This window comes from Chenopodium album, chromosome 14 (genome assembly GCF_948465745.1).
Source record: "Chenopodium album chromosome 14, dcCheAlbu1.1, whole genome shotgun sequence".
NCBI classification, from domain to species: domain Eukaryota; kingdom Viridiplantae; phylum Streptophyta; class Magnoliopsida; order Caryophyllales; family Amaranthaceae; genus Chenopodium; species Chenopodium album.
Window position 1 is genome coordinate 3,208,282 of NC_137847.1, and position 72,089 is coordinate 3,280,370.

The following is a 72,089-nucleotide window of genomic DNA, read 5'->3' on the forward strand; positions in this document are numbered from 1 at the left end:
ACACTGTGGTTGTGAAGTTAAAGAAATCCGATCATAAACAAGAGAAGAACTAAACCCAATCCTATTCTTAGCCCAATGAAATTGAACCAAATTATCCTCAATCTGATACCCTCCTATAACAATTGATGACCTTGGGTTTTTTCCACCATCCGCAAAAGCAATACCATACCCAACATTGGTGTATACCAAAGAGTTCAAGGGGAAAATCGACCATACTATGTTCTTGCCCTGCAGCACCAAGTCGATGTTCCCCACCGAGGGTCCGGACCTCATGGAGGGGAGATTATCGTAGCAGTACTTGAATGGTGCAACCGGAGCAACTCTCTTAGTCGGGTAGATTTGGAAGGAAAACTCACCATTCTTCCCTACCCTTCTTTTCCTTCCTTCTTCTTTATCCAAACATAGTGTAAGTGCAACTCCAATGGTTGTAGCTAGTGACTTGCTTGCAATATTAAATAATCCCTAGCTACTAACTTAACCATTGGAGTTAGAAAATGCAATTTGCTTGGAAAATAACTTGCTAAAATAAAAATAAATAAATAAATAAAATAAAAATTGGTATAAATCACCTTTTTAGACCAACTTTTTTGAAAAAATCACTTTTTTTTTTTTTTTTTTTTTTTTTTACTAAACCACCTTTTAACTATCTAAGTTTTTTATTGCACCACCTCTATTTCAAATTTTATTTACAACTATTAGAAAAAGAGACCAACGTAGTTAATTAGAGCAATTGTTTGGTTGTATCTAGAAAAACACACTTTTGATAAATAAATAATTTAATCCCCAATCAAAGATTTTTAATTTGTAAGAAATGCTAAGATATGTTAGCTAAGAAGCTAGGTTTCACTTACTTATTTAAGGTAGTTTGTCAAAAAAAAAGACAAAAGAAAAAAAAAAAAACTAAGGAGAGATAGAAAAATCAACTTACATAATGGATACTCCTAAAGTTGTCTTATTCAGCAATTTTCTATTTCTTTGCATTATGTATATAGGACGACTAATTTTGGCATTCTCTGGCTTCTTGTCATACAAAGTGGGTATAATATTACATCCGTTTCACATTAATTGCAACAAGTGATATTATTTGTAACGCATAAAATTTGTTTTTATTGCTATTAATGCGAAATGAACTTGCTTGTAATTTTCAAAAGTGTTTAGCAACTAGTTGTAGCTAAACAATATAATTAGCTTGGCACTGAGAAAAAAGTTTCCAAAATTTTTAGAGATTAATATATTAAAATTATTTAATTAATAAAGCTAAGGGACACAAAATAGCTACAGGTTAGCTTGAAATCATATGTGGCACGAAAAACTAATTTAACAATTAGCTTATTATTGGAGGTGTATGTTCTAATAATAATAAATTAATCACATTATCTTCTCTCTTTTGGATAGAACATCATATACTTCTGATCCATTGCTATTATTGTGTGTGTACCTGGTCCTGTTTGATGCATTATTGCATTTTTTAACAAGATGTACTTGGTATATGGTTTTAACTTTTTAGCTTATTATGCTGTGGGCTGTGGGGGAGTGATGTTTCAATTGCTCTATAAACAGGTGCCTCCGCATTAATTTTATAAGATGCAATCTTTGCTGCTAAAGCTTTGTAAGAGATGCAAAAAAAGATGATGCAATTATGCAATAGTTAAATGTTGATCTAAGTGTCATTGCTGCTTGTTTTCTAGTTTTGGTTTATCTTCAAATCATGCAATTATGCAAAAGGGTAATGCTATATACAGCCCGCAGATAAGCATAGATTTGGATAGACACCTGTGTTTGGTCGACTGCAATGCATAGATTTGGAATGACATAAACAACAGATTCATTTTCGTCATCTTTTACTCACAACGTTGATGCTTGTTTTAAGAAGAGCAGAGAGTGAAAGTGGGATAAAAAGAGGACCATTTAATTACTCCTTCCATCCCTATTTATTTTACACATTTTCCGATTATATTTAATAATCGGCCACTAATTAACCACAGCAGTAAGTAAATCATTTGACTTGTTACCCTCTAGTAGTGAAGTTAAACAGAGAACATCGAATCCGACTAGAAATGAGAGAAGAACTAATCCCAATCCTATTCTTAGCCCGATCAAATTGAACCAAATTATCCTCAATTTGATATCCTCCTATAACAATTGATGACCTTGGGCTTTTTCCACCATCCAAAAAACCAATACAATACCCACCATCATTAGTACTCACCAAAGAGTTCAACGGGTCAATCCTCCATACTACGTTCTTGCGCTGCAGCACCAAGTCGATTAAAGCCACCGAGGGTCCGGCCCTCGAGGAGGGGATACCATCGTAGCAGTACTTGAATGGTGCAACCGGAGCAACTCTCTTAGTCGGGTAAGAAGTAGTGTTTAATATTTGTCTGTCGAAAGTAGTAATAACAGCATTGTATATAGAAGATTCCATACTAGTGTAAGGTTGTAACAAACTTATGGTTGTTCCACCGTATCCCTTGCTATCTATAGAAAGCAAGGACTTTTTGATCGGTACGTCTACTCCTCCAACTCTGATACCTTGCACGCCTATGAAGTACTCGGACGTACGAGCCGGGTTGGTGATGAGAGGAGTGTAGGTAAGAAAGCTTCTTAGGTCTACGTTACCACCGGTGCCTGCTGGGGTGATGTTGTAAGGTCCATCCCCGAGGAAAGCGAAACCATTTTCCGAAAACGGAGGCAAACACAACGCAAATGTTTGAGCCAAGCGGAAAGCTGAGGACGCTAGTGTAGGGAACGAAGATTTAGACCTACCAAAGCCAGCAACTCCGGACACCCCTTTTGCGAGGCCACCTAACAAGGAGGTGGATGCGCAAACGAAGGGGAAGTTGGGGGTGGTAACGAGGTCACCAGTGGTGGCTCCGTTAGAGGAGTTGAGTTTTATTACATCAGTAGCGAGCTCGCTTCCTTTTTTCGTGGATATGTTAGTGATGGGGTTGCTAATGATGGCTCTACATGTGTTGTTGTTACACCCCGGCTTAGGGCCCGAAGGACATGACCTACATGTTTTGGTATTGGCGAGAGCACAAATTGGGGAGCCACATGGGACGGGTTTGTACGTCGAGGAAGTGTAGCGTCGGTCGCAGTTGAGCCATAGGTATTGTGTACCGAGGTCTAGTGTTAAAGGGACAAATACCGGGGGAGTTCTTTGGAGGATTTTGGTTGTGTATTGGGAGGTGGAGGCGTCCTTTGAGATGGTCAAGAGTAGAGATTTGGGGCGAGCCGAAGCCGCGGAGGTGGTGGTTGAGGTGAAGTATATGAAGAGGATATACGAAGGAATGAGACAGTGACTAAAGAAAGAAGGCATGTTGTTGTTAGCTAGAGAAGTTGGATGTAAGATTTTAGTATGAGTATTATAAAAAAGGAAAAGTCTCTCTTTTAAAGGAGTTTAAAAATAAGATGGATAATTGGTTTGATGGTGGTTGAAAGTCAATTCATTGATGCTGTGATTTTTTTTTTTTTTATATTCTTTTTGTACATTTACAATTGCAATTTTTGGAGGCATGATTAAAAGATATTAACTATAAGGGGGACCTCTAGGACACAGAAATTTGTAAAATGGCACGCAAGTTGCAAAAAAACTACGCAGTACTTAATAAAATACGAAGTAAGTGAATGTGATAAGAAGAAACGACACTTGAGGCCTGTTTTGTTCAACTTAATTTCATTTCATTTCATCTCAACTCGGTTCATTCAGTTCATCTTTTAATTTCCTTCTCTCATAAACAATTCATTTCAATCAGTTCACTTCAGCCCCAATCAGTTCAGTTGTTTTCAATAAATCGGAACATGCCCTTAGTTTCTATTGCTTGGACTTTGTAGTTTGTAGATCATTTAAGGACGTTGTTTATATTTCATGCAATTAATCAATTATGAGTTAAGATAACAAATGGGGTCTAACTTTTTGCAAAACATTGTGTTTGGGGACTAACTTTTTCTATTTAATGTTTGAGGTCTAAGTTTTTTTTTCCGATGAAAATAATTAATTGTCTTCAAAAAAGTAAGACCCTTGAGTTAAAAAAGTTATACCCTTTTAGTTAACCAATAGAAAAATTTCTTTTATATTTATTTTTTAAAAAAGCAACCAATCAAAAAAATGCAAAAACTTGGACCCTTGATTTAATTTTTTGAGGCTTTTAATTATTTTTATGAATATACATACCATAAGCTTAAATTTCTTGCTTGGGTAATTACATTTTACCATATATGATAATTTTAGTATCATGTATGTATATATTCATTTATCCTTTTTCTTTATAAAGACTTAATTATTTAATCTTATTACTAACTATAATTGTATTTATAATAAATATAAAACAAAAAACCTTAATTTTCATTTGTATGTAAATATTACTACTATTTACTATGGAAGGTTATTGATAAAATCTAGAGTTTAAGCATTTATTGTTGATTTGAGTAATTTTATATTGCTAATTATACCATGAAAATTAATCTCATATCATCCATATTTAAATTAATTTATTTTACTAGTGTTTCAGCAGTAAGAATATAAAAGATGTAAAGATTATTTTGTAATTGCAAAAAGAAAATCATATGTGATTGTTTTACCTTAACTTGCACGTAAATTGCATACTTTTATTATGTTGTTAAATGACATAGGTATTTTTTTGATTAAGCTTAAGAATTTCAATTTTCTCCTTAATAATACTACACAATCTTTAAATGTACCATTAATAGGACTAATACCATCTTAATATTTTGCTATATAAGATTGATAGCCGTATTTTAGTACAGTAATATAAATTGTATTTTTAAAGGATAACTATTTAATGTACACTTATTCTCATATATAATCAATAACCAGATGATATGGGCTTATTTATTTATTAATTTGTACTTATAGTATAATACTTCATATAAGAATACTTGTATGAAAATTTATTTTGGAGTTCAATAAGTTTATGTAAAAAAAAAAAGGTGCTTTAGTTTTAGCATTAATAAGGACAACTTAGGAGAATGGAGAATTTACTTAATTTTAGCCGATTGAAATAAACAATTTTTATATTAAAAAAACAAAGAACTTAGGGCTTGTTTGGCATCATTTTTGGTTTTTAGTTTTCTGTTTTTTTGAAAACTAAAAACCAAAAACAGGAAACAAGAAAAAGGTGTTTCCACTTTTTTGTTGTCAGTTTTCAAAATTATTATGATTTTAATAAGTTTAAATAATTTTTGATTCATTATGTGACATATATCATTTACTTTTATACAACAAAAAACCAAAAAACAGAAAACCACAGCAATGCCAAACGATCCCTTATTTAATATAAGCATATTAAGGAGGAAATTGCATTATTATAGCGTTTGTTACTCCTAAATAACTAATGACTACTTATTTTGGATATTAGTATAATGATAGTTATTATTTATTGCCAAAATTAAATGCATTAGGGGTCTAGCTTTTTTGCTTATGGTTAACGGTGAGTTAAAGTAAGGTTAACTCACCGGAGGTTCCACCCTAGACCCCCAAATATTAAGTAAAAAAAACTTGGACCCCAAGCACAATATTTTGCAAAAAGTTGGACACCATTTGTTATCTTAACTCAATCAATTATTATTCCTTCCAGATAATTAAAATTATATTATGGAAACTGCCATTATTCTTAATTTTAAATAATTTAACACTTTATACTTGCTATATTATGACTGAACGTATATCTTTGACAATAATTACTATAGCGTGAATGAATGATAACTAAGTAATTTATATATTATGAAAAATTTGTCAGAATTAATATTATTATCGGATTTTTTTGACTTTTACCACCAAAAAATATCACGAAATTGTTTTTTACTATCAAAAATTTTAAAAGTTTATTTTACCACCAAAAGTATTTCTAAAGATTGTTTTTTACCACTTAACGTCAAGAAAACCGTTAAATTTAACGGTTTAAAAAAAAATTCGATTTTCGTGCGCAAAACATGTTGTTCATAGGTTTAGGGTGGCATTTTGGTACTATGGGTCCAATTTGAGGTCAGAATTGACAAAATTTGATCGAAAATGCCTCATTTTGCGTGTTTCACGCAAACCGAGGTATTTTTAACCACGCCAAAAGAAGCATTTTTGATCATTTTTTGTCAATTCTGACCTCAAATTGGATTCAAAGGGATAAAATGCCTCCCAAAACCCCAAAAAATCATGTGTTTGGTACAAAAATCGAAGAATTTCAAAAATTTCATTAGAGTTTTGACGGCAAGTGGTAAAAAACAATTTTACTTTTTTTTTGGTGGTAAAGTAAAACTTTTAAAATTTTTGATAGTAAAAAACAATTTTATGATTTTTTTTTTTGGGATAAAAGTTTACTTTTCAAATTTAAGGAGGCTCCACAAAAATAACTTGTATAAAAGGGAAGAACAAGATAAGAACATGCACGAGGTGGATTGAATTTAGACCTTAGCTTGATGAAGTAGGCCAAGGCAGAGTAAAATGCTTCACTGCCAGGCCATAAAAACCGAAAACCAATGTCCTAGAAGCGCTTATGGTATTCTCAATGATTAAAACCACTCATAAGGTCTTAAATGATAAATGGTGAGAGAGAAAATTCAACACTTTAATGGGTACTCCGTACTCCTAAAGTTGTCTTATTCAGAGATTTTTCTAATTCTTGCCTTGAATATTGACGTCTCCATTATAGTGTAAGGGTGTAACAGACTTATAGTCGTACATCATGTGACTAGTCCATTATGATGTCAAAATGCATGTAATGTTACTCCATATTAGCTTTTAATCTAATAACGTTCCTTAAATTAGCTTTTAATCTATGCAAGATCGAGTACAACAAAAGATATGAATTCCATGAAACACTTAATAAAGCAGCTGAAGTACGCAGATTTGTTGTGCATACGTTGGCATTTTAGCATGCACATCATAATGGGTTAAATTCGGCCACTTAGACCCTGTTCTCATCAGATTATTTTCAGTTCAGTTCACTTCAGTTTAATTCAGCTCATTCCAGTCAATGAGAACAAGCCCTTATTCTTTGGCTTATGTTTCGGAATCATCAAACGCATTCAATGCATGAAATAATTGATTGTACACGATTGATCTAACAAATAATTGGAATTTTTTTATCTAAACTTATAGGAGTAATATTACCAAAATTAATTTGTTTAGCTTAATAGCATTTATGCAAAAGAGAAGATAATGTTATTTATAATTTATTTATTACTCCCCTCGTTTCATAATATTGGTTCCATTTAAAAATTAAAAGGGTATTATTTCTATGACTACAATATCAAAAATGCTAAAATTGGACGTAGAATATAAATTTTTAAATAAGACAACTTTACGAGTATATATCCATCATATAAGTTGAATTTTCTCTCCCTTTATTTATCATTTATGATCTGAGTATGAATCATTGGGAAAACTATAGGTGCTTCTAGGACATTCGTTTTAGTTTTCTGTTGGCAAGTGAAACAATTTACTCTGCCCCACTTCATCAAGCTAAGGTCTAAAATCAATCCACCTCGTTTTCTTAGCTTGTTCTTCCCTTTCTTATACAAGTTTTTTCACAAACTTTGTTCATGGTTTATGTACGTGCACCAGGAAACGGAGGGTGAATAGTTTGGGAGAATTGTTAAAGGATTTTTGTGGAGCCTCTTAATAAGGTACTTACATAATAGAGAAAAGTTGGAGTCTAATTAAAGGACGGAAGGAGTATAAAATTAAAAATTACAGAGTAACATTCAACATTTAAGAGAATGCATGAAGCAACTTAAAGATTATAATTATCTGGAAAAAGCTATAAGCAACTCTAAGAGATTTTTTAAACAACCAAAAAAGAAAATTTGGTGCAAAATATGAGACGGATTTTTTGAACAACATTGAAATTATTAAAGAAGGAGAATGGAAACAATTATTGTTTGGCATGGTCGTAAATGGAGGCCCCGAGTAGAACTTAATTCACTTGAGCATTTTAGAAGTTTTACGGGCTTGTTCACATTTACTGGATTGAACTGAACTGATTGGAGCTGAATTGAACTGAAATGAAATGAATGACTTATGAGAGAAGGGAATTAGGAGCTGAATTGAACCGATTGGAGCTGAACTGAACTGAACTGAAATTAAGCCGAAGTGAACAGGCCCTACATCCCATAAAAAGTAAGTGAAACCTAGCTTCTTAGCTAACATATCTTAGCATTTCTTACAAATTTAAAATCTTTAGATTGGGATTATTAATTTATCAAAACTATAAATTAATTTAATTAACTACGTTGGTTTCCTCTTTTTCTAATGGTTGTGTATACTAATATGAAATATTTATGATTCAAATAGAAGTTTCAATTCACATTGACATAATGACATTTTCACTATTTATCAAGCTTAATTCGAGCATTTTTTTTCATAATATATAAATTATTTAGTTATCATTGATTGACGTTATAATGTAATTATTTTCAAATATATGCCTCACTGAAATTTAGCCCACACATTTGAAATTAGATCTAGAAAGTATGACATATACAGTGTTAAATTATTAAAAATTACTCCGTAGCAGTTTCTATAAATAATACTCCATATAATTCTGGTTATAGGGAAGGAATAATAATTGATTAATTGCTTGAAATTTAAACAATGTCCTTGAATTCAATGATCTACGAAGTCCAAAGTCCAAACAATAGAAACTAATCTAAGTGTCGGTGCTTCTCATCAGTCATCACATTGCTTGTTTGCAAGTGCCAACTTACTTCCATTTTTACAAGTTTCTGTTTCCTAGAAATATAATATAATGCGCTGGAGGTCCCTCTTATATAGTTACGTAGATATCTTTAATCATGCCTCTAAAATTGCAATTATAAATGTACAAATGAATAAAAAAATCACAGCACCAATGAATTGACTCTCAACCACCATCAAACCAATAATCCATCTTATCTTTAAAACTCCTTTAAAAGTCAGACATTTGCTCTTTAAGACTCGTACTAAAATCTTATATCCAACTTCTCTAGCTAACATGGCTTCTTTCTTTAATCACTATCTCATTCCTTTGTATCTCTTCTTCATATATTTCACCTCCACCACCACCACCATCTCCGCGGCTTCGGCCATCGTCTCGCCTCGCCCCAAATCTCTACTCTTGACTATCTCAAAGGACGCCTCCACCTCCCAATACACAACCAAAATCCTCCAAAGAACTCCCCCGGTATTTGTCCCTTTAACACTAGATCTCGGTACACAATACCTATGGCTCAACTGCGGCCGACGCTACGTATCCTCGACATACAAACCCGTCCCATGCGGTTCCCCACTTTGTGCTCTTGCCAATGCCAAGATATGTAGGTCATGTCCTTCGGGCCCAAAGCCGGGGTGTAACAACAACACATGTAGAGCCATCATCAGCAACCCCATCACCAACACATCAACGAAAAAAGGAAGCGAGCTCGCAACCGATGTAATAAAACTCAACTCCTCTAATGGTGCCACCACTGGCGACCTCGTTAGCATCCCCAACTTCCTCTTTGTTTGCGCGCCCACCTCCTTGTTAGGTGGCCTCGCAAAAGGGGTGTCCGGAGTTGCTGGCTTCGGTAGGACTAAAGTTTCGTTCCCTACACAAGCGTCCTCGGCTTTCCGTTTAGCTCAAACATTTGCTTTGTGTTTGCCTCCATTTTCGGAAAATGGTTTCACTTTCCTTGGTGATGGACCTTACAACATCACCCCAGGAGGCACCGGTCTTAACGTAGACCTAAGAAGCATGCTTACTTACACTCCTCTGGTCACTAACCCGGTTCGTACATCCGAGTACTTCATAGGCGTACAAGGTATTAGAGTCGGAGGAGAAGACGTATCAATCAACAAGTCTTTACTCTCTATAGATAGCAAGGGATATGGTGGAACAACCATAAGTTTGTTACAACCTTACACTAGTATGGAAACTTCCATATACAAGGCTGTCACTACTGCTTTCGACAGACAAATACTAAACACTTCCTTCCCGACTAAGAGAGTTGCTCCGGTTGCACCATTCAAGTATTGCTACGATACTCTCCCGTCCACGAGGGTCGGACCTTCGGTGTCGAACATCGACTTGGTGCTGCAGGGCAAGAACGCAGTATGGACCATAGCCCCGTTGAACTCTTTGGTGAGTACCAATGTTGGATATTGTATTGCTTTTGTGGATGGTGGTAAAAACCCAAAGTCATCAATTGTTATAGGAGGGTATCAGATTGAGGATAATTTGGTTCAATTTGATCGGGCTAAGAACAGGATTGGAATTAGTTCTTCTCTCGTTTATGATCGGATTAGATGTTCTTTCTTTAACTTCACTACTACAGTGTAATAAATCAAATGATTTAACTTACTACAGTGGTTAGTGAAACGATTATTAGATATAATCGGAATGTGTAAAATAAACAGGGATCGAAGAAATGATCTCTTTTTCTTTCTTTCGCTCTCTTCTCTCTTTAAATCAAGCATCAACGACATTGTAATTAAAAGAGGACGAAAATGAGTATTGTTTATGATATTCCAAATCAAGTCATATTACTGAGATACTGTGGTGATACAATCAAGCTAACAGGGCACGTAGATTTCTCATTGTTATGATCGAGAGAAATGTTATAAGAAATAATAATGACTTCGAAACAATGTACATTACCCCTATACAAAAGTTTTAACTTTTAATATAATATAACGTACATAACCCTAATATGATTTGCAGATCCTGCAAAACTCACATAAACTAACCTTCTTAAATGTACACCTCGAGACTATCGAGCAGGAAGCATCTCCATTACTGATTTAATAATTGCAGCTTCTTGTATACACCCACCTAAGTCACTGAAAATGTAATTGTTAATGGAGGAATATTTCTTGTATGTATGTAAAATTGAGAGCATTTAACTAACAACGCAACAGAAAAAACAATTATATGTGGCTCAAATGTCTCTCTATTTTGTAGTTCTAAACTACTGAAAAATGATCATAAACTCCAAAAGAACCACGGCTTAGTGATCAGATGGGAAATGACTGAAAGAGCTATTTGCATCCAAATTCCTAGAGAAAAATTTTCAAACTATTGAAAGATGTTCATCAGCAATTACTACTGGATCTCAATGATTGCTACTACTTGTATATGTTGGTTTACTATATTACTCCGTACATTTACAAAGGTAGACCGTCCCCTAGTATGCAGCTAACAGAATCAAAATATTTAATTCAAAAGAGCCAGCTAAGTTACTTTAACTGAACATAATAAACAGCTAAGTAACTTAAAATGAACATAATAGCCAGTGTATATTCCTTTAATATTCGTATACCATTCCCGTCAAAAAAAAAAAAAAAAAAAAAAAAAAAAAAAAAAAAAAAAAAATTCGTATACCAGCAAATCAGCTAATCCCCAATTAAGGATAGCTAATTCAGAAAGCTAAGACTTCTTAGGTTATTGTATCTACTGTCAAGAGACTCTGGATCTTCCCAGTTTTGAAGAATATGAATTCAACCATATCATGCTATAAACTGATGGGAAAACTCGCTAGTTAATGATTCCAATCTCAACAAGTTGCCTTGACGATAAGCATATATTTTGAAGAGGTCCATGAGTTTAAGGGTCCTCCACCACATTAGGATTAGCAAAAGTCACTGCTTAGATGACAAACTCATGACACTCAATTGATAGCTTCAAGTAATGGTCTCTACTGCGTAAGTGCTATCTGTGGGTTAACACACTTGTACGTCTTACATATTTAGTTACGAATCTTATTCAAACAGCTCCCTATCTTGCTATGCTTAAAAATATAAATAACGAAATAGCTACTAAACACTTGTATAGAGCTGATAGAAGTAGAAACAGGGACAACAGCTAAAACAGCATAGCAGCAAACTTTACACTAATCAATGACAATCCATGAAGGTGCGCCAGGCATGACAATTTGAGGGAGAAAATCATCACTACAACCTAGCATTACTCAAAACCTAAACCCCAATGATCCAGAACTCGAAGATAAACCTAAACTAGAAAACAGGCAGCAGGTATATATACTTGGACCAACATCTTTATTTTGCAATTCTTACAATAAGCTTAGGCAGCAAAAATTGCATCTACTACAATTAACGCAGCAACACCAGTTTATCAGGGATCCAGAACAATTTGAAACTTCACTTCCCCACAACCCACAGCATAAGGTTAAAACCATATACGAAGTACATAGTATAAATTATGCATCAAACAGGGCCAACTACACAAACAACAATGGATACAGATGATATAATTGCAAACTGTCACTGATCTTATCCTAGAATCACCAGCCAAATACAAATCGCCTTAGCCTTCTACGAGTAGCAATGCTAGAATATAAGTAGAGCATATCACTTTAATCAAAGGAGCAAGAAGCCTATAGCTCAGTGGAGCTAAGCTTCAGTTCCCGTGGTAGTGACCAGGGTTCGAGGCTCATATCCCCCCTCCCCTGTGGGTAATACCCCCTTGATATTCCTGTGATAGGAAATTAAGGTGGGGCCCACCCCTTACCCCTAAAAAAAAAAAAAAATATCACTTTAATCAAAGTATTCAATTTGACAAATAACCACAACTTCCAAGTCCCCTTAACCCAGAAACATAATTGAGAAATACTGATTCCTAATTCTAGTTACTTAGTATTATTTTCATTAACAATTCTTTCTTCTATGATATAGAGTAAATTTCTGAAGATCAACGCCAAAAAATCAGAATACCCAGAGTTATAGATAAAAAGGTTCATTAACTATTTTTGCAACTAAAAAATTCAGCTCAATTTAGTACTCCGTATTACATGAACAAAAACACCACCCATTTCAGTAATCACTTTCAATTCAGTCCAGACAGAAATTAAAAATTCAGAAAAAAAAAACCACCAAAATTAATTCCAATCTTTTTCCAGTCAATATAAACATTAAAGAAAACAACAATTGCACTCACAAATTTGTCTCATTATAAAATTAAAAACGAACATATTGAGGAAAAAGTGGGGTCAAAATTGCCTTTGATAGTAGAAACAGTATCGAAAGGAACATTACCAGCAGCAACATCTTCAATCAAATCATGAAAAACCTCAAATCCATCACCTAAAAGCGTGGCATCAAGATACGACGACCCTCGCGTTTTAATCTTCGCACATTTTGAATTGACGAACTCTAATTCCGTACCACGATACGTAATCGACACATTCAAAGCGTCGTAATTTACAGAGAAGAAATCAGAGTTGCGAACTTTGGGAGTAAGAGAGAGAGGAAGGTGTTACGGATTGTTGTGTATTATTAGGGTGTAATCAGCAATATTGGTGTGTCATTAGTTGTTTTACTCCGTATAACGTTTGTTTTGGAGTGACCGAGTGATGATGTAATTAGTTAATTACGGAGTGATAGTACTCGTTGTGATTTTACAGTGGGGAGTGTTGGGATGTGATATTATAAGGTTAAAGGACTCCATTCTCATATGGCTTTGAGTTGAAATTTTCTTTGACTAACCTTATTATATACAACGGTGCACAATCATGTTATCGGCTTAAACTATCAAGACAATACTGGCTGGCTCGAAAAATATTGAGTTTGGGCATCAGTTTTGGCCCAAACTTGGGCTCAATGCATCCCGAAAGCTTAGCTCGACCCATGACCACCTTTATTGTAGGGTGAAAATAATTCATCGGATCATAATATTTTATTTAATTTTTTTCTACTCAAATGCTATAATAAAGTGTTATAATTTTCTATATATTTTGAACCAAATTGTTATTCAAACTTGAACTCCCTAAAGTGTTATTCAAACCTTTATATTCTCTGTTTTCTTTTATTTGCCACTCATCTTTAATGCACATTTTTTTTAGGATATGATCGATTAGAGTAGGTAAATGAATGGTTTATTTTTCAAAGTAATAATTAGCTAATCCATTTATATGATCTAATATCTCTCTTAAAGCGTGTGTCATGAAAGTATATTGCAAATAAAGGAAAACGGAAAAAGTATTAAACTTCTCTTCATCTTACCAAAACCTTACCAATTCTCAAATTTCCAAACTTGTCCTGTATTATATATAATACAATATAACAATTGACTTTTTAATTTTTTATTTACTTAAGAAGCAAATTTCCTTACAATATGGAAAGTTGGAAAAAACTAACGAGATGGAATATGTTGGAAAGAAATTCCACATCCGTTTATACCGTAAGTAATATTTACTAAAAACATATATTATGTACAATAAATGATTTCTTTCCCTTTTTAAGTTATTATTTCTCTTCATCACATGCACTTCTATCTTTTTCTCTTTATAACACTCACAAATAAAACTTGTTTCATAGTCCGTATCATTAAAATCTTTGTTACACATAATCAATTAACATATACTAAAAGCAAACCTAAAATGACACTTGTCACGATGTCATTAATAATTTTCCCGCCACTTTTTTATTTCTTTATTTAATTATTATTTATATAATTTTTTTTGAGGGGGATTATTTATATAAATATAAGTATTGAAAATAAATATCAGTAGATAAATTTTACTTTAATTAACAAAATAACTAATATTTTAGTTTATTTTATATATGTGTGATTCTTTTATATAATATTATCAATCATAAGATTCTATTACATAATATGCATGATTAAATATGGATATAAATCTTATGATTAACGCAATATTCTTCTTTTTTTTTTTTTTTTTGAGAAAGGATTTACACAATATTTTGGTTAGTGTTTAATGTGTTGCTCATGTCTAAGTGTAATTTATTCTATTGTATACATATTATCTCTTGGGTAAAACTTTTCATGCCCATTTTACTTTTCGTTTTTATGCAGAATTTTTAAGAAAATTATTTTATAATAATCCAAAATATCTTTCTTCCAATTAAAATTCTTAACAATAATAATTCTCTGTATAAACCCAACTAATATATTTTTATATATACGTAGTATTTTATATTAGGTAATTTTTTTTTTGTAAATAAATGAACTATTATCTTAGTTTTCGATAACACTATTAACTTTTTTTTCTTTCAATTTTGTTACTTTTGAAATAATGTTTGATTCAAGTAAAATTAAAATCATTTTGTTAACATATATATATAGACTTTATTTACTACTCTTGAAAGTTATATCAATAAAAATGTAGCACACACGGGAACTATCCTTAGAATTTTATTTTTTAAAATAAAACCTCATAGACCTTTTTTAATCAAGTTTAAGTGTCACTAATCTTGACATTGATATAACTAGGTATAAAATTAAATTTATATATATATATTTTTGAATTAGTATTATGAGTATAATTTTTTACAAAATTAAATAACAATCGCGCATTGCACGGGATTTATACTAGTATAAAATATAAAATGATGGCAGTAGTTTTAAGGAGGCAAGAAAAGGGTTTCTTATCATGTTTGTGGGCGGCATCCCATCCCATGCATGGACCCCCACTATTTGGGGTAAAAAGATCGAATAACACACTAACAAAGTCAATGAGCTAAAGCAATTCAAGCCTCAGATGTCTCAAAATCAGCTTATATAAGATTGAGCTAGATGGAGTTAATTAGTCCTAATATATGGAGTCTACACTATTTGGATATGTAAAATTATATACACACTACTATTGTTGATTTGCTGTAAGAAATATACAGCTGACATCAGCTCAAGCTCGAGCACTGAAATGAGAAAGGCTTGTAGACTTATGTTTTTTCAAATAAAACTCATATTGTAGTGAGTATAAATCATTAAATTATTTCTTATTAATTTGTTGTATATTACATAATGGTATATATACTACGCTAGAAGAAGTGATAGTACAACCAAATACATAATTTCTTACAACATGATACCTCTTGGATTAAGGAAAGTCTTCATTGACCAATCCCTAAGAGTAGACAACATAATATATTTTTTTCTTCTAGCAAAATACCTCTTTGATGGAGTGGATCATCATTTTATCTGCTCTCGGAGATTGATTTATCATAACTCTTATGAATCGCGTGGTTGAGAGTCTGTGGACTTAGGAGATAGAGAAGAAAAACTTGGATGAATATGATCACTAGTAGTGAAAGTAGTCGTAGTAGTAGTGGTGTTACTCTTTGTAGGCCTGGTAATAGGCATGGAGTTAGACCGCTTCATCATCCAAGTCGATACTTTTGATCGATGAAATCGACATCGAAACGAGCCTTGATGTGTTGTAGGAGAGCATAAGCATTGACCCCCTTTGTGGTTGATAGTTGTAACACTTTCTCCATCAACGCTCTTAGGAGAAGTTATAGGCATTTTATTTGAGAAATAATTTAAGGATATGTTATTTTAGTATGTAATACTCTCTTTTGTTGAACAAAATGGGGTTTTTGAAGTATGAAATATATGGCGTGGTTAAGGAGGTGGGGCTTATAGTAGGGGAGGCTTTATCTACGTGCAGATTCTAAGGTCATTATAGGTATTTCACATTCTAACCCCCAACTTGTATTTGCCACCACCAAAATCTCTAGATATTGCCAAATTAATTAAAGCGATTTATTCCACAATAAGCATGGAGTATATTTTTTTTAAACAATAATTGGGTTTATAATATTTTCCATATGTTACTGAATAAAAATAAATTAATTAGTATATTTTCTCCCTTTGCCTAACATTGAAACTTGAAAGTGAATATAGCATCTAAGCTTAAACTCTAGTTTTTTTAAAAAATAAATAAATAAATAAAATAAAATAAAATAGAATTTAAACTCTGGTAATATTTTATGCATTATTTTTTAAAGGGTTTTGGTGTGTGGTAATGAGATGTTTTGAAGAAGGAGATTTGACTGTAAGTGTTGTATGACTTAATTTTTAAAGTAAAAAAAAATTATCTTTGCTGTCGAAATTTAAATCATATTTATTTTGGAAGTATTTTGATCTTTAATTTTTCACGTTCATCTTTATACTATGTCAATCTAGTAACAAGACTAAGCTAGCAACAATGATGTGTGTTATCATTAAAATTTATGTGTCATCACTACTACTCAATTATACCTTATGAGTCTTATAATATTTAAATTGTTACGAGGTCATTGTCGTTAACCCATAAAGAAGAAATTATAGAGCAAAAAGCATAATTTATTCAATTATTCAAGTATAGATCAATAATAGCCTTAGTAAAGCTAACAAATTAAATCTTATTAACAAACATGAATTGGAATTATCCCTCTAATAATTCATGTATGTGCATATGACATGTTCCGACACTATCGTGTGGGTATCAATTAGCATTTGGTTGTTAGATTTGATCGAAGAATATTCTTCTGAACATTAACCAGAGGTCTTAATTTTAATCCCTTACATTATATTACATATTTCACAAATTTAGCTTGTTTTCTTGTACCAAATTTTTGTAACAAGATAATAGAATAAATTTCAGAAAGCATATACGTAATTGTATAATTGAGAAAAAAGCCAAAAAGGATACAAGAGAGTGACAAAACGACGTGAGTGGTAAAAGAAGAAGAGATTAGATGAGGCTTTCATGCGAGAACCATATTATCATGTGTTTTTTTCGTTAATTTGATTCTTCAAATTATGTGAATGATATAATTTAGTAACTAAATTCCAATATTATTCCAAAAAATAGGGGCCCTTCGATTCCACCATGTTTAATCCACGTTATTATGATTGTAAGTTTCCTTAAGTTAAGTATTTTAGTATCGAAATGACCAAGACATTATGTAAAAGGAATATGAAAAAAAATGAGCATCTTTGTCATTTTAGATGTCTACATTTTCCACGTGAAGTATCAAGTCAGTCAATGATTCATCTTGTTTGGTGGAGCTACTTTGCCTAATTTTGTGTACATGATCTAATGTTTAGAACTTTGTAGGCTATGTTCTCCACAACTTATTCAAATAAGTTTAATTTCATAAATTAAGATTTTATTTATTTATTTTTTTTTTTAAAAGAATAAATTAAGATTTATTGATTTAAGGCATAAATAAACTTCTATTTAAAGATTAGAAATTATGTTAATTTAGTAAACATAAGTTAAACTCAACAAAAACAACTTGATTAAGATAGCAAAAAATAAGTTGCATTAAGATCTTATTTTGTTTACTTTATTTTCACTTATTTCAGTTCAAATAAAATAAGATCAAGAAAATAAGTTCTAATAATAAAGGTTACTCAATCTCAAATTACAACTAAATAATGCTATCCAAGTCAACAACTGACTGCATACGCAAAACACTTGTTTATGCGTATACCATTTCACGAGGAGTACAAGTAGCTATTTATTTAAAATCTTAAATTTGAATCCATCATACTACCTCCGATTTTTTTAGTTGCAACTTTGGAATATTTTATATCTCTCAAATAATACCCCAAAGTTGCAACTCAAAAAAATCGGAGGCAGTATATGTAATGATTGATCATTAATCTTCACAAAATTAAATAATGAAAATTCTAATGTAGTGTTATGACTTTTGACTATCACAATTTTTTAAAACGAACGACAGAATTTCGAAAATATTAAAAAATGATTTCTGAAAAATAGAAATATATTTAAAATAATTACAAAATTATTTTTCATTAAAATCACTACGAAGTAATTAAAATAAATCAAATAACAAATGACCTTAGCCGTCTATTTTAAAAAATTGTGGAAATCAAAAGTCATAAGATTATGTTAAAATCAAAACCGATCCTGCTGTTAGTCCCAACTCCCAAGAAATGGAGAGAATTCAAAACTGAGGATACCCATGCATCATGCATGGCAGGGAAGCATGGGGGCTTACGACTTATCTTCAGTGCAGCAGCCATTCAAGCAACTGCTACTACGAAGTAGTGTACAATTTTATGGCAAACTGCCAGTTTAAAGACGTTCACCATCAAATTCTTTTCAGTTAGTTGGTTATTGCATGTTACTGATATGTATCCACCACTCTTATTGCACTCATTTCAAGCCCCTTACTACTCATTACAAGATGGTAGCTTGTTATTAATTTGGTATGAATGCGGTCCAACAAATATACGGAGTATATTCTTCAATGATTGTTCACATTACTAACAATATTTGCCTACTCTTCTATCAAATTGATGGTTCGATATCTAACTTAAGGCAAACAACTTGTTTGCCACCGTAACATTAATTTAGATAATGGCTATCATATTAATTGTGAAATTAAATTTGTTTATCCACCATATACCCATGAACTTTTTAAAATTCATTATATATTCCCGAGTTTTCACAAAAATACACTATATACCCTTGATAACTAATAATTTGTAACTTTTTCAATCATTAGAATTAATTATGACCCGAAACCACCCTAAATACATTCCCCTACCTCCGAAATCACCCAAATTTCTTTTTCCCACCATCAAAACCACCCCAAATTTCCTTTTCTCATCCCCAAAATCAATCATACAAATATGGTTACAGAGATTTGGAGTGGTTTCAGGAATTAGATAAAGGAGAAAAGTGGTTTCGAGGATGGGGGAAGATATCTAAGGTAGTTTCAATATATAATTAAACAAATTCCACTCATCTTGTTGTCATTAGAGGTATATGGTGAATTATTGTAACAACTCAGGGGTATATAGTAAATATAAAAATTTTTATGGGTATATGGTGAATAAACAAAAAACTCAGGGGTATATGGTGAAAAAACCGTCAATAATAAAAATACCGCACGTCTAATAGAAACAATTCCATGCATAAAATGGTTATAAGTTTATAACTCTAGTAAAATGAGAATAAAATCAAGAATAGGATTTTTTTTTACAACAAAAATTTCTAACAATGCAATAGGAAATTTATTTATTTTGGTTGTGTTTGAATTGAACTTGATGGCAGAATGTGAGGTATCCTCTTTCACTCCATGACTGTAAATTTGTATTAGATTGAGCTATGAGGATAAGGCCCTTTGTATTGGATTGAGCTATGAGGATAGGGCCCTTTATTTCGTTTTAACTGAGATTATAATTAAAGCCCATGGGCCCAATCAAAAGTCATATTTTCATAATCCTCACAGAAATTGTGTATTTGAGTAACCGCAAATTATAAGATGCACCGTGGTGCACCTTAAACTGTGTGCTCCACCACTAGTTTGACACCACGTGTTTAATAGTTTGCCAGCTGTAACTTTCTTCTTTCAAATCTCAATGTTCTTCCCCTTTCTATTTCACGCCTTCTTTCCTTTTTCTATTATTTCCTTATTTTTCAATTTCTTCTCTTCAATTCTCTTCTTCTTAAACTTTTCTGATTTTTGAATCAGCAAACATAATTTCTCTCTCCTCTATTTTTCTCTCTTTGTTTCCATTGTTGATTCCTCTGTTTTGATTGAATTTTTTCATTACTGCTGTTTATTTCCATGGATTTAATTTCTAGACTTGAAGTTCTCGACAATGCAGGTTTGATTTCTTATGTCTTTTCGCTAATTAGGCTTTTGTTGTTAATGCTATTTGTTGATTTTACATTTTCTATTGATTCTATTAATGTTTTTGAGCAATTGTTGATTCGAACTCATCGTATAATTATTAGGTTTAATTATTTGTAATTTCATATAATTAAATTGGTTAATTGATGAACTAGTTAAACGATTGATTAATTTTAATTAAGTTGCTGAAATTTGAGATTAGATTTTGATTTCTCATTGTATTTTAATTAATTTGTGATAAATTTTATCACTTGTTGATTAAACTATTGATGCATTCTGTTTGAGTTTAATATGATTTTGAACATGGCGTAATTGTAAGGTTTAATTAGTTGTAATTTCATATTATTCAATTGATTAATTGATTAACTAATCAAACGATTATCAATTTTAAATAAGCTGTTGGAATTCACAATGAGATTTTGATTTCTCATTCTATTTTATTAACTTGTGATGAATTTGATCACTTGTTGATTAAATTATTCACAAATATTGTTTTATATGATTCTGAACATTCGGTTCATATGATTTCTGAACTTGATTTTGATATTGATTATAATTCCTTATTTTTTCCTATATTTGAATTTTGTTGTTTTATTTTTGAAATCCAGTAATGGTTATTATCAACTGTGTTTGTTTATTTTAGTTAGAACGTATGAAGTTGTTTATAAAGAAAGTTTGAAGGCTAAGCAGCAATCTGAGCAGTGTGAAGGGTGTTTAGTGGTTTGTGGTTGGGGTTCAAAAGTTTTTGTAGGGGGTTTAGATTTTTTTGTAGGGTGTTCAGTGGTTTGTGGTTGGGGTTCAGTGGTTTGTGGTTGGGGTTCAGAAGTTTTTGTAGGGTGTTTAGTGGTTTAGTGGTTTGTGGTTGAGGTTCAGAATTTTTGTAGGGTGTTTAGTGGTTTGTAATTGGGGTTCAGAAGTTTTTATAGGGGGTTCAGAGGTTTTTGTAGGGTGTTCAGTGGTTCGTAGTTGGGGTTCAAATATTTTTGTAGGGGGTTTAGAGGTTTTTGTAAGGTGTTTAGTGATTCGCGGTTGGGGTTCAGAAGTTTTTGTAGGGTGTTCAGTGGTTTGTGGTTGGGGTTTAGAAGTTTTTGTAAGGTGGTCAGAGTTTTTGGTAGGGTGTTCAGAGGTTTTGGTAGGGTTTTGGTTGGGGTTCACAGGTTTTTGAAGGTGGTTAAAATATTTTTAAAGGGTGATCAATACTTTATAATTGGGGTTCAAAAGTTTTTATAGGTGGTTAAGAGGTTTTTGAAGGTGGTTAAAATGTTTTTGAAAGGTGTTCAGTGGTTTATAATTGGGGTTTAGAAGTTTTTATAGGGGTTTAGAGGTTTTTGAGATTGGTTCAGTGTTTTTTGGTGGCTTATTAGAAAATTTTAGGGGCTTATCAGAAGTCTATGGGGGCTTCTGTGCTTTTGTGTTGCTTCTGGTGTCTTATCAGATGCTTATGGGGGGATGTTCAGAAGTTTCTTGAAGGTGTTCAATAGTTGGTGTATAATTAAATATTAAACAATAAAATAAGGAAATACACAACATCCAAATAAATTATTATTTCATACCAAAATACTTGATAAAATTTATACACAAATTATTACTTCATACATCACATATATATGGACATAAAAGACAACGTATATGAACATCAAACAGGAAATATATTAACAAAAATATGAAGGTAATGGATATGGAACGATTAACATCATATTTGCTAATTTTATTGCACAATCCACCAAAATGGTCAAAAAGCTCCAAAAAGAAGAAGAAAAAAAAAACAGCAAATCTCCATTTTTTTTTTTTTAACAAAATACAAGAAACTTTATATTTCCTCCGTTATTTTTTTATTGCATCATAAGGGATTTCACGCTTGCCAATGCAACACTTTAGCTATCAATATCTTCAATTATACTTTTGTAAAAATTATAAAAATTTGATATTTGAAAAATAGAGTTCGATACGAATCTAACTAGATTCCACATAACTATATTTTTCCTAATGTATAAATCACAAATTATGGTCAAAGAAGATTAAGTTAATAGTGTAAAAGTTCTAATAGTGCAATAATATAAAAACAGAGGAAGTATTAAAGTGGATAGAGAAAGTAGAGTTTTCCCCATTGTTTAAAATTTTAGAGCTTCTAGTAATTTAGAGGTAAAAATAAGGAGAATCAAAATTGTTAATAAGGGGAAAAAAAAAAAGAGGAGAGAGAAAAATCAAAGATGGTTGTTGAAAGTTTTAATTTAGGTTTTCAAAGAATTTAGAGGTAGAAAAAAGAGAATATCAAAATTCAATGGTTAAAACAAAAAAAAATGGATGGGCTTCTTTCTGTTGGGCACAGACTTCTTTCTATTGGACGCGGACTCACTAGGCTGGGCGGCGGATTGGGCCTGGTGCACCTAATTCTAGGTGCACCATGATACATGTAATACTAATTGTTTGAGTAACAACATGAATTATTTCTTGAGATTTTGTTTCAAGTGTTTATGTATGGTGTAATTAGGGCCTGTTCTTTTCAACTTATTTTCAATTTAGTTCAGTTTCTAATTTCCTTCTCTCATAAAATATTCAGTTCAGTTCAGCTCAGTTCACTAAATCAGAACAAGCTCTTAGCCAGTTAGCTAGACTCTTATTTGTTTAGATAAAATGACTGCTTACTTATTACATACGGAGTATAAAAGAATTAAATATAGTTTTGATCTAATATGGAGTATAAGTTTTTTAAAATCGTTAGTGAGATTTATATTATGTTTATTTTAGATGTCCTACTATACATTCATATGCACCAATGCACCAGACATATAACATATATAACCACAATGATTTATCATTTATCTATTTGTTTTGAATTATTTTAAAAATAAGTGTTGGAAGTATGCCATGTACAATAAGCCAGGCGTAAAAGAAAATTGTCATTTTTTGTGAATAATCCAAAAGCAATACTATTGATTTATTGAATAACAACTTTAATCCTTAAGGAAGAAGAATGGGTGGAGTGTCATCAAAGGGAGAAGTATAACACGGGAACCAAATTGCCATTAATACCTGAAAAAGAAATACCAACAAAATTATCTAGCAAAAAGTGCTAATACTGACCAACTTACTAGTCAAACCTAACAGTCTTTAATTTCTTTTCTGTTCTTCCTTATTTGAATTATTATAATTTTCATAATTGTATCTAACAAAATTTTTTCGTTCTTCAATTTTCTAAAATATCTTGTTTTGATCAACATGGGCACTAAGAACGTTCAAGCCAAGCTGGTGGGTATGTCTTCCCTTATTCTTAAATTTAAAAATTTTACCATCACAAAATTAATTTATATGTTTAAATTAAGTTCTTTAATTTGCTAAAATGATAAGGTAATTATTATCCATCATTTAGAGCATAAAGTAGACTTGCATTTGTTTTTCTCCCCACTATCATTACAAGATTCCAAGTTTACATTATTCGTTACATTAAGATCCTCTTTACTTGTTTTTTACTGAATAGAACTGACTTTCATTGATTAAAAGTGAGTTTCGCTAATTCAATAATGTTTTTGTCGTATGAAGTTATCAATTAAAACTTATTTTGGCTACTTTCGTATGAAGTTATCGATTAAAACTTATTTTGGCTGCTTTATAATCGTAGTTTAAAAATTGTTGTATTCGGAACAAAATGGACATGGCCTAAGTTATAACTTGAATATTGTTGATATGTTTTGTTATTGGTTTGTATGTTGCATCTTCTAATAACGTCACATGAACTTCGTTGCTTAGGATAATACTCAATTTTGTTGGTTATCTTGTAGGTGCTTCTTGGGGATATGGGAACAGGGAAAACAAGCTTAGTTTTGAGATTTGTAAAGGGCCAATTCTTCGATTGTCAGGTTACCATCTTTAATCAACTTTATACACTAGATATGAGGAGTAATCATTTTTGTATTTATTTGTCTGATTGCATAACCTGCAGGAATCAACAATTGGAGCAGCATTTTTCACTGAGGTGTTGTCCTTAGATGAGGCAATTGTAAAGCTTGATATATGGGACACTGCCGGACAAGAACGCTACCAAAGCTTAGCTCCTATGTACTACCGCGGTGCAGCTGCAGCTGTCGTGCTCTATGACATTACTAGCATGGTAACTGTATGACAATTTCATTTACTTAAACTTTGTGTGATTATATCAGTTAAGAACAAATATGACGGTATGAAACCTGGTTGTTGATGCAGGAATCATTTGAGAAAGCGAAAAGATGGATTGAGGAATTGCAGAGGCAAGGTAACAGCTATGTCATTAATGCATTCCCCCTTGTTTTAAGAAAGCATGAATAAGATTACAAAGATTGCACAAAAGTTCAAACATCATCCCACTCCCTCAGAAGCTTGAAACTGTTACTGTATTAGGTTTTTATGCTAACAATCAATTCACTTTTCCTCTTAATCAGCAAGTCCTCGCATGTTCACTGCATTGGTTGGCAACAAGGCAGACCTTGATGAGAAGAGGGAGGTCAACAACGAGGTATGCTGAAATTAATCATCAGTTGCCTTATTTACTGGATTGATTTATCATCATTCCTCAATAATACTCTTATCAAGTTATCATAGAACCAACTCTAGGTCAAATAGCCTCAGTGAAATTAATGCAACTGTTTGGAATAATATGTTCTGATAAGCAGTTGCAACAATGCCTGGATTGCAAGTATTAAATCAGTGGTTCTTTTCTTGAGCCTCGTGCAAGACGAGTCATAGTTATGTACTGCTTACATGTCTCTTAAGAGGGGACTGTACTTCAGTTGCAGTAAGATTAAGACATTACCAAATACGGAGTACATCTCTATTCCATGAAAAAAGTTTTGGTTAATGAACACTGCAGGAAGATGTTAATGAGACTGATAAATGTTGCAGGTAGCTGAGGAATATGCAAAACAAAATGGGTTGCATTTCTTTGAAACTTCTGCTAAAACTGCACAGAATGTCAATGAGCTCTTTTATGAAATAGGTTCACTTCTCCTTCCTTTCCTATCCTTTCAAATCATTATTTATAAAACACAAATAGCTATGAGAACAGCATGTAAAAAGAGAGCACCAAAAGAACGACGATCTAAGAGCTTCATTATCTTATATGTTTATGAAGAGATATATTCTGGTTTTACAGCAGCGACATTGGCAAGAACTTGTCCCTCACGTTCAAGTGGAATGAAAATTCAAATCAGACAAAGTCGACAAGGAATGTATTGTTGCTTCAGTTAATACAATGCTGATGTACCTGATGTTCACTGTATGTACTGTTTCCCCTAATAAATTTTCTGTTTATCATCAAATATTTTGATGTCACAGTCACAGTATGACCTTAAATACACATTTCTATGGCTAGTTGTATTTCGTTGATTCCTTGAACATGAAAAAGGAAATGCTTATTACTCCCATTACATATCTGAAAATAGTAACTAATAAAATCTTGATTTTCTTTAAAGGTTATTTCAAAAGACAGAAGCTGAAACAGGGAAGTCAGAAGGCAGAAACCTGGTGTGAAGAACAGAACACTACCTTAACAGATATTTGTATTATGTGCATTGTGTGTTCTGAAGTCTTGTTTTCTTGCAAGCTACACTTGTCTATAAACTTTCCTAAGTTATTCTATGAAAGCAACTTCAATCCTAGAGTAACCAAAAATTTAGATCTTCAACTAAATTCATTTCTAAATTACTATTGTTGTCACATTATTCGAAAATACATATACTAGTATATATTTGTCACGCCAAAATTGACATTATCAACAACAGCTAGATAAAAATAAAGCAAGCAGGTCTACAAGTTCCCATCAGCTCGGTAATTTTTGTACAAACTAGTGGGGTGTAAACTATTCAACCAAAAAATTACCGTTTGCATTTACTTAACAATTCCTCCACAGTCCATACTATTACAAACTATGTAACTAGTACATTTATCTACTGATATTGCTAGATTTTTGTGGCTAAGAGAATCTGAAACTTCTTTCTTGGGCTCAATGCATTATGTTTGTCCATGTCCAATATATACAAAAATACAAAATGCATTGTTATGCTTCCATGCCCTTGGAATCACCATACAATTAGCAACCCCCATAAAATATCAAAGATAATTCTTTCATTTTTGTCATACTCATTTTTTTAATTTATTTTTTTTAATGTGAATTTTCCAAAGAACCACTTGCTCCTCACGTGCAAGCTTCACAATCCCAAAACAAAAATAACCCAAAAATAAATTTAAAAAAAAAAAAAAAAAAAAAAAAAAAGAAGAGAATTTGTTTCTTAGTGATAGAATCTTTAAGCAGGGATAAAATTCTCTTTCAAAAAACATAAAGACAAGTTAAAAAGAATGTATACATACAAAAACAAACATACTGTATATAGATATTGTATGTTGCTGCTATTCTGCTAAGACTTACATAAAATAATTAAATCTATTTAATCAAACTATTTTCCTAAACAACAAAAGACCTTAAGACAGATAAAATAGGGCAAAAGAGCTAAAGTTAGGTGAAAGGGAGGCATGGGTTCACGTGCCTTTACCCACGCCTATTGCCATAAAAAGCACAACTTCTACCACAAATTTACTGCCATAAATTTACTACATTACAGTACTACTAACATCAACCAGGAAAAGGTAAATAAAAAGGGGAAGAAAATTCACCCACCCCTAAACTAGAGGAGCAATTACTAGGAAATTTCATTTTTTTTTTCACCTTTAAACATGAGATATTCTAATAGAATAATCTTGCAACCTCTAATTTTTATCTAATTAGGGATGAAAACATTAAAATTTACCAAGAAGGTGAAGTGCGAGGTGAATCTGAAGAAGAAGATGAACGACCAATATGACTGTTTGATTCACTAGCAGAAGGACCCAAAGACCTTGCATCCCTTAATGAAACAGAAGCAGCTTTAGCAGGGAGCTCCTTCATTGGACTCAGTGGCAGTGAAGATGGACTTGATGAAGTTCCAAGATTTTCATTATCCCTCTCTTCCTCATCATCCCCGGACGACCCGCTCCGATCCAGCTGGGACGGGGAGCTGTCCGGGGTCTCAAATGGGGTTGCCACTCGGCTCGGCCGGGCAACCTCATTGTCATAGATAGGGTTTGAAATGTACATGAAATTCTTTTCCTTCCCATCTTCAGGTACAATTTCAGGGTTTTCGTCAGACTGTTGGTGAGGCTTGGTAAGTGGGATGAAAGAAGGTGAGGGTGATAATGAAGAAGCAAGGCCAATTTGTTGAGGGGATTGAACTCTAAGAAACTGATGAAGTTTCCCATGTTTTGGCCTCTCAATATCACTTTCAGCTCGGTTTTCTCTCTTACTTGGGAGTTTGGGAAAGAGGAAGCTTCTAGGAGCATCTAGAACCCCTTGAGCATAGAAGCTACTAAGAGGAGAAGGGACTAACTGCTCTTGTGGCTGTTGAGGCTGAGAGACGGGGTTTTCGGGGTTCGAATCAGGTTTTCCGGCTTTTATCTTTAGTCGCCGGAGAAAAAGAGAGCAATAAAGCTCAGCTAGAAGTACCAACACTAAGAGTAGCACAATGGCAAGGACAATTACAATTGCCATTGTTGCTCCCATTATTACTTTGGAAGACCCTTTCATCTCTCTCACTTTCTAGAGTACCGTTGTAAAAATGACTGAATGATAGGAAAAAGATGAGCAGAAAGAAAGAGTAATAAAAGGAGGGTTTTCATGAGATACCTTATTTTTTTGGCGGGAAAGAGTACTAAGCATATGGCAGGTAAAAGGACTGGAGACTTTGGAAGACGAGTCATATAAAAGGACTCGTAGGCCATTTTCCATGGAGGGTATAATGGTCATTTACTATCTGCAAGATGCTTCGGTAAACCTTTGTTCTGAAACTAAACAAAACACACCTTAATTTGACCAAACTGAACTACTAGTACCAACTGAACACAGCTGTAGTATAAGTGTCGCGATGTAACACTGATCTACATGTGAGTAGTGCATACCTAATACAAACTAAAACTGGAAAGTACAGTAATTAGCTACTTTATTAAACTAAATTACATACAGTATAATGATGTGAACTAATGTAATTGGATAATATAATCTTAATCTGTATCATTAGAGTTTTTTTTCTTTTTTTTTTTTCATATAATTGCGTGCAAAATTGCAAATGATAATACAATTTTACAGGCTAAATAGTATGGTGATCGTGTAGTCAACAATGTCTTACTCTTGAATGCTCTCTATTATACAATGAATCAATGATACCGCAAATCTCAGGAAACCAAATGCACCATGATTCTCCATCCAATTTCTTTGCACATTTCTTGACCTCGATTATTCAACATAGACATCCTAAAATCTCTCGTAGCAGGAATGCTTAGTGAATGCAAGAAGCAAGTAGTATAGTAGTCAAGAAATGATTTGAGACTGTTACCAAAATCTTGAAGCTGTCAGCCTTTACATGCTCTCAAGGCAGCAAATCTTGCAGCTAAGTCATCGTAATCAGGAAGGTTTGGGTGCACATGCTTTGCCGGGATCTCTGGTTGAAAGGAAGCAGCACGAGAAAACACCTTCTGTTGCTCAGGCTGGGGTGCTTGGCGAGGAGGAAAAGACATCGACCTAGATGTCCCTCTCCTTGGTGTTAAATCCTCCTCATCCAAGTTACTACCAACTTCGGCTCTATGAGCTGGAGGCTTTTTCACATCACTTGTTCGTTTTTTAGTCTCCCTCCTTGGCTTTCCAGGATCACTGGAAGAAGGTTTCTTGCTGTAGTGTAGCAACAGCTGGTCAATCATTCTCTCCTCGTCATCCTTTTGGTAATTGTCATCATCAAACGCTATCTGGAGACCTTTTCTTGATTCATGTTTTCTCCTACTAGTGGACACTCTCCGGAGAACCCTTTCTTCCTTTTCCCCCTCACCATTCACTTTACCATCTTGGGAAGACCCGGAACGAGAATGTTTCTTCCGATGTCTTCGTCTAGGAGTCGATTCAACACCGCTGCTTTCATCTTTGTAATAAACTTCCGTGACACGTCCCTTTCCATCCAAATTTTCTTGGGCACCAGGAATATCAGGTTTGGTGGGGGGCTTTTCTGGCCTGCCAGTTGGATAAAAGGTTAAAGTGTCATTCTCTTCAGGATCAACTTTGTGCTTGCTCTTTCTTGGTTTAACATATGGAGGAGGAACTCCACCACTGAAATTCAAAGGCAACCCATCTGTTACACCCTCTTCTTTCTTTCTTGTGGATCTTACATGATTCTTTTCAGTTGGTTCATCATTAATGGAAGATGGGGAGCTTATTCCATTATTGGCTGGCCGTTGATCAGGTTTTTGTTGCGACAAGACTTTTAAAAGATCTTCTTCTGGCTCATCATCCTGCCTACGTCTATCCAGCTTGTGGCTATGAACAGTTTCCAATCTTTTTCCATGAGATGAGTTACCGACCTGAATGGCTTCTTTAACACTATTATCCTCGTATACACGTCTATCAGCCTTCTGTCCTTTTCTTTGAAGATAAGTGTCATGATCCTCGCTTTTCTGGATAATGCTGTCCCTATTAGGAGGCGGCTTGTACCTGTTGTTAATGAGTTCCGGTGCTTTAGAAACATTATATTTCAACTCATCTTTTCTTTCTGGTATACGATCTCTCCTGGCATCCATTTGATGTCTGCCATCAGTTTGTCTTTCTTTAATAGGATGACTGGCTTCACTCTTTTTCTTCGTTAAAACTTCTTCTTTGACAGTCCTACGGGCAGCTTCGTCAACAAAAGGTGTTGAAACTTTGACCTGAGCAGCCTGGATAGTCTCAGGAATTTTTTGGTGCTTCTGCAGATAATAAAATCACATAGAAACGGATAAGAAATAAAAAGAAAGGTGTTGCTTTTTAAGCAGCCAATTTTCTTGAAGTTCTAATTATCCTTACAACCTCACAGGATATTTCAGAAGGAAAAGAGAAACAGATATCTCAGCTGAAATGAACCTTGAGAAGACAAAGAATTACCTGCTCAGTAATGAAAGAACTAGCCATCCTCCCTTCAAAGCCCTTACTGTCCCACCTCAATGAAAATTCAGATGCTATTTCTTCCAATAATTTGATGTTTTTCTCCATAGAAGGTGGTTTCGGAGTTATATTCTCAACAAGCTGCAGCATGTAAACATAATAATTAGCTGCAAAATCTAAGAAAGAAATCTGCACACATTCTGATTCAATCTGATTCGTGAATATATACCTTTTGGTTTACATAGTACTCCACAGAGTTTCCATATCTTCCCTGGAACAAGTCTCTAAGTTCACGAAGCTCAGGTAAATCCGAAAATCTGGCAGCAGCAAACATCAAGGATGCTACAGCCTCTCTACAGTCTTCAGGGCAGTCCCTGTTATAGGCAAAGATTTTGCAACAATAAGTGTGCTGAAATGGTCTATAGTGTAAAAGAAATTCTGCAAATAGATATCCCATGCATTTGTATCACAAAGAAGGGAGCCAAGGCTACATTGATTTCTTATTGTCTATGATTGAACAAAGGGAAGAATTTTCTCGAGGTACTTTCACCTAGTTCTGAGTGCACCGATCAGTTGTATCCTTTTGCATTAGAACAATATAAATATTCACCATTATAAATATGCAAATAACAAGCCTAAACAACCAGCACAGTGATTTTAAACACCCAGCTCAGTGATTTTAAAACAATTACTGACTTGGCGTGTTGTAAATTCTACACTATCATTCTTCATTCAGGAATGCATGCATTATTTAATTATTTTGTGTAGTGAGGAAATGAAAGAGCTCAAAGTTTCTGTTATGATTATATGCTGTGACCAAACATTACCAAACAAGGAATAGGAAGTTCATCACCACAGCAGCTAAGATAAAAAAGATTAAAGATGTATATCAGTTTGCGCAACCAACCGAGCTACATACAGACACAGCATAGCACGCGAAGACCAAAGTGGAGTAATTTAAGTTCCAACACATTATATTTCTGATAAGGCATAACAAAAGCATAACAGCAAGGAGAGGTCAATACGTACCTTAGTTTTTGCAGAACTGGAAGGTGCTTCAAAATAATTTCACAAACATGATCAATAAATTCATAACATGAAATAAGAATCAGCTCTGAAATCAAACCATCTGCCTGTTATCATAAGAAATAAAATACAAGATGTCAAATTCATACAAGTATACACACATATTAGATGAAAGTCAGACTCTTGAATAACAGGAACAGCCAATGATATGCGCCACATTAATGAATCAAGATGATAGTAATACTAAAATGCAGTGCACGGTCAAGGTGAAACTGCAGTGATCTTTACAAAAATGTCGCACATTTTTTTAACGATTTGGAGCTAATAAAACATCACATTTCCGCACATTAAAAACGCAAACAACTTCCAGATATGCCAAGTCCAACATCAAGTACCTAGAATAATAATCTATGTTACGCAAAATGTCAAAATTACACAATCAGTGAGTCCAAGACCAGAATAATACATTTCATAGAATTATTCCTACATTTAGATTAATTTGTACTATTCAATAAGTCATGTCATATGCTATTTTCAGAGTGTCAAACAATTAACTATTGTTGGAACGAAGAGACAGAACAAGACATTTTTCATCAAAATTTATTTCTACCTCCATTATTCAACCAAAGTATAATTATATGAATATGTAGAGTAAAATTTCCTCATTAGAAGATTATTTTTAGACCTAAGTTACACCTCAAATTACTGACAGTCAAATTCTAAATCCAATGAATAAATGAATATCCAAATTCTTGCTAAAATCAAGCAAATATGCTTTTCGGTCAAAATTAATCGACAAAATACACATATAAACATAGAATATAAGCAATATTCAGATGCACCGACATTTCTCATCATCCAAATAGGCAAATACTATGCACAACGGAAAAATTCAAATAAACATTATAAAAATTCAACAATCATCAAAAAACGACACGACAAAAATAGAAATAAAAAATCAAATCGTTGAGCTAAAAAACAAGAGGAAAAACAAACTCACTCTTCCATAAGCGTTCTTTTCAAGGCCATTAGCAAGCAGATCAGCAATGTCTTTCCTCAAAAACTTCTGCGTCGCATTTCGTTTTCGTCGCACAACTTCGATTCGAGTTCTCGTCTGCTTAATCAACGATTTACTGCAAATTCAATCCAAAAAAAAATCAAAATCAGTGAAATGAATCAAAATCCAGCAAAAACGAGTTAAAATAGGTTGAAAAAGAGAAAGATCTAGGTGAGAAAGAGATTGAACAACAAATCTAACAAACCATTTGGAGTAGAATCCACTTTTTCCGAGCAATCCGTCTAGCATCGTAGTTAGCTAATTTCGATCGTTTTCAGGAAATGGAGATAGAAAAGAGGAGAGAGAAATGGAGATGAAGAGAGAGAAAGTAGAGAGAGAAGTAAATGAAGTTCGAAAATTGAAGCAATCCTACCAGCATCCACCACTGCTGCAGAGAGAATACTCTTTCACTTTCTCTCTCTTCACTCACACTTTCTCTCTCTCTTGTTTTGTTTGGGTGGAAGACAATGGACTAATCACGCTTTTGAATTAATAGAAATTGTGCTTTACTGATTCGTGAGCTTATATTCATTTTGTGAGGTTTCCATAATTACCCTTGATGTTTATTCTTATGCATGCATCTGTCCTCTGTTGTTTGATGTTTGTTGTTTGATGTTTTTTTAATCTTTGACAGAAAATGTATGGTCTATTGGAGTCAATTTTACTCCATATAGAGACTTTTTTAATAAATAGCTCAAGTTTGGGTCATGATAAAACTTGTACTCGTACTCTCTCTGTCCCTTTTTTTTTTTTTGCTCCATTGGAGTTTTCATGGTCTTCGAGACGCGTGTTAAAACGTATACTTCTTCCGTTTTCTTTTACTTGCAACACACCTTTTAGGCACGCAGTTTTAGGAAATGATTAGTGAGGATAAACGACCGATTTTATCAATATAATTTTTACACGAAGATTAGAATAGGGTTAAGTATCATTTGTAAAAATTATAATGAATAACTTGTCTGTTTACATTACACAAACCCGACCTCAAAACACGTGCCACAAGGCTGTGTTGCAAGTAAAAAGAAACGGATGAAGTATATTTCAAGATCTATAAGTGTAAAAATTATAAAAACTTGATATTAATAAAATATATAATTCGACGAATCCAACAAGATCCCACTTGACTATATTATCTCTTATACATTAATGGGAATTTACGGTCAAAGTTATTAAAAATTGACTCAAAAATTAGCTATGGGGCAAAAAAATAGGGACAGAGGGAGTATTACGTAGTATTTTTTTTATCTGAATAATAAGTCGGTTTTGAAGAACTTATGATAAATACTTCATATATGAATAACTCGAGCTTGTTTATTAATGTTCATGAACAAATTATTTATATGAAATTATGAATAGCTCAAAGCATGTTTAATAAATGAAATTAGCTTGTTCACAATAATTAAATACAATATATCATTTGTAGCCTTATGTTTAGGGATAGTAGCCTTTTAAGAATCTAACTCTTATAGATTTAAGGACACAAATATGTTTGAACTAGTATTTATAGTTCGAAAGTCGGGGACTATGAGCTTGGCATAGTAGTTACGAATCAAATTTTTGAAAAATTTATGACATGAATTTAGCACAAATAGTTGTATCACTATGGGTTGGAAAAGAAGTTTCGATGTGAACTATTGTTTGTAAAGAGAAAGGTTTAAAGGATAAATGATTAGTTTAATCATCTAAAGTTAGCTGATAGTCGATATGGCGTATACTTCATTGATCATTTTGCTACAACATTAACATGTGCACTCATTAAGACAATAACAATTATAAGCAAAATGAATTAATGGAGAGAAAACCAATAAATCACATGGGTAGAGCAAAGTCAACGAGGGCAAAGTTGTCTATTTATAGTCCAAAACACAAAAATAAACAAAAAAGGAAACTATAACGCTAAAAGAGTAAAGTACGAAAAAAAAAATGTTGTTATTAAATTGCCAAAAGTCAAATTTTTAATGTGTTTTTTTTAGTATTTTTCTCTTCTCCTTTGTATTGTTCCTTGTATTTTAAAATATATTATGCACTTTTATCTTATATTAACTTAGTTAAATTATAGCTTAAAAATTGATGCTCAAGACATGAAACCTAATTAATCAGTTCGAAAACAAAATATTGGCACAACCAAGTCCAAGGTATCCCTTGCTTGGACCAACTCACTAGTCAGTAGTCACTATGCATGTGGGTAGGTTTATACAAGAGTTTAGGAAACATTTTGTGAAACTATTATTTGAAATCTTCAACTAACACAATAATATTCAATTGGTTATATTTTCCTTAATGTTAGTTTCACTTGCACCCCACCCGTTTCAAATTATTAGTGTTACAATTTAAGTGCTTAGTTAACTTACTCCACAAGTGGATATAGATATAGATATAGCTATAGCTAGGGTATTCTCAATTAGACTTATTTTACTAATATACTTCCTCCGTTTCTTTTTAGTTGACACGTTTTTTTAGTCACGTTTGTCAATGCACAACTTTAACTATTCATATATTTAATTACTGATAACCAAAAAATATGAAAAGTTGATATGTTGATATTTTGAAATATTTATCGTGACGAATCTAACAAGATTCCACATGACTATATTTTTCATTACCTATAAAAGCACAAAACACGGTTAAAAAGGAGTGTGTGAATAGTGTTAATGTCAAAACGTGTCAGGTAAAAAAAAAAAAACAGAGTTACGTAGCATAACATTATAGATTAATAATTATATGATATCCCATGAAACAAGATAAGAAAAAATATTAATCATATCGAATGAACAAAGTAAGACCCTACATAGAAAACTGAACAATACATATATCTTGAGGAATATTTATCGATATAAAGTTGTACTTAGTAAGGATGATGGGGCACAATGTGACATTGACAAAAAGTGTAAAAGGGCAAAAGAAGGGCAAAGTCCATTCAATAAAATAGAGAAAAACTAGAAAGCTAAAAAGGGTAGATTAGGAAAAAGAGGAAAGACAAGGCATGATGCGTTGGGTAAGGAGAAATATAATGCGTTGGATAAGATGATGGCCGTTGGATTAGGGAGCATAATTAAGATTAGTAATTTGGGGAATAAAGCAATGGAGCGGGTGATAATGCATTTTGATGAGCCTTTGAAGAGAACCACAAAAGTGGATGTGTAATGTGTTTGAGTTGGTCCGCAACAAATTACAGTAATATTGGTGGAGCTAATTTCTTGCTTTTTTATACGAGCCGTTATTTTGTCAGTAAAGCAGTTGGATCTATACTTCCCCATAATAATACTTGCTTTAACGGTATTCAACTGCTTCTACTTTGGTAACTTGTCAACTTGTGACTGTGGTCACTGGCCCGTGAGGATTCGCTACTCTTTCCGTTTATTATAGATCGTCCCGGTTTGAAACCGTATCTTAAATATTTCTCCAGAGCTATCTGGAAGAAAAAAAAAAAGTGTCTAGTGTAACCCACATAACAAAACTTTTAATAAAGTGAGACAAACTTTAAAAGAGGAATAGAATAACGAGTAAAAAAAAAGAATAGAAGAAAAACTTGTGTCCAACTTCTGAACAATAGTTTAGATAATCACATATACTCCGTACTATATACTACGAGTATAAAAAGACATTAATTATATAAACGAGTTTGACAGATTACAGACTACGGTTAGGTACATTGACAAAAGAGTTACAACAAATGTAAACAGCATTAACAGCTTGATAATGACAACGTTGACTAAGGCATAATTATCCTTTACATTGCCTTACCATTTAATCTTTTGCTGGGGTGAGACAAAACAAGAATCATAATCCTTGCAAATCTTTGAAATGTTATCAAATCAAAACTAAAATCCAAGCACATGTTAACACATTTTAGCAGCTTGTAATAGAATCGATCTAAATCCTTTGACTGAAGTCGAATCACAAGCTCAGGCTTAGATTCTTCTTGGCTGATATGATTGGCTAAGCTGAAGCTTCAGCTGCTGTTGCCAGTTCACGGGCAATTCTGAAGGCTTTTTCTGCTTCAGTGAATATATACTCCAACAAGGACCAAATTATATCGTTGATATCCACACAATTACTCCATTACAAAGGTGGATATGATCAATCAATTACTCCAGCTACATGAATGAATTATGTCCTCCATCAAGTGGCACTCTAGGCTTGAACTGTGCAGATATGATCAAAGATGGACAATGACTAAAATCAATGCTCTGAGAAAAGAATTAAACGGTATTAGCGATCAAATCTGGAAAATAAATGAAGACAACATCATGTAGGACTTTACGTAAGCCTATACCCTATATAATGATGACTAACATCAAATTATGACCATCAATAGTAAATAAAGCTCCAATTGGGATATTAATCTATAAAAAAAGATCAACTTACTGGAATGCTTAGCAGGAAGCCCTCTTTACTGATTATGACAGGTAAGCCTCTTCGAGCAGCAACGGGAATAGATTTCAAATTTCTTAGAGCTTGTTGGGCTGATGACCTTGCATGATTGGAATATAAGTTGGTCTTGTCAAGTCCTTGATCCATTCCATGATTAACAATGGACTTCTGCAATTTGAAATTGCACGAATCTTGAGCGTTTGCCAATTTTGCAAGAAACAGCCAGTCTTCATCAATCATGTGACGGACGTAAGCTACCACATCACCAGCCATACACAAACTGCAATTTTGATGCCTTGTTTGATCACCATCTTGCAAGGAACTATAACACGAGTCCATTTCATCATTTGACATCCAAGTCAGAAAGAACCTGCTCATAAAGTAACAGCTCTGTCCAGGTCGAAATGGTTCTGTTGTAGGTACCATTTTTTCTTCATTCCTCGGCTCACTTTTAGATATAACTTCGGATCTAGACTGGAACAGTTGCGTTTCTTTCATCTGCAATTGTAAAATGGACTCATAGGTGGACTCACTAAGAATTTTGAGTCTTCTTGCTTCAGCAAGAACAGAGCTCGAAGACATTGGGTCAAGAAAGTGAATTTGTGAATTATCCGGGACTGATTGCTTCAACAAATATTTTTGATCTATGACTATTTGTTCCACATCATATGAAGAACATTGCTTCTTCTCCTGGCCAGGATATGTGGAATATAACTCAGTTTTTGCAGGAAGAACGGATTGAACGGAACAACAGACAAGGATCTTGGTTCCTTTGGTGCCAGGAGCAGCACAGAGATAGCAGCCGGCTGCTGTGAAAGAGGTCTGCAATGTTAGCAAGAGTCAAGACCGAATATAAAGTTAGTAAATACTTCGTATACATTATCAATATATGGTTAGCTAACTTAGTTCTGTCATGTGAAAAAAGCCAAGTGAAAATGTTTCGATTTCATCAAGGAAAACAACAGTGAAACTTAGGAGTTGTTTTCTATATTAAGCATAAAGGACAAGAAGAGGTAGCAGTGCAACAAGTATAAACTTGGTTCTATAATGGATAAGAAGAAGCTGTCAAAACAAACAAAAAATGGCGAGTACTAGCAGGAATTAAAAGCTAATAAAAACATATGTACCTTGCAAGGAAAAGTTCGAATATAATCTAGTAGCAGTCTTAAAGCACTTCCACGTACTGGTCTATGCCTCTGCGAGATAAACTGGCATAGCAGGGGTAAAACATATGCTTTTATTAGTACAAAAATTCATTATTTACTGAATGCAATCAATTCAAAAGACATCTGCACAAAAATAAGAAAGGAACGTGTTAATTTTGCAACTTTATAAATTTATTACCTGCAATACCAGTGCCAGAAATCTTGACAGACAGATATCCTCTCTTTTGGATGGGTTTAAACTGCCTAGGTCAATAACAGCATAACCATGCTGCAACCACCAATATAAAGATAGTTAACCAGTAGCACAACGCTACAAAAATAATTTAAAGAACATTTTAGACAAAAGCAAGCAAGTAAGCTGGAGCCTGGAGGAGACCTTCAAAAGATCACATCAGAAACTTTTTTTAAGGGGCAAGGGTTCGATTCTTATAAATATAGTAATAGTCTAACAGACAAACAGTCGTCCAACAATAATCTAGGTATCTGAAAGTGAATTACAACATTCTTATTTTGCAGATTTAGATAATAGATTCCCATATCCACGTGGCAGAAGAAGTATTAGCCAAACTGAAATCACATTTATAGGGAACATGTATCAACTAATGTTTACAGTCACCATAGCGATATATGAGGGGAACATGATGAAATATATTTTGGCCTTTTTGGTAAAATTAATTGCTTACAGGCATTATGGTCACAGCTTGATCCAACAGAACCTGACACATGTAATCAACATACAACCTTGTTCGCCTGCAAATGGCAATTAATCCTTGTAGTTCAGACCTGAATTCACCTGCAAAACCATTCTAGTCATTACCTTCTACAACCTGCGATGAAGTTAGATATACATAAACCAATCTAACAGAAATATAGTAAATAAAATATAGAATAATCCAACTGACTTTAACAGAGTCGAGGGAAGGGAAGAAGAATGTGGATTTACAGTGAAAGAATTTAGAGATGTGATTCCCAGAAGAAAAATCCAACTTCGATGCAAATGCAGATATTGTAGATGATAAATAAGGTCAAGTAGTAAGGAGATAAGATCATGTCTATCAAACAGACATCCACAGCTTACAGGTTTTCGTATCTTGCAATGCCATCCGGATCCTATTTCGAGCAAACAGTGAACTTCGATTTGAAGGATCTTCCACCCAGTTAAGATTACTGGTAATACAAATCTGCAGTAAGTACATACCTTATCCCTAAGAATTAATGAGACAGTAGGGAGGTGAAGACTAAGGTGAACCAAGAAACAGAATATAAAATTTGCAACAAACTAATGGTCAAATTTCTGCTCCAAAAAAATGATCAAAAGTAATGTCTTCAAAAAAAGAAGGCAACACAAGAATGTCCTGCCTCTATAAACATAAGCATCATATAGTCACATGCCATATCTAAGTCCAATCACTACCTAAAAAAAAAATCAAGACCCCCTGTTCACTTCAATCACTCCCCTCAAAGCAAGTGACTACAGGAGAGAGGAAGAAAATACAAGTCTCTAAGCCAAAGTGCATGAAGCATAAGAATCATATCTTGCATGCAAATATATAAGTTGTCATCTTGGTACTAACCTTGTATAGGTCTTCTTTGGTGAACTCCATGAAGGGCCGTACCAATAGAATGCCTTGATTGTCAGATATATCACCAATAACACATGGGAATTTAGGGAATAATTGAGATGTAAATGCCATTCCTGCAAGTCCAAGCACTCCACTATTGCGAGATAGCCTCAAGATAAACAGCTCAGCCTGCAGAATTCCTCATAAGGTGGATAAACATTTAAACATGTATTCAACTTTTGAAAAATATAGTTATAGCTTTTGTCATATGAATAGATGCATTTGATCAGAAAAATCCTAAGTTAACAATTAGGTTGTTTATATGATTCCAGATCGACCAACATGGACTTATATTTTTACAAACAGGAGTTTGCACCTGATCATCTGCATGATGGGCAGTAAGTAGTACACCAATCTGGTTCTGGAAGCAAACATCTTGAAATATTTTATACCTACGCATACAAAACAGGGCTTATCACTGAGTTCGGAAAAATCCATTGCAAAAGCTGAAATGCTGAAATTTAATAAGTTTGGCAGAATTATAACTACCTCATATCACGAGCCACTTCTTCCAAGTGCCCAACCTTTGGGCGACCATCAGGCCAATCACAATGCAAAATCTTACATCTGATTCCTATAAATAGTCCACATGAGAAAGCAATCTGCCAAAAAATTTCAAACTCGAAACATCATAAACCCATGAAAATCCAGTAATATATCCCTTAAGAGGGAAGACTGATTAATACCCATATCAGAAACCCAACGAGAAACAGTCTTCGCCTCTTCTTTACTCTCTGACCTCAGTCCATGGTCAACAATAATAGCAAGTAAGCCATCGACAAAGCCAGAACTGTCAAGACAATCACCATTTGAACAAGTCTTCCAATTTGTCATTAGAGCACACAAAGCCATACTATCAGCACCACCAGAGACCCCCATAGCTTCAGAAAGAGTATCAAAAGGGAACAAAATGTGAGCAGAAATGCCAATAAACAACTGGATACAAACAAGAGCTCATCCTCTCCAACCTATCTCCAACTCTTTCATACAGATTAAAGTTGAACTGAAAGGTAAATGATTTCTGAAACAAACGTGTACATTTACCTATCTCCAACTCTTTCATACAGATTAAAGTTGAACTGAAAGGTAAATGATTTCAGAAACAAACGTGTACATTTACGTTCTTATAAGTACAGATAAGAGAAAAGTATCATGAAGGTTAACAAAATAGACTCTAAATACCAAATAGAAGTGCAGAAGCAAACTCTTTGAAAGTCTTTAAAAACTGCTCCAGTGCTCCAAACTCAACTACTTGTTAAACTCCCCCATCTATCCACCACCCTTTTTGTGTAACTCCTAATGCTGGACTTACATCTATACCTTCCTAAACCCGGCTAAAATGAGGATTTCTCATTGTTGTCTACTTGTCCTTTGGAACTATTTTGGTGTTGCAATAGCTAATTGGACGTAAATTGCAAATTTTTCTTAGCTACAAGGGCTTACGAATGGGTAACACTGCTCACGAGGTACTAAGATGACACAGAAATACTCCGTTCCCGGCCACAAGAGCATACAAATGGGTAACTCCACTAATGTGATGCAACGATAACATCGCATATGAATGGGTGACACTGCTCATGTGGCACTACAAAAACATGGAAAACGTCCAATATCCTTGAAGTAATGAAATAAGAGGCCATGTGACACTACCAACATTTTTTAACATGATTCAAGTCCACATTGTAAACAAAACAGCACAGTCATTACTTCTTAGTTCTTACCATCTCCATTCAAATACTGTAGATAAACACTTTTTTTTAGTGATTAAACTAATTAAATTTGTAACTTGTAAGTCAGGGTAAAATAAGTGAGAAATTCAACCTCTCACTTTTTCTAACACTTCAATTTCTACCATATTTGTAAACATAACCCAAATCACATAAAATGGATCTCATCAATCAAAGGGTATAATAGTCCCTTAATTAATTATACAACTAGCCGAAGAGTATCTAAAATTTTCCATTAAAATAAACAATCAATCACAAAACCCAAAAAAAAAAAAGAAAGAAAATTGACAAAAAGCATAAAATTTGAGCAACCCAGATAAAAATGAATGAAAAAATCAATAAAATTGAAGATGGGTGTAAACTAACCAATGCGATGGTGGGGTTTAAGGGCAGCCATTTGCATCCTTGTTGAGAAATTTTCAGTGTATTCTGAAGGGAGTTGAGAGTTAATACTTTGGGAACATTTGCAGAAGAATCTAGAAGAAGTGCGGCGGAAGAAGAAAGAAACGACACCGTTTCTTAGCTTATTTGGGAATACCGTTGAAATTGAGGTTGCAATGACGGCGGAAGTAGCAGTGGTTCTAGTTTGAGGAGAGAGAAAGGGAATTATTCCTCGCGCCATTTTTGCTATATTTCTGCTTCAATGTTTCTCGCAATGGAGAAGATGATGTTTATGGGTTACAACTTCGAAGCGGCGTCGTTTTTTCACATTAAATTTGTGTGGATTGCGTTTTGGCTTTGTTTATGTGCAAAATTAGGGGTGATATTGAGTAAAGTTGAGCACAAACTTAGCTCTTTATTTAGAAATTTAAGGTCTGTTCTCTTCATCTTAATTTTACTTCAATTTCACTCTTTAGTAAATCAGAACAAGCCCTTAAAACAACATATGAAATTCTAATAGATACGAGTACACGACTACATTAAACTTGAATTTAATTCATGTTATCTTGCACACAAATTATGAAAGTCTAACAAATGTCCAATGCTAAAAGATTCAGTAAAAACGTTTTGCTTATATTGAACACTAATTAGTAATTAGATTATTTTTTTTTTCCCTATATGTCATTATTTAAGAATCATAACTCATTTTTACTTCAGAAGAAGAAAAAAAAAAAACAAAAAAAAAACATACGAGTAGCTCATGTAATTTGTTTGATTTGTGTTCAGACACACACAAATTTATGAGGTGAGATTAAAACAAAAAAAGTTTTTACAAAATCTAGTGGTTGCAAGCAATATAGTGTTCATTTAAAATTTTCATTATGTATGTTGAGGGAGTTTATATTTCGTCAATAATTAATAGAAACCATAAAATGGATTTAAAATGATAAATTGCCAAAGTGCACAAAATATATATGTGATTCCAATAATAATACAAAGATTATACTTCGTATAAATTTTAGAATGGTCTCAAAAATTTCATGCTTAAGTTACATGCATATTACTCGTACAATCAATTAATTATCTATAGCCATTGATTGAAAAACTATATAAACACTAAGAATACCATCAATAAAATAGAAAGATTTATAAAACTCATATCAAATCTTACCAATGGTGTAAATAAAATTCGCTCTCACATTTAGCTTACAATAGACAAATCTTATATTAGTTACCATGTTTTTAATGGTCATATTTGAAGCTCCTATAGAAATAGACAATGCATGTATAAAAAAATTGCTTCCCCACATTTGTTACGCTACAATAACATAATTAGCTACTAAACTTCTATTATAAATTGGGCATTTCAAGAAAGAGCTTAATGGCCATAATCATAGGAATGATGTTGGTTTCATGCATAATTAGTGAAGTAGAAGGAGTTGATAATTTGATATAGGATATGGTGCAATTAGAAAAGGAGACAACAATCCTAGAAAGGCTAAAGTTGAATTAAGTATAATACAAGTACCTCACTTTTCTATTTTTTCACTTTTAAAGACCTCCAGCTTTTTTTTTCACCTTTAAGGACCTATGGTTAATTTTCCAACAACTTTAACTCACCTGAACTTCGGCTAAAAACTTAAGTCCTTCATTTCCAAATGTTAAGTCCTTCAAAGCATTAATTACTGCAATACTTTCTACTATAATGATTAGTTCTAATCTTCCCAGTTCCCACATGAGTTTAGTACATCAAATTCGATTCAACACAAGTTCTACCAACACCTTTAATTCTATTACATGCAAAAGAAAATAAACCAAATATTATTTCCTATCTAAAATCACAAACATATAAATGATAAATTACCGTTTAATCTTATGAATCAAAGGGTTCTTGTTCAACCGAAATTTAATATGTCAATAGTCTCCAAATCCTCCTCCTAAATCACATCTTCACTTTCCCCTCCCAAATGCTTTTGAACCTCCATTAATGTCTGCTTCTAAATCAAACTCAAGCTCTTATCCTAAAAAATGGCGGCTCTCGAACCCCGAACACTCGAAAAAACCCCTCTTCTCACCATCATAGATCAAATTAGCATCAACACCCTTAAATTCCAAATAATTATTCACTCCAGTTTTCAACAACAAATCAATTGCAATTAGCACAAAACAAAACCTATGACCCAAAGCTTCTAGAATACAGTATGAAAAATGAATAAAACATAGGGGTAACTTAATTCAAAACAATGAGTGTGCTTTCCCATGACACATTAGCTACGTAATTATGGTTTTATGTCAGCTAACCAAAGCTTAACTCAGCTTAACTCAAGGTGAGTTAACTGATGTTAATCACCACCGGAAAGTAAATGTTAGGTCCTTAAAGGTGAAAAAAAAAGTGGAAGGTCCTTAAAGGTGAAAAAATGAAAAAGTGAGGTCCTTATATTATACTTAACTCGGCTAAAGTTGGTGCCCCTACTAACCCTTATGCACGTGGATGCGAGAAAGCCGCAGGATGTGAAAAAAATCCAGGAAATAAAGATCCAACGGTTAAGAATTAAGATTAATCTAAATGTTGATGACAGTAGTAGCCAGAATAATAAATATGCAAGCATATTTATTTTTCTACTATTAATTAATTTTTGTTATTAGTTACTACCAAAATAAATAATTTAGAGGTTGTATAGAGTTAGTTAGGGATACAAATATACGTAGTATAACCCTATTAACCCATGTATCTCTATGTGAATTATACCATTGAAATAAAAAGATTGATTGACCTATTGATTTAGATCATGTGTTTGTCGTCTAATTTTAACTATATTGTCTAGCTTTGATCAATGAATGGCTAACACATGATTTTATTATGCATTTTAAAGTTATCTCAAAATTAAAATGCACTTGTATGCAATACGTAACACTTATAGTCAGTTACTCATTAGAGATAACTAGGTGCAATGTAAACCTCATATGCATATAAACTGCATGCAATGCCTATAATATGTGGAGTAAAGCAATAGTTATATGTTCTGTTATTGAACACATCTTGAACTCTAAAAACTCTTGATTTTATGAATGAATGAACCTTGAACTTGAATATCGAAGTTGAGACCCTCATAACACATGATGGTATAATTTAATTTTGAATATTGTGTGAGCTTTGACTATAAATAAATTTAGCGCTTCCTAAAAAGTCATTTTCCCTACTTAGACTCTCATAAGTACGTTCTTCAAAGAAATTGCGCGCTCAAGTTTATCATGGAATGAAGGTAGCAAAACCTTCAAACTCTCATTAAATTAGTAAACTTTATAGTTTGTCTTAATATTAATTTAATCAAGTAATTAAGTAGCCTAAAATGTATGTAGTTACCAAATTCTACTCAGTAGTACCCCCCCATAATGGTCATAGGCCGATCACTGATGAAGACCATAAAAATGTTCAACCACTAGCTCTACGTATACTCCGAATATTCAGTATATAAAATCCATCTAATAACTTAATATGAAGTACATTTTAAAATCACATGTCACATAGGCTATAGATTCAATTAGTTATGGTTAAAACTGGACCTTTATAAACACATGTGATTAATCATCAAGTGCATTATAAATTCATAATTAATCAGCCTCACCGCACGGGTAATAGATCCATTATTAACACTTTTAAAATTCTACTTTCACCAGCATGCATTACATTTTACATAATATGTCACGCACTCCACATAGAAATGGGAACATATTGCTCAATATTTAACATTGAAACCACATCGATTCCCCTTGGCATAATTGAAGCGTATACCTTATTGACATTAAGTTTGAACCGGAGCATTAAGCCACTTTATGGTCCGGTTTTGAACCAAAGCAAAACCGGAGCATTTTCAACATGTAATCTGCTCCACCCACTATTGATGTGGTTCAAAACCGGAGCATATGGCTATTTTGACTGGAGCATTTTGATGTTTTTTCTACTAGTGCTTGGCATGCACTTCATTGGTAAGAGGTCGTGATATGTCTATTTTATATAGTGATTTACCCCGTCTCTTAGTCATAATTAGTAGTGTTTTTGGCTCTTTAGAGCCATTTTTATTACTAATTTGTGTTTTCTAGTATTTTCGTAGTTTTGGTTGAGTTTTGTAGGAAATTGCACACTTGGAGCATTTTCCCGGGATTATTTGGAGCAACTACGAGCATTGGAAGAGCACGACCATTTTTCGTAGCCCAAGGCCGGTTAGAGTCATCAAACCGGTGATTAGGGCTCGACATATGAGAAGCCGAGGCATTGGACACCGAGTATTCAAGCCCCTTAGAGGAAATTCGGATTTGGTTGAGTATCAAGGCCCAATCGAAGTCCAAGGAAGTGCCCAAGTGGCCTTGCCCGATCAGGCATCCTCGCCCTGAGACGCGCCCGACCGGGCGAGGTGGAAGAAGGAATAAGCAGCCCTTCGCCCGAGCTCGCACCCGACCGGGCGCAAGAGAAGCGTCCATGATGAAAAAGGCAGGCCCGGCCAGCGCGGTGCTTCGCCCGACTGGGCGCGTGTCTTGAAGATTAATTTCGGCGATTTTTACTTAGATTTTAATTAGGATTTTGATATTTTATATAAATACGTTTTAGTTGCTTTTGATACAATTACCTCTCTTTCATTAGTTTAATCTTCTCTTAAGCTTAAACTTCTCTCTTGTTTTTCTCTCTCTATAACTTTGTTCCTTAATTCAATTCATAATTTCTGTTAACTTTGGTAACGATTTCTTCTCTATTATTTTCAATAATTTAATTTCTTTAATTCATCATGTCTTGTTTATTTTCTTTGATTAGTTTAGATTTAATTATGTGTGAGTAGTTTTCTTTCTAGGGTTTGTGGGGATCCATAACTAATATGAAGGGGTAATTTGTTATTGTTGATTGTCAATGCTTGATTAATTTCCTATTGATTGATTTAATGTTATGCAATTAGATTACGCCTGGTTTAATTGTATGAGTTTTGCAATATTGATTCGAGATTCGAGAGATGAGAATTGATGTTTAGGCTTAGTTTCAATAGGCAGTTTAATTTATAAATGGTTAAGTCAAGATTCGAGAGATGTGATTTAATACTGGTAAATTAATTCTGTGATTGTAATATGTAGCAAAAGCCCTTTATGATTTGATTGATTGATGCATTGATGATTGATTATTATGTTTTGCCCTGGAATTATTTATTGGTGAACCTATACCCTAGGACTTTATTAATTGATTTCTCCTTACTTTAATCTCCTTAGTTTATTTCTTTTTACAACAACAATTTGGTTACTTAATAATTTAGGTTATTTTAATTAATTAGGAATAAATTGACTTGTTTACCTGTGGTTCGACCCTTCTTCCCTGTCTACTTTAGTTAGAGGACTTAGGTAATTCTTTTGATTAAGAGATACGACTTTATCCTGTCAGGTCGTCCCACCAATTATTCATGTAACTATTCCATTGGAGTTCAAGAACAAGAAAGCTTTGAATAGCAATTCATTTCACTTATAAAAGTTATTAGTGCTCATTAAGCAAATTAAAGTAGTCTATCAAAAGAAGTGGCATAAGAATGGAGCATGCCTTTGTGACGGCATTCTTTGGTTAATATTGATTTACAAAGTTTTCATGCAATAGAAAAAAGAACAAACCGCTCTCAAAATAACAACCAAGAATCAAGAACAATAATTTTAGGGTGCGTTTGGCATCACTATGGTTTTATTTTTTTGGTTTTTTTGTTTTTCAAAATCATATGATATATGTTATATAATGCAGAAAAAAAATCAGTCAAATTTATTAAACTCATGATAATTTTGAAAACTGACAACGGAAAAGTAGAAACACCTTTTTCTAATTTCCTATTTTTGGTTTTTTGTTTTCAAAAAACTGAAAACTAAAAATAAAAAACAATGCCAAACAAGCCCTTAATTATTCAAGAAAAAAAAAGTTTAAGGAAATTAAAGGTTCTATTATTAGAATAATTAGAGGCTAATAGAACCTTAGACGACGTACGTACAAAAATAGTCAAAACATGTTTTCTTGCCTCTTCAATTTATTAAGGAGCCAAGGTCAATTTCACAATAAACCTTATGTCATTAGCTTCACGTTCTAGCTCTATGATGCATTTTCTTTGCTGATTAAAGGCTTACATTACTATGATCATTTCAATATAATGTTTATTATCCTATCATTGTCTTTGAATGTTCATGAATATGATCGATTATATCACTTGATTATGTTACTATACCAGTATTAAACACTAAATTGATTGATCTAATACAATATTTATCTTTTGTTAATTCTAATTTTAATTTGTTTACTAAGGTGATTAACATAGCTGGTTATAGATTCTCTTTGTTTCATAGTACATAGTTAGTGACCGAGAGTGGGCTGTCAATAAATTGTGCTCGACTGCTTGGGGTAAGGGAGGGAACGTGACAATTTGATCTCTTGAGTCTTGACTTCATGGCTAGACTTAATCTATTACACTTGCCTACATATATGAAAAATTACAAATTCATTGACATTGTAGTCAAAATTAACAAAGTGATGATAGCAGATGGTTGAAGCTCAGGAATATATTTTATACTCTATCCCTTACAATTCCAACTCTATTAGCATTGCAAACAGAATGTTATCAATGTAGCGAGTATTCCCATTATTTCCTAATAACGAATTATATTGTATCAATGATGACGACTAGCTACAACCTTTATCATTATTATCCCATCTTTGTTATTATTCTGTACTTTGTATGTAATATTTTACTCTAAGGACTTGTTTGGTTGATGTAGAAAGTAAATTTCCATGGGAATTTCTAATTCATGGGAAATTACTTCCTTTATTAAAATTCCTCAAAATTACATAAATATGTTTGGTGTCATGTGGGAATTTGTAAATTATGGGAATTGTGAATGACCAAGGGAGGGGTGGGTAAGTAACTTCCCATGTTTTGTGGGAAGTGAAAATTCCCATGAATTGTGACTTCCCCCATTTTTGCTTTTTAATTTCAACCAAACAACATATCCAAAAGAAAATTCATGAGAATTTTGAGTGCCTATGGAGACTAGAGGCAACCAAACATGCCCTAACTCTTTTTCCGGTCCCAAAAAAAAAAAAAAAAAAAAAAAAAAAAAAAAAAAAAAAAAAACTTGATTTGTAAATTAAAGAAAAAGAAGCAAATACATAAAGAGCCAAATTAAATTTACTCACACTTGCAAGAAGCCGTTTCTACTCATTGCATCATCATATCATAAATAAAAATAAAATACGTGCTACGCAGTATACACTATACAGTACAATGATGAGGGCAAAACAAAAACAATATACCCTTTTCATCAAAATATATAAACCTACAAGAAACACTTTAAAAAACTAGTAACAAACAGGAAGAAAAAATTCTCTTGATGAAGTAGCAAATCATGCCGTACCATCCTTTCCAACGCGACGTTTTGTGGCAACAGATCACTGTAATACAGTAAGGTGGTGATCATGGCTGTTGGTTGATCCACTAGTGATCTCAACATCCTTGTCATTTGTGTCAATAATAATGGCCTAAAAGACTGCCCAACAAAAAGTAATCAATGAGAAACAAAACTAAATCACAAGTTTCATGTGACCAAAGTCTGACTTTGGTCACGTTCAAGTTTATAACTGTGATATACATATACATAATATATAATAATTAAAATAAAGTAAACAGTTTATAACACGTATGTTGATTAATTAATGTACTTACCATAGCTCGAACGAGTAGGGAAACAAATAATTTGAATATTCGAAACTCGATATGTAACTCTTGAAGTTGGAGGGAGGAGGAGGAGAAAGATCAAGAGGGTGACTGCTTTACTAGAATAGGGGTATATATAACAAAGAAAATAAGGAATTTGGTGTTGACTTGGAGAAGGGGTAATAAGGTCGGAAATAAGGAAATTTATGTGAGGAGGCAAGAATTGAAATAATTAGAGGGTTTTGACTTATATTGTAACTTTGGGGCCAAGAAAATAATCTAAAGTAATAAGTACTCTATCTATCTTAGGGTGATTAGGAATTTAGGATTAGAGAAGGTAGCGGTTGACATGATACTATATGATGCCCACCAAAATTGTGCGGTCCAAATCAAATAAAAGAGGCATCGACATAAATTAAGCTTAAGAAATATTATAAACTCAAGTATAATATATAGTTTGCTTTCATCACCAAAGTTGTCCCTCGGAATCTTACCTGAATGGCTGAATCACAAATTTACAATATTATATGTAATCTTCCTATTAATAGGAGTTTTTTTTTTTTTTTTTTTTTTTTTTTTTTTTTTTTTTTTTTTTTTTTTTTTTTTGTGTGTGTATGTGTGTGTGTTTGGAGAGCCACAAAGGCGAGGTGAGAATCCCGAAATCTCTTGAAATCGGAAAGGGAGTTCTAATCACTTGAGCTATTCTCTCACTCTCATTAATAGTAGAATTAAAAGCTAACAAATAGTTATCCTTTTAGTTAATTATGGGGTGCAATCTCCTTTAATTTTTAAATCTTGATAAAATAAATAAATTGGAGTTTAAGTTAATTTAGCTTATCTGAGCTTAATTTATCTCAAATTATTTTATCTGATATCTTCGTATTTATATATGAAATTGTTTGAAAAAAATATATATTGTGTAAGAATTATCCGAACAATTTACCCTTGCCTTTTTTATTGTCTCTCCATAAAAAAAAAAGGTCAGGCAAGAAAGTAAATTATGATCCACTACAAGTGAGTAAACAATATATCTATATATATACTAAAATAACAACCGCTCATGTCATTATTATCTACGTGTCACTTTTTTATTTAATTTTTTCCCTCCAAAATGCAAGGATGATGTCATTTTTTTTCCTTTTTAAGCTACTCTATTTAATATAGCTTTGAAAATATATTCTATTTGAATTCTTAAATTTTAAATTTTGGGTTTCTACACATATTATGCTATTTAGTTATTTACAAGTTGTTAACAATAGTTAATAATATAATTTAATTGAAATTTCTTGATTAAATATGAAAATTATGCACTTTCGGGAATTGTATATTCATATTTAGTTAGAAATTAGTTAGCAAAAATGAGGAAATTATTTACTTTCAATACGTGTTAAAAGTGTATAATTCAATTCATATTTACTTAATTTCAGTTTAGTTCAGTTCAGTTCAGCTCTAATCAGTTCAGTTCAGTTCAGTTCCAATCAGTTCAGTTCAGTTCAGTTCAGTTCAGCTCTTAATTTCCCTCTCACATAAAATATTCATTTCAGCTCAATTCAGTTCAGTTCAGTTCAGTTCCAATCAGTTCAGTTCAGTTCAGTTCAGCTCCAATCAGTTCAGTTCAGTTCAGTTCAGTAAATATAAACAGACCCTAAAAGTAAAACTTAAAAGGATGACAAGAAGAAAGTTTGAGCATGTAGTTTTTGGCTTGGTAGGGCGGAAAGATTCCACTAAAACCCAAAAAAAAAAAAAAAAATTGTAGAAAAGCATACAAGTCGAATAGGATAACACAAGGACGGCACTAGGTTTTCCTTCAATCGGTCATTCCTCAACAAAACGTGAACAAAAGCAGTACTGATTATGTCACACCAATTCTTAAATCAATTCAATATGTCACTTTGCCACATCTTACTTGACAATGATCTACTCCGTATTATTATATGTCACTTTGTCACGTCAATTTTTTTATAATTTTTACTCTTATTACACAATTATAGATATTTAGCATATAAAAAAGTGTTTTGAGATACGTAATTTCATATCTTGTTGCAATATTAATAGAACGGAGAAAGTATATATATATATATATAATAAAAATTCTATGCTTGTGACTTCTTATAATTGATAAAAACGATGTGAATATAGAATAATACGGCTCACCTGTATATGAGAGCATTGGCAATATACGCAAATATACAAGAATACCTTTGATGTTACTCTATTAGTAATATTGCATACAAGTATTATTATTTTCTTGTCAAAGATTTATACATCCCTTCCCTACCTTATAAAAAATAGAAGATAACTCTTAAGAATAGTGCGCTACCAACTATACCCTTAAAAATATGTACAAAAATGTGTAAGATAACTCTTAGGAATATTGTGCTACCAACTATACCCTTAAAAATGTGTAAAAAAATGTGTATTTACTTTTTCACCCTCATTGATATGTTTACTCTCATTAATATATTTAATGTTTTTTTTCATTAAACATATCATCTATTAATTCAAAGTTTTTTTTTGACAAAAAACTTATTTTTACTCCTTCGTGGTTGCTCTTCTTAGGGTCTGTTCTCATTGACTGAAATGAGCTGAACTGAACTGAACTAAACTGAACTAAACTTATTAGAGCTGAACTGAACTGAATATTTTATGAGAAAAGGAAATTATGAGCTGAGCTGAATTGAACTGAACTGAACTAAACTGAATATTTTATGAGAGAAGAAAATTATGAGCTGAAATGAAAACAATCTGATGAGAACAGGGCCTTATTTACAACCTTGTAGTCCTTTAATTGCAACTTTTGTTAAGGTTTATTATCTTCTGAATTGTACATTATTTAATGGCACATAAACACCGTTATGAAATTTGAATGGGATTCATATTAAATAGTGATATTTGAGCAGATATTATCAAGAGGTACGAAGAATTTAAAAATCCTAAAATCAAGGGAAATCGATGATAGAAAAAAAACTACTGGTATTAATTATGGAGAGAATTTAAGAGGGAAAATATAACTAAGTGGTTATTGCTTTAGTTTCAGATAGACATAGATATAGATGTTAGATAGTCGTAGAACATTAAAGAACTTACATTATTAAGTTTTTAGCTACAGCGAACATTTCACAAATTATTACTCTGTATGACCAAAGCTCACAAACAATTCATTTGAAGAAAAATACGCTAGCTAGGTATTATTGAATCATGTAAATCAATTAAGAGTTCTAAACTAAAAATAACTTAAGATATGAAACGATGCAAATCAATTAAATATTATTTAATAATAATTTTGAAATAACACTGTCAAACTTTTGAGGGTTTTAAAAATAATTGTCAAGATTTTAGTAACTTTTTTATACTTCTACAAAGCTACTACATAGACACATAAACTAAATAGTATGGAGTGCGTATTAAAACTATCAGGCCTACCACCCAAACCAAAGGTGTAACGTGTAAATATACGACAATACCATTTATCTGTAAAAGCTAGCCCCGCACGTAAGCCTCCCTAGTAATTATAAGCTTGTTAAGTTCTTAGAAGAACAAAATGCTAATATATGAGTAATATATTAATAAATGGTGGAATTTGGAGTGTAGATGTGTACACTATAAGATCCACACTCACTTTACCGATCATTATTCATCTTAAACATCCGCTTTTATTAATAGAATCATACAAATCCGAGTACATATTTAGGGTTTCATTTAATATGTTTTTTTTTTTTAAATGAAATCGAATTTTAAAAGGCATAAATTGTCATAACCATCATTTGTATTTTGACTTGTGCATATCATATTAGAATCCTAATAGGTACTCTTTTTTAACAACCAAATTTAGGTAAACATTTTACTTGAAGTTTGACTACTTGTGCATACCATATTTGAATGACAATAGTTACTCTTTTTTTATTTACAATCAATAAAAGTTAGGTAAACCTTTTCACTTAATTGTTTAATTAACTTCATTTTGATGTGATTAGACCTCTAATTTTAGGCCCACGAAAGTGATCAATGGATGTCTTGTGTCCACATGAAAATATAAATAAGATGGTCATCATTAAGCATTTAATTAAGATTACTTGCACCATAAGATGGGCTACTACTTAGGAAGACCGAGCATTTTTTTTTCTTTTAATCTGAATGAGTTTAAAGGGACACTAGCACACTAGATATAATGATATAACAAACCAAACAAAGGATGAAATGTAATCTTATGACCTACTATTTACAGGCTCTTAGTTTTTTAGTATTCCATAAGATGCTTAAAAAAAAAATTAAAATTTAATTAGGATTATTTCCAAAAGCACTTATTTTGGGTTTAAATAATCCACAATGACATTATACGTTACAAATGAGAGATGGGTTGGATGACCATTTAAAATGTTGATCTATTTTGTCAAAAAAAATAAAAAATGAAAAAATAAAATGATGATCTAGTGTACAACAACCACCTTTGATTTTTAAATAGTATGTACATGTATTGAAATGAGTCTAATAATCATGGTTGATTTGCAATCATCAAATATTAATACAACCTGCAAGCAAGGTTAATGAAAAGTGCGGAATTCATATTATGACTTTGAAATCACAAGTTCAAGCTCTACCAAATATATTTAAACTTACATAGCTACTCATAGTACGTATGCTCGATTATAGAAGATAGATTAACAGAGTGTGGATATAGAATGTCTTTATTTCAGGTTAAACAGAACAGTTTTCCTACCAGTGCTTGAATAAAAAATATAGTTTGACTTTTATGTGAATCTTGATTACAGCCGTCAAAGAGTTTTGTTTGCAAAATGTTTAGGGAAAAAAAAAATAATGTTGAGAGTGGGATTTGAACCCACGCCCTTTCGGACCAGAACCTTAATCTGGCGCCTTAGACCAACTCGGCCATCTCAACTTGTTGTTCAAAATTGCGCCTTATTGCTTTTATATTGTATCTCATCTGTTAAGTAGTCCAACGCATATGTACAATCATTGCTCTTAAATTTCTAGTACTATACGAAGAACAACTCAGTATCATGCTAAAAAGATGTGATTTTTATTATTGGAAGTCATGGCAGAGAAAATTAGAGGATTTGTGCTGGGGGACAAAGAAAGTGATTAAGTGAGTCTAATAAACAATGTAAAAGGTAATTAAGAAACGATTGTTTTACCTTTGTTTTTTATATATAAAATTTAAAATAATACGCACAATTAATACAATACTGAATGATAATCATGGCACTTCATAACAACTAGCAAGTCAAACATATCAAAGACATACATTTACTTTGTATACTTTTTCAACTCGTCTATTTTGACTAAATCTCATAAGTATTCTTAAACTATTCAAAATGAACAAGATTTTGTACAACATGTTAGAGTCGACAATAACTAGATTCAACCTGGTTCATTTTCAAATTATATTTGGATAATTAAATACTTCGTATTTATGTTAAGTTCAATCATATTCATCTAAAATCGTTTATGTAAACTGAATGTGTCATATACGATTATATATATAGGAGGGATTCCTTAGTTACCTTTATTCATTAGATTTATTTTGTAAAGAGAGCAACTAGAGCTGTCAAAAACCGATCCGAACGGGTGAAGTCAAACCGTTTTGAACTGTTTCGAAAAGGAATCAAACCACTAAGAACTTGCTATTTTAAAACCGTGAACCGACCCGATTTTTAAAAACCTGAAATTGAACCGATCCGAATGTTTGAGAACCGTTAATGAACCATACCCGTTATCAAGCCGAACTAACACAACCCGAAATTGAGAACAACCTGAACCGATTACTTCCAAACCCGATAGCAACCCGACCCATTGTAAACCGAAACCGTTTAAACCCGATAAACCCAAATCGCTTACAACCTGTAACTGGTTAGGACTGAAGTATTTATATTGAAAAGGTTTGGAATTTTGATGTCATTGAAACTCTAATGCTAAAATATTAGCGTACTCTTACGAGTAATGGCTTATAGAACACTATATTGTATTTTAAAAAAAAATCTAAATCAAAAGCTAATTCTAGATTTGTTATTATTATTTGATCCTAAAAATCATTATACAAAAAAGAAACATAAAGCTAAACAACTAATTAATACTCCATATGATCTATTGGAATAACTAATTAAAGAATGTTGAGGATATACTAGAAGATATACGTTAACGAAATCCGTTTAAAACTGGCAAAACCAGTTGTCAAACCGACTAAGTTCAACTCGTACCAACTATGACCTGAACCAATTACAACTCGACCCGATTAGGACCCGATATGTTTCGACCCAAAACCTGCTTTAAACTGACAAACCCCGTTTTTAAACCGACCGAATTTAACCCGAACCGATTATGACCCGAACAAATTATAACCCGACTTGATTGGAATCCAACTCGAAAAAACTATATTAAAAATAAACCAAATCGAAATTACTTAAAACCGACCCGATAATAATTCCTACCCGTTAAAAATCGAAAACCGATAAATCGAACCGCAAACCTGAGACCCCTAAAGCAACCTAATCAATATAAAAAACGTGTAACTTTTGATCACTTTTAAGATAAATTTATTAAACAACCTTATATAAGCGCAACATTATCGTATACTCATAGTGATCATCAATCATCATGATTACATTATGTTACGTAGAATTATTCGGGTTACATTAATTTCTTCCGACTTGAGTCGGGAGGTTAGCCGATACGAGTGCAGTGGCGGATCTAGGATTTTCAAACTTATGAGTCACCATCAATAATTAATCACTTATTTCAATCCAAAAATTATATTTAAAAAAGTTAATTATATTTTATCAAAATAATTTCAATCTAAAAACTAAGTCATAAAAAGTACATACTAGTACTATAAAACTATTAAATTAAACTAACTTTATGATTTTTTTACTTAATTAATTTAACATAACAGGTATCTTTAATGAAATATGAAAGTGGCGCAAAAAATTATTCATTACTGACAATAGCAGCAACAAAGAGATCGCCTATTTTATATTTTAATAGGCGGTCTCTTTGATATTTATAAAACATACAGTGGTCTAAACTCAACTAGAAGTAACAAAGAGACCGCCTATCTGTAATAGGAGGTCTCTTTGGTTTTTTTTTTTTTTTTTTTTTTTTTTGCTGGTGAGTCACGTGACTCACTGTGCACCTTAATAGATCCGCCCCTGTACGAGTGGGAGGAGACTATACCATCGATACGATACTCAATCATAAAAACTTTAAAACTCAACCCAACGTGAAGAGCACCAACTCTGACCCATTCGAACTTCCAAAATATATCCAATATATTTGATTAATTAATATTAGATTATCTTAATAAATGTTTGATTAATTAAACACTAATTTGAATTCCCAAAATAAGCGCGCGTGAAGAGGTGGCAAGTCATTGTTCCTTTTCTCTCTCCTCAACTCAGTATCTGTCAATCATTTCACTTTCCTTACTTTTTCCACCACCTTACTTTCTCAGCGCGTCAAATTCACGCGCCTATTTTCAATTTGAATCTCTCTTTCATTCAACAATTTTCAAACATCAATCAAATTTAGATTAATCGAGAACATTTCTCTATTTTCTCTCTCCTCCCTTTTTCTTCTTCTTCTTCAAATTTCTGCTTTTTCTTTACTTTTTGTTGTTGTTGTTGTTTAATCGTTTCAATTTTTTGGAAAATTAATTTGAATTTCTGGGGAGGTAGCTGAAACCCTAATTTTGAATTTATGTGAAAGAGGGAAAAAAATATTTAAAATTACGAATTAAAGATGAATGTGATTGGACGACAAATGCAGAGGTCTGGCGCTAATACGCGTCAGTATTCTGATAATGATGATAGTAGCAATTTCATTGAAGTTCCTTCTAAATGGCTTCAATCTGCTAATCTTCCTCAGGTTTAATTTTTAATCTTTTGAAATTTATTTAAATTAAATTAATATGTATTTTGATGAATTTAGTTTTTGTGATTAATGCTGAATAATTGAGATTTTGATTGAATTTAATGGTGGAATGATAGGATTATGGGTTTTATGGAGGAGAAGGAGGTTCAAAATGGAATAGGAATTTGCAGAGGGGTAATTCTGGGCTTGAGTTTCCATTGGACCCACCTTCACCATTGAATTCCTCTCGATCATCCAGTTTAAGGAAAACCGGCGACGATGGCGGTTTGTTGAATGAAATTAGCCCAGGATTGCTTGATATTCATTCATTTGATACCGAGCTCATTCCTGAGGTATAAATTCCCTGTCATCCTTTTAATTTGGTGTATTTTGTTGTTTTTATTGCTGTTTATGTTATAGCATTATTGTGATATTTGGACAATGGTTTTGTTGGAAATGAAAATGTTAGAATTGGGCCAATTAGATTTTCAGGAGATAATGTGTCAAGATTGAGAATTTGGACTTGGATGAGGTTTGGAACAAGATGATTAATGATCAATTAGCCAATTAGGATATTATCGGGATGTGCAATTGTGCATTGTGCTATATAACATATACAATGAAAGTTGACCAAAGCTATTACTTAAGTTATATCAATATGTCAATGAGGAGGTGATGTACTTTTCGTGTCAATAAATGAGCGGTTTATTTTGATGTTGTGCATTGCAGTTACCTTATTGATTTGGGGAGTGTTTCATGGCGAAGCTTTGCTTTTTACAGACGAGTCAATAGTCAACTTTATAAGAGGCAGGCTAGCTCCACGTTCTTTCGTTCAGAAGCTTTCCCCAAGAATCCTTAGCTTTATATTGTAATGCAAATAAAACTTCAATATCTTCTGTAATTGAGAATCCCTTATAGCAATGAGTCTCGTGAATCACAGCAAGAGTCCAATGGTGATATGAAACCTATTTACCTATGATTTAGTATTTTAGTTGACTTTGAGTAACATGTGCATAAAGCTACAGTGAAGCTATATCAATGTTCCTGGGGTGATACCCTGATACCTGTTAAATGCCTGTTCTGCACTTGTCTATATTTCAACTCTTAAGTTAATTAATGCTGATAATTTTAATTTCTGTATTGCATTGTGTTGAATTTTTTTTCAACTTTGAAATGTTGTTAGATGCCAGCTCGCAACCTATACGATGTATCTTCGCTTAATCAACCTGCCCGGGGTAAGGGCCTTGAAGAATCAGATGTATATCTTGCTGCAAATAAGAATACAAATAAGGCAAATTCTGTTGCAAAAATTAAAGTAGTGGTATGGCTTTCCCTCTTTCTATTTTTTAAAAATCTTATTCTTGGATCTAATGGCTATTCATAATCATGTTTAGACTTGTTTTGACTTAAGAGTTAAGAGTACCTTAGTGGTGACAGTAAAATAATTACTGTTAATTTGCAGCCAAAAGTTTTGTAAGTAGGATGGTCTCAGCTGATAATATAAAAGAATTGAAAAACTATTTGTAATAAAATGTTGGCCTCATTTATAGAGTACATATTTTGATTGTGACCAGCAGGATGGATTTTGTATTTTTTGTTAAAAATTTAAAGAACATACCTTATTTTAGTACCTCTCTTATAATGGTTACATTTTTGATGCAGGTGCGGAAGAGGCCATTGAACAAAAGGGAGATAGCGAAGAATGAGGATGACATTATAACCATTGAGCCAAATTCTAATGCTTTGACTGTCCATGAAACAAAACTCAAAGTGAGTACCCTTGATTGCTTGGTATCGTAAAATCAAGCTAATAGCTATTGACCTATTGCAGATACAAGTTTATTATGGTGAGGATCTTGTTGGATCATCCTTGTCATTTTCTGTTGAAATTATTCATGATAAGATCGTCTGATTATAAGTCGGCTCAACTGCTATATACTATTCTCCGCTTTGTTAAAAATGTGATGCATCTATATTTTTCCTATTTCATGTCATAATATCCTTACAGTAAAGACCATTTGATTACGAAATTGGTTTCTATGTTACAAACTTACATGTAGTGTTTCATACTGTACTTTCTCACAATTAATGTTATTTGTTTATGCAGTTAATGTTTGGGGATAATTTTGACTGCATTATACTTTTATTGAGTTTGTTGGATATTCTGCATTATTTGGGAATTGGGAAGCGTATGTTTATATTTTTGGTGGGTTATGTGACCATTTTCTGATAAATCTTAAGGGTGGAAATTTATTAATATAATTGAGTAGGCCATAGTGCCATACACCTATTGTTGTCTCAACTCTCAAATGTACCTTGGAGATGGAATTGAGGCTCACACAATTGCACACTTTTGCTGGAAGTTGTGTTATTGTGCTAGCCTTTTTAGATTGTCAGCTCTTTTGTCTATCATAGTGCTGTTCTGTTGTCGTCATTAATCTGAACTAGACTCTGGATAGTCTGGAATTTTCTGCTCACTTGTCCAAGCCTCCAGATAAATCAGAGCACTGGTTTCTGCTGCATTAGATGAATTCCTGTTTGATGTAGAGCCCTAGGAGATATGAGCAGAGAGACGTAGTGCTTTTAAGAGTCCATTTTGTTTCTCTTTTTTCTCATTAATCTTTACTTGATTTTATCAATACTTAATCCTTTAACTTCAAAAAAGTTTTAGTAGATTCTGAATGCAATTGTGCTTTTAATTAATCACAAGCCATCCTATTTTAATCTGCATATTGGAAGGAATGCAAGAGTATAGGTGGATTAGGTGCAGCATATTTTTTTAATCTTATTTTACTGTGCTTACTTCAAACAGTGAATGTTGATCATTTGATGCAGCCATCACCATAGGGAACACTAATATTCATCTTTAGTTTTATTTTGATGTTGATATGAGATTCATTTAGTTGGGTACTTCCAAAATATAATATCTTGTATATAATGTCTTCCATTTTAATGAGATTAAGGGATCAATTGTTTCCAAAATGCTTTCAATACTATCTGCAGTCTAGCTTGATGTCCTCTGTATCCTTTGGTAAATTGCTTTTTATGTGTTTGTGATTTGCCTAGTTTACTTCATACTCTAGTTGTTGATGTTTCCAGGTTGATCTAACTGAATATGTGGAAAGACATGGATTTGTGTTTGATGCGGTGCTTCATGAAAATGTCTCAAATGATGCGGTAACTATCTTATACTTATTTCTTTTTTAGTTGACATGATTATTACCAATGCATTTATTCAAGCGCTTATTTTTTTTTATTATCAAAAATTTAAAATGTAAAACTTGTTTTTTTATAAAATACACAAAAAGATGATTCCAACAAGGACCCACTGCCTTTTGCTTATAGATCACAAGTGAACAGTGTCGATACTGAAAACGTGTCAACTGTAAGGAATGCTGGAATAGAGGGAGCATTTAAAATAAAAAAAATACTACTCAATAATGTTAGTTTTATTCTTCTCATTCAGAATGTTTCGCTCTTCTGATTCCCGCAGGTGTATGCTGAAACAGTGGAGCCTGTTGTTCCACTGATATTTCAAAAGACAAAAGCAACGTGTTTTGCATATGGTCAAACAGGCAAGTGGGTTTTTAAATGACATATGCTGCTCCTCTTGGATGTATAGAAAATCTGTGTTTAACAATCGAGCAAGTGAAAGTCACTAAGTTCAATTCCTGACCTATTGTCCAATGAAAATGTTGTTGTTGTCGGGTTGGGTTTTTTTTTTTTTTTTTTTTTTTTTTTTTTTTTTTTTTTTTTTTTTTCCTCAAGTTTATGGCATACATCATGTTGAGGGTGGTAACTTGGAAATTTGCAGTCTTGTTTTAGGTTGCAGTTATACCTGTCTTCTTTATGATTTTATATTTAATTTGTCTTCAATATATGTTTTTCAGTTGTGTTGAAGCTGTAATATTCAACCTATGTCATCTGTCAAACAACATTACCAGCTAAGAGCCCTGGCCATGTAGTTTCCTTCATTGTGTCGTTTTAATTTACCGATTTATGGTATTGATGGCTCAAAGTTTGCATGATACTTGCTTGTCTCCTCCTTTTTAGTTTTTAGGATGAGATTGCTATTAGCCAGTACCCCCCTCCCTCACCCCAGCTCCTAGTTTTTTTTTTTTTTTTTTGGGTCAAAATATTATGGCTGCCTGTAAGCTTGATGTTGTAAGATACCCCCTGTTATTGTAAGCATACTTTTGTAGTCTTAATTTTTTTTTAAATCATTCTTAATTATTAAGCTAGTCTAGTCTTTTTGTAGGGAGTGGAAAGACTTACACTATGCAGCCACTACCCCTGAGAGCATCCCAAGACATCTTGAGATTAATACACAATACTTATAGAAACCAAGGGTTTCAATTGTTTGTCAGTTTCTTTGAGATATATGGAGGGAAACTTTATGACCTTCTGAATGATCGCAAGTAAGTTTTTCTCCTGCTGTACTAGAGGTTGTCTCAGAGGATTTTCAGGCTTGTGCTGAGTGTAAAATCTCTTTTTATAGGAGCCTCTGTATGAGAGAGGATGGCAAAAAGCAGGTTTGCATTGTTGGCTTGCAAGAATACAAAGTATATGACGCTGAAACAATAAGAGATCTAATTGAGAAAGGAAATGCCACAAGAAGCACTGGTACAACTGGTGCAAATGAGGAGTCGTCAAGATCACATGCTATACTTCAGCTTGTCATTAAGAGATCAGCTGATGGTAGCGAATCGAAGGCTCCTCGAATTGTTGGTAAACTTTCTTTCATAGACCTTGCTGGAAGTGAACGTGGTGCAGATACTACAGATAACGATAAGCAAACAAGGTGATGAATGTATAGCATTTTTTTTGTAATTTGTATGTTTTTATATGCTGGTCCCATTGTCTTGAGGCAGGGAAAGTTTTATGAAAAACTTGTTGATATGTAATTCTGACTTTCACGAGTCACTCTTATGTGTGAATTTGTAAAGTCTCCTACTGATGTCCATGATGATGCTTGCAGTCTTGCACACCCCAGATTGTTTTCCCTTCATTTTATTATTATTACTATTGTTTTGTTTTTTTTTTTTTTTTTTTTTTTTGGCCATTACCATTTATTTTTATGTACGTAAGAGTTGGTTGAGTGGTAATGAAAATATAGGAAGAAAAACATGTGTTGAGACTTTGAGATAGAGTTTTGTTACCATGGACGACTTCCTTTTTAAAATTATACTTCGTATAAATTTACATTGCATCCATTTATTACTGCCTGTCCAGCTAGCCTTTAGGTTCACAGACTCTGGGTGTTATACTTGTATTGGTATTAGACAAACATAAGTACTTATCTTTAATTTTTATTGCAGAATGGAAGGTGCCGAAATCAACAAGAGCCTCCTTGCTTTGAAAGAATGTATAAGAGCTCTTGACAATGACCAAAATCATATTCCTTTTAGGGGGAGTAAGCTTACTGAAGTCTTGCGGGATTCTTTTGTTGGCAACTCACGGACAATTATGATTTCTTGCATTTCTCCAAATTCTGGTTCCTGTGAACATACCCTTAACACACTAAGATATGCTGACAGGTATTTTCTGCTTAAAAGTATAAAAAATTATGAACCTTGGTATTTTTTGAAGGTCGTGCTTGACAATGTATATCACATATGCATTCCAGAGTCAAAAGTCTATCTAAAGGAAACAACTCAAAAAGGGATCTGCCATCATCAACGGTTTCTAAAGACTCGAATTCACAACTCTCAAGTTCTGGTTCAGCTCAAATATTAAATCTTGAAGACACCACAGCTAATGGTCTGAGTGGAAGTGGTAGGTTTGGATGGTCCAGAGAATTTGAAAGAGAATCCCCTCCATCTCCCAAAATAGAACGTGTTCCCAGTGGAAGGGCAGATAACACATCTGCTTCTGGGTATTCAGATTATTACAGAGGACAAAAGGGTGGTCTAGTTGACATGTCAGTGGATGATTATGATAACTCTGAAGACATTTTTGAGCAAGAGAAGCCTTATCGGATGAAGAATAAGAAGACGGAAACTTATCATGTGCCTGCTGCTGAGAACAGAACGAGGAAAAACCTCGCTGACTTTAGTTCTAATAACATTTCAGATGATGATCTTAATGTATTACTAAAGGTAAGGAATGCATATTCTATACTCTTGTACTGATCTGTTAAATGTATAATTCTTAGTATTCTCTTGTTTTATTTGGTGGTAGGAAGAGGAGGATCTGGTTGCTGCTCACAGAGGATTCATAGAAGAGACAATGGAACTTGTCAGAGAGGTCTGTCATCTAATATTAGATCGATACTCCCTTTGTCCCAAAACTCCCAATACATTAGACCAGGGTGAAAGTTTGTTAAATTTGATCATTGATTTCTCAATAAATGTGTTAATTCTCAACGCAAACTTGCTCATGCCAGATTCATCCCACTTATTATTTGTACACCTTGGAAAAAAGTGTTGCATATACTAATTGTGGGATAGGAAGTTTGTCTAATTGAGTATTACGTAACTCTTAACTTCAAGCTATATCTTTCCGTTCTCTGCAGGAGATGAATTTGTTGATTGAAGCTGAACAACCTGGAAACCATGTGGATGATTATATTTCCAAGTTGAACTCCATTCTTTCACAAAAGGCTGCTGGGATCCTAAAATTGCAAAGCCAGCTAGCTAACTTCAAGCAACGGCTCAATGAGCAAAATGTCTTAGTTTCTGCTGCTAGATATTGATATTATCAGGACACTTCTTAAAGAAGACAGTGATGATAATACGATATGGTGTGGACTAGATCGAGATGGTTTGATAGCATTTCTGAATGGTAAGTTTGCTGCATTAGGGCTATGTAGGGCGCTAAGAGCCTCTACTACTAGTGCCATGGACTTGGAAAAGTTCAGGCGCCTCTGTTGTGATTTGATTCTGGCCTATCTTTGAGGGTGGCGGTTTCACCCTTATTGTAGGACAGTTATATTCATTTGTACAAGGCTTTGTATCTTAGGAGTTGCATTCCTAGCTACTCCCTCAAAGTCGACTCCCCAACCCGAAAAAAGAAGAAAAAAAAAACAAAAAAACTACCCACTCCTACAGTTAGGGAGTGAGATATAGAATTGTACTGTAATACACAGTAACTGCTGATTAGCAACATTTTTAAAAGCATTGAAGCAGTTAAATGTATGTTCATTCGTGGTGAAAATGGCACTTTTTGATTGGTGCACTAATTTGATTAAGAACTGAGTTCTTTTCTACTACTCAGTATTTGTTTCTTACTCGTATTGTTTGTCCTAAACTCCTAATTGAATCATTTCAATATTTCTTCCAAACAATATCATACGAATCAAATTGCATCACTTGTTGTTAGGTGCAGTTTTCTTAGTTTAGATTATCGTGTTCTTCGTATAAAAGATTTATAGAGCACCTCTTACAGGTTTAGCCAGAAGGTCAACGCTTGAGAGTAGGGGGGGGGGGGGGGGTAAAGGAATCCCCCTACTCCCAAACCTTTTGTAGTTGGTGGGGCTCGAACTCGTGACCTCAAAGTCACAAGGTGAGTTCCCCACCAACTCCACCAAGCTTTGCTTGGTAAACAATTTTTTTGGACCTATTCTTACATGTCTTCTTGTAATAAGCTATACCCCAAAATTAGTAAGCCAACTAAATTAACTACGTAGTATAAACATTAATAAGATGTAACAAATGAATTATTCGGATCAATATATTAGATTACCATCGTCTACAACTCTACATAGGTTAATTATATGGTTCTAATTATGTTCAACTCGATTGTTAGCTAGCATATTATGCTAACAAATAAATATTAACCCAAATCCCTTCAAAAGCTGTCAATTTGAATTTAATTTACATGAATATTAGATCTCAATTCGAGCCTCAGTTTGCTAATTCGGCTTAGATGATCATCTACTAGTTTGACTTAATCTAAGTTAAAATTGGTTTTGGAAAATACTACTAGTTTAAGAGCCTCTTCTGATTGACTCAATTGGGCTAAACTAAACTGAATATTTTATGAGAGAAAGAAATTAAGAATTGAACTAAACTGAATATTTTATAAGAAAAGGAAATTAAGCTGAACTGAACTTATTAAAGCTGAACTGAATATTTTATGAGAGAAGGAAATTAAGAAATGAAGTGAACTGAACCGGACTTATTGGAGCTGAACTAAAGTGAACTGAAAATAATCTGAGTAGAACATGCCCTAACTAAAAATGAAGATTTTGGGATTTTTTTTTTTTTTTTTTTATTTTTTATTTTTTTTTTTTTTTTTTTTTTGAGATTTAGTCCTTTACAGCAAATATAGTGTTTCCTCAAGTATGGTCTGATTATGATCGAAAAGAGAGTCAAATGACCCACATCTCTAAAGCTTTTATCCAGGATATAACTTCTATAGCATGATGACATTTTCCCTTTTTGTTGATGTGATATTTGTTAATGTATTTATTGGACAAATGTTCGATGTATAATTACTAAGCATTTGCTACACTTATTTTCATTGCATTTGGGCTCCAATCTTATAATTTTGGTTTTATGACTTTAGCACAATTTGTATGCTTTATTACTTTCAGTCAAGAATTTGATTGATGGAAAGGGATACGAGCTTCTTTGATTTCAAATTAAGTACAAGTATAGCATGATCCAATTCTACAAATGATTACTTACCATTTGATCTAAAAATGAGGAAAACTTGAATTGCATCCACAAGTACAACATGAATCAAAACATACTTTTTTTTTTTTTTTTTTTTTTTTTTATGCATCACTTTCATTTCTGCACTATTCACATACAATATTTGGCATAATTTGTTGAGAAGGTTTTGCGTAAGACCGTTTCACGTGAGTCCGGTTTATAATCGCACATTCATTCCTCACCCACTGCCACTACCACTACCTAGCCATCCGACGACCACCCTCCCCTTCCCATCCCAACTCCTTACCCGTAGTACCGTCCACCACTCGCCCAACCAAAACCCTTACTCGCTGCTCCATCCATCGCACACAACACGCACCAATCGAACAACTCTTAGTCACAACTCGACCCTTGCTTCAAATGTTAATTCTTTCTATTCAAGTTTTGATGTGCACCCTTAGCTTGTTTATTCTGTTTTACTGCCTTGGTTCATGCTCTGTATTTGATTGTTGATGGAAAATTTTCATTTTCTCTTAGTCCTTCGTGCAAACTGCAAACGTGGTTGAGATGGTAGCGTGACTGTCATTTGCTCATCACTTGATTTCACGGTGCATAATTTAATAATCCCTTTGTCATGAAGCTCTGCTGCTGGTTTTCAGATCACTAAATGCAGTAAGGCTTTTTATTGCAGCAGCTGTGTATTTACCAAATATATGTCTAATATCTGATCAATATTGTCTAAAATCTGATCAATATTTTCTAATTTCTGACACTTATTATCTAATTTCTGATACTTATTATCTAATATCTGACCAATATTATCTAATTTCTAATACTTATTATCTAATACCTGACCAATAAAATCTAATTTTTGACACTTATTATCTAATTTTTGATACTTATTATCTAATATCTGATCATTATTATCTAATTTCTAACAATTAATTTTTCTTTTTTGGTATGATTGGACTCACGTGAATCCGTTCTCCACAATACTTTTCCTAATTTTTTCACTTCTATAAAATAAATAAATGTTATTATATAATATAGGATAATGATATATGTAGCTCTTAGGGCTATGTATAAGTATTAAATATACTTCCTAAAATGGAATTAAGTTGGGAATTCGTGACCAAATCACGTGCAGATCGGTGTAATAAATGTTAATTTATCCTTAACATTTCATGTTTTATCATTTTCCTATAATATATCATCAGATTAGTCATAATGTCTAGTGTCATAATATAATTTTGTTGTAATTTTTACTAATAGACAACTAAAAATATTAATGGTCAAAGTAGTGTCTCGGCAAATGTGTCAGTCAAACTAATGCAAATTAAAAAAAATAATAAAAAAACAGAGGGGGTAATACTTAGGCCCTGTTTAGTTCACCTAATTTTTACTTATCTAATGATTCTAATCTGATCTTATTGTCTGATTTAACCAATCTTTGACCTTAAATGTACGATAATCTGTAAGGTAACAATGTATCAAGTGGGATCTTGTTAGAATCGTAATAATGTATATTCTATTAATACGTAATTTTCATAATTTTTTTCATTACGAAATTAAAGATATTTAGCGATAAAAAATTACACATAAAACAATAATCTGATTTAAACTTATTTTTTCTGATCTGATATAAATTTATTTTTTAAAAATAAGGTGAAATAAACAAGAACTTATTCTCAGTAAAATTAAATTAGAAACTAGTGTAGTGTAGATCTAATGATCCAAACTTTTTAGTAACAGTCAAATTGGATGCATTATGCATATATGGTATGGGTGTCAAGGTGGCACGTGAAATAGATTAAAGCAGTTGTCTCAAAGATCACCAACGTATTCATTGGTGTCACACAAACTCACACACTTGTCAAACATCACTCTTTCTTTCTAAATTCTTAGTTTGCATCATTTTGGATGTCAATTGAAAGTTTGGTAAAAAAAAATATCCCAATTCTTTACCACTATAATTACTGTAGATATTTTTGTTTCGAAATAAGATGTCAATATGACATCAAATTAAACCGACTTGTAACTATCGTTTTCGTAGAACTTTATTTGCACCAAAACTTACTAATTGAATCCAGGAGCATCTTGAATGGTAATGGTGCTTCCCTTCTATATGTAAAAACATAAGTATTAATTTATGTGCTTCGTTTAGTGGCATAAGGAAAGAAAAGGGATTAGGAGCTATATTGTACTCCCTCCGTTTCACAATGATGTTCTTGTTTGGAATTTTGACTTTTTTAAAAAAGATAGAATCTTCTAAATTTCTCTTAATTTATAAGAACAAATATAGTTATGTGGGATCTAGTTTGATTCGTTTTGGTGAGTAGATTATTAATATCTAACTTTTACAATTTTTGCTATTGTGATATTAATTATATTTGTAGTCGAAGATGGGTAAAAATTTGCATCAATTTACGAAACAGGAACATCATTCTGAAACGGAGGGAGTACCCTTTACTATTGGAACAAAAGGAGGAGTCTTTCGATCTCACCGACTTAATTAGTCGATCATATCATCCATCCGATCCTTTCATGACATAATAATCGACTTTATTTTGGAAGCAAGTAATCGAGCTTATTATAAAACCTTAATACAACTAATAAAGGATGTAGTCTTTTCAAAATGAAATTAGATTTTAAAATCTTAAAAAATAAAATTTTGGAGTTTTTATTTTTTATTTTATTTTTTAATTTTTTACACGGTAAGATACGGGGGATGTCCCTCCTATCACAAGATGAGTGGGGTGAGGAATCTGAGGATGAACTCAGGTCACTCTTGGGGGAGATGGAGGGACAAGCCAGTCCCTGCACTCCATGATCCTCTACGAGTAATTGTTTTTACCTTTTGGCACTAAGTAATTGTTGGTATCTCTACAGTTTTACTCATTAACATGATAGCATAAAAGCAAAGATTTTAGAGTAAAATTTTGCACACTAAAGTATACATTTACCTTAATGACTCAACAAATTAACAATTAAAAGGGCACACTTTTTGACAAAATAAGGAGTTCCTATTCCCTTCACAAGTTTCTCAAGGTTATTCACAACACTTTTACTTATGAACCCCATTAAAAGTACCTTCAAATTCTTCCAAACACAATTAAAAAAAGTGGGGGGAAAAAGTACCAAATAATAGATTAAAAGGGCCAAAGTTTTTCCCCTTCACAAATTAACGATCTTGAAATTAGTCATTATCAATTTCTACATTGATTTATTTATGATGATAAGCCCCCATTCAGAATTGGCCACTAGATGTTGTCCAATTCAATCTCAACGATTACTTTTGGAACCTTGCTAAATAGCATTTCCCTTTTTATGTGGCACACGATGCCTACTAGAGAGCTCAAAAAAACAAAAAAAGATTTCTATGTCATTAATTATGAGGGGTAATATTGGGACTTCGGGACAAAACTCAAGAAGTTGCCACATGATAAAATAAAAATATGTCCAACAAATGGGAAATAGACGTTTTTGAAATGCTTTTGCAAATTATGCACTTGGATGATTGTGGTTTGTCCTTCGTATTTAGGCATTTAGCTCAATTTATGTCTAACTCATTAGGGTCCACGTTTCTCTAATGAATTCAACTCTTCTATCACTATTTTTGTGTACCATAAAAGACTTCGTTTTATTACTCCGTAATTAGACTTTGTAATTTAGATATATGTATATATAATCAAAATTTACGATAAATATATAGAGACTTTTTGTTCTACCATCATTTCTAATGGTTATGTCACTCTTAGTATCTTTCGTCCACATAAAACAACAATTCAAGGTATTAATTGGATTTTGAATAAGACGCCATGGTATAATGCTATTTAGATAGTAGTAAGCCTATCAATGAACCCCTTAGAAAAGCAGCATAATAAAACAACAATCCAAATACAAATTACACTAACTACGGAATAGCTGATCTAGACCCTATATAACTTGGTCAAATGACATAAATAAACACCTCAAAATAAGAATTTGATTTAAAATACTTAGTCATTTTCCATTTACTGAAAAATCTCTCGTGGCCAGTTGACTAGTAGATAAAACACCACCAACTATTGACTTAACCATACAAAATTAGCCTCAATACCCTACTGTATAACTTGGGTGCAACCAACGCTTCGAACTTTGACCGGTAACTAGAACACCACCAACTATTGATAGGGTGTAACGCAATACATGTCATCAATTACCCTTTAATCATTAGAAATGCCTCGGTTTGAGTGTGCGAAATACCCATAAATGGCATGCGTTACACCCAAATCAATAGTTGGTGGTGTGTCAGCTACCACTCAAAGTTCGAGGCACTGGTTGCACCCAAACCATAATTTAGGGTGTTGATGTCAAGTTTGCCTAAATTAGATACTTCCTCTGTTCTAATAATAGTGCAACAATAAGTTAATATAATAAATGAAAAATATACTACGAATATACTATCATAAAGGAAAAAAAAAACTCATGCGATGAAAGAAAAGATAAAATTTAGACGATAACATAACACTACATCTACAATAATTATTTATGTCTAATTAAGAAAAAAGTTAATCGAAATGACCAAACAATACTTATTAACAATCCAACGAGACAAACAGTGATTGTAGTGTGAATTGAGCACAAACAATTAATCTTCCCAACCCACCTTTTTTTGTTGGTACTCATCAAAGTATAATAACGAACAAGATTTGATGATGCAACTATAATTAATGCCATTAGGTTACACTAACGCATTGCCTCAACTCTATGTAACAAAATAGTCCTTGTAATGGCGGTGCATTTCTTAGTGAGTCTACCTCTTCCAGATTATGTTGAACTTAGTCATTTTACCTTTAATTTTCGAGATTAAACCTTGTCACATCCAAATCCAAGTTTAGTAAAAGGTTGAAATATAATTTGTGCAATGTCTAATCCAAAATCATGTCAAGATTTGTTTATAGGAAGTCAAGGTTTTTTTAATTTACTTCTTTTAATTAATTGTATTGGAGTTAGCTTTTCTTTCCTCCCCTTTACTCGTTCTAGTTGTTCATCAAACTTAGACTTGTAATAATGCATTGATAAACTAAAAATTAACAATAATTAATTACTTATCGAACTACCTAATCAGAGAATTAACCCAAACCTAAAAGTGTACGTGCTATTATTTAAGCTTATTGATGACGTTTTGATTTTTTAATGTTATAGTTGTGTGAAGAGTGAACTTGATAGCTAATGGATGCTAATCTAATACGAGTATGAAGTATCAAACTATATATTAATAATCCTTAATAATATTGGTGTAGTGTTCTCTGGTGTATCTTCATGTAGTTTAGTTGTTTAGAGCATTATATTATTATTGATTATTTGTTTTGCTTTTTTAGTTGTTGTATTATTGTGTTTATGATTTTTATTGACCTAGCTAATCGTTTGAAAATACATACAAAGATTATTTTTATATTCCGTTCTAAAGGTAATGCGATTGTGTCAGCTTGTGGCACACTTGTGTGGATTTATTTCATGTCCGCATTTGTGTTAACATACAATCAAGTATTATTGCCAATGTAATGTCAAGGTTTGTTTGTGCCACCATTGTGTAATAATTTAACTGCACATATGTTCTTGCTTTAATAGCACACATTTTTAGCTACTGTGTTATTATTTTTCTAACACATTAAAGACGATGTATTAATTACTTAATTAAGAGTTTTACAAACCATACCCTCAAACCGAAGCCAAAACTAGAGGCTAATGTGTTATTAGAACGTCTAATATGAGAGCTAGAAGCAATGCCTCTCACTTTCTCCACAATTTCAAGAGCATCGAATTCAAGTAAAGAGGTCTATATTTATGTTAGAATCTCAATCTCTATGTTATCTACAGTAACATCATATAAGCACTTTTAACAGTAACATATTATGCTTTTATAGTTTTATTCTCAAAAAAATACTGTATAAAATAAATAAATAAATAAATAAATAATAAACTATGAATATAATAAGAAAAAGAATCACGCAATATAAGTTGGTCAAGATTTGAATCCCGTGGGAAATATCTGAATAAATTAGAAAGACAAAAATAACAGGTAAGGTGGTTATAAATTTATAATTCAACGCATCCCAGATTTATTCTTTTATTGGCAATTTACATTTATTATTTATTGTACTTTTAAATCATGACAGTCATATGATTTACAATAATTTAGTTCAGACAACATTACTGAATTGGGTAAAAC

At 32.9% G+C, this 72,089-nt stretch overlaps 5 protein-coding genes, 1 non-coding gene and 2 pseudogenes across 7 annotated transcripts; 3 read left to right on the plus strand and 5 right to left on the minus strand.

Annotated features, from left to right (window-relative positions):
* Window positions 1-1,882: 1,882 nt before the first annotated feature.
* LOC145578579 (putative aspartic proteinase GIP2 pseudogene) lies at window positions 1,883-3,344 on the minus strand (annotated as a pseudogene).
* A 5,620-nt stretch (window positions 3,345-8,964) lies between these two features.
* LOC145578580 (putative aspartic proteinase GIP2 pseudogene) lies at window positions 8,965-10,538 on the plus strand (annotated as a pseudogene).
* A 13,048-nt stretch (window positions 10,539-23,586) lies between these two features.
* On the plus strand, window positions 23,587-26,008 carry LOC145578582 (ras-related protein Rab5-like). 2 transcript variants are annotated; one of them, XM_081635881.1, is made up of 8 exons: window positions 23,587-23,632; window positions 24,163-24,240; window positions 24,324-24,491; window positions 24,584-24,632; window positions 24,799-24,872; window positions 25,259-25,352; window positions 25,509-25,631; window positions 25,828-26,008. In XM_081635881.1, the coding sequence occupies exons 1-7, from the start codon at window positions 23,603-23,605 to the stop codon at window positions 25,601-25,603; spliced, it is 588 nt and encodes a 195-aa protein (XP_081492007.1). In that variant the 5' UTR covers window positions 23,587-23,602; the 3' UTR covers window positions 25,604-25,631; window positions 25,828-26,008. The 2 variants fall into 2 exon arrangements, with proteins under 2 accessions (XP_081492007.1, XP_081492008.1); XM_081635882.1 differs by having other exon boundaries at window positions 25,512-25,631.
* A 711-nt stretch (window positions 26,009-26,719) lies between these two features.
* LOC145579862 (uncharacterized) lies at window positions 26,720-28,092 on the minus strand. The gene has a single exon (XM_081637147.1). The coding sequence runs from the start codon at window positions 27,969-27,971 to the stop codon at window positions 27,156-27,158; it is 816 nt and encodes a 271-aa protein (XP_081493273.1). The 5' UTR covers window positions 27,972-28,092; the 3' UTR covers window positions 26,720-27,155.
* A 323-nt stretch (window positions 28,093-28,415) lies between these two features.
* On the minus strand, window positions 28,416-32,902 carry LOC145579861 (uncharacterized). The gene is made up of 6 exons (XM_081637146.1): window positions 32,633-32,902; window positions 32,371-32,503; window positions 31,374-31,477; window positions 30,574-30,718; window positions 30,345-30,485; window positions 28,416-30,169 (listed from the first exon to the last, which is right to left on the minus strand). Exons 1-6 carry the CDS (start codon window positions 32,674-32,676, stop codon window positions 28,793-28,795), a joined length of 1,944 nt encoding a protein of 647 aa, XP_081493272.1. The 5' UTR covers window positions 32,677-32,902; the 3' UTR covers window positions 28,416-28,792.
* Window positions 32,903-36,009: 3,107 nt separating this feature from the next.
* LOC145578583 (uncharacterized) lies at window positions 36,010-42,005 on the minus strand. Its single transcript, XM_081635883.1, has 11 exons — window positions 41,683-42,005; window positions 40,276-40,470; window positions 40,079-40,163; window positions 39,906-39,981; window positions 39,542-39,718; window positions 39,046-39,148; window positions 38,651-38,760; window positions 38,146-38,235; window positions 37,929-38,009; window positions 36,796-37,623; window positions 36,010-36,617 (listed from the first exon to the last, which is right to left on the minus strand). Exons 1-11 carry the CDS (start codon window positions 41,936-41,938, stop codon window positions 36,525-36,527), a joined length of 2,094 nt encoding a protein of 697 aa, XP_081492009.1. The 5' UTR covers window positions 41,939-42,005; the 3' UTR covers window positions 36,010-36,524.
* A 12,226-nt stretch (window positions 42,006-54,231) lies between these two features.
* On the minus strand, window positions 54,232-54,312 carry TRNAL-AAG (transfer RNA leucine (anticodon AAG)). Its single transcript has one exon. It is a non-coding gene; the product is annotated as a tRNA-Leu (tRNA).
* Window positions 54,313-56,958: 2,646 nt separating this feature from the next.
* On the plus strand, window positions 56,959-64,446 carry LOC145578584 (kinesin-like protein KIN-13B). The gene is made up of 12 exons (XM_081635885.1): window positions 56,959-57,293; window positions 57,416-57,631; window positions 58,462-58,599; window positions 58,941-59,048; window positions 60,378-60,455; window positions 60,772-60,857; window positions 61,541-61,696; window positions 61,777-62,079; window positions 62,597-62,815; window positions 62,905-63,376; window positions 63,459-63,524; window positions 63,793-64,446. Exons 1-12 carry the CDS (start codon window positions 57,168-57,170, stop codon window positions 63,970-63,972), a joined length of 2,148 nt encoding a protein of 715 aa, XP_081492011.1. The 5' UTR covers window positions 56,959-57,167; the 3' UTR covers window positions 63,973-64,446.
* Window positions 64,447-72,089: the final 7,643 nt, after the last annotated feature.

Coding starts and splice junctions, on each gene's coding strand:
- LOC145578582 (XM_081635881.1), top strand. CDS start 23,603: ATGGGCACTAAGAACGTTCAAGCCAAGCTG. Junction 24,241..24,323: donor GCCAATTCTTCGATTGTCAG/GTTACCATCTTT, acceptor CATAACCTGCAG/GAATCAACAATTGGAGCAGC. Junction 24,633..24,798: donor TGAGGAATTGCAGAGGCAAG/GTAACAGCTATG, acceptor CCTCTTAATCAG/CAAGTCCTCGCATGTTCACT.
- LOC145579862 (XM_081637147.1), bottom strand. CDS start 27,971: ATGAAAGGGTCTTCCAAAGTAATAATGGGAGCAACAATGGCAATTGTA.
- LOC145579861 (XM_081637146.1), bottom strand. CDS start 32,676: ATGCTAGACGGATTGCTCGGAAAAAGTGGATTCTACTCCAAATG. Junction 30,719..31,373: donor CCAGTTCTGCAAAAACTAAG/GTACGTATTGAC, acceptor TGCCTATAACAG/GGACTGCCCTGAAGACTGTA. Junction 30,486..30,573: donor AGTACTATGTAAACCAAAAG/GTATATATTCAC, acceptor TACATGCTGCAG/CTTGTTGAGAATATAACTCC.
- LOC145578583 (XM_081635883.1), bottom strand. CDS start 41,938: ATGGCGCGAGGAATAATTCCCTTTCTCTCTCCTCAAACTAGAACCACT. Junction 40,471..41,682: donor TAAACCCCACCATCGCATTG/GTTAGTTTACAC, acceptor CTCTTTCTGAAG/CTATGGGGGTCTCTGGTGGT. Junction 40,164..40,275: donor TCGTTGGGTTTCTGATATGG/GTATTAATCAGT, acceptor GACTATTTATAG/GAATCAGATGTAAGATTTTG.
- LOC145578584 (XM_081635885.1), top strand. CDS start 57,168: ATGAATGTGATTGGACGACAAATGCAGAGGTCTGGCGCTAATACGCGT. Junction 59,049..60,377: donor TCCATGAAACAAAACTCAAA/GTGAGTACCCTT, acceptor TGATGTTTCCAG/GTTGATCTAACTGAATATGT. Junction 63,377..63,458: donor ATCTTAATGTATTACTAAAG/GTAAGGAATGCA, acceptor ATTTGGTGGTAG/GAAGAGGAGGATCTGGTTGC.